Here is a 72,089-nt window from a genome sequence, read left to right on the forward strand (position 1 = left end):
CTTGAAACGACCTCCCACTCTACCACAGGTGAGGGATCAGCCTCAATGCGGGCAGTATCCCGGGCAACCACAGTCTTAGTCCAATCAGGGGATGCGTGGGACGAGCTGGCCGTCCCCGACAAACCCCCATCCGGACCCCCACAGTGATGCCCATTGGCAACAGCCTCAAGCTGTGTGACCGAAGCCAACACTGCCTGAAGCTGGGAGCGAAGGGATGCCAACTCAGCCTGCATCCGAACACAGCAGTTGCAGTCCCTATCCATGCTAAAAACTGTTTTGCAAAGAACGTCTGAACTAATCTACAGAGAGAGCAAACAAATCGACAAAATTTAAACGGTTATTAAAATACAAGATTGCCTAGTAAATGCAGTAATGCTGCTACTTGCGCACTGCTGACACTGCTCGGCGGCGGAAGGAGACTAAGCGAAATTTCACTATTCAGGTACTAAAACACGATGCTACACTCTCAAATACTATAAAACGCCCGAAATTTATGAATTAAACAATGCAAGTACCAAAAACACGCAAAGAAATTAAGAATTAAACTATGTAACAAATGAGTGAGCTAGGAGTATACGACTTGCTGCTGCAGCTGCTTATCCAACGGCGGCAGGGAGCACACTGACTGCGACCAACCGACACTGGCCGTTCAAAACAAAAACAGTAGACAAACGACTACGCGAATTTACACTATTCAGGTACTAAAACGCGATGCTACAACTCTCAAATACTATATTACGCCCGAAATTTATGAATTAAACAATGCAAGAACCAAAAACACGCAAAGAAATTAAGAATTAAACTATGTAACAAATGAGTGAGCTAGGAGTATACGACTTGCTGCTGCAGCTGCTTATCCAACGGCGGCAGGGAGCACACTGACTGCGACCAACCGACACTGGCCGTTCAAAACAAAAACAGTAGACAAACGACTACGCGAATTTACACTATTCAGCTACTAAAACACGATGCTACACTCTCAAATACTATAAAACGCCCGAAATTTATGAATTAAACAATGCAAGTACCAAAAGCACGCAAAGAAATTAAGAATTAAACTATGTAACAAATGAGTGAGCTAGGAGTATACGACTTGCTGCTCAGCTGCTTATCCAACGGCGGCAGGGAGCACACACAAGCATATCAGCACAGGAATCAAACAAAATTATAAAAAAGCTTCTAAAACATAGAAACATTCATGTCACAGGAACCTATGAAGTCATAGATCTCCTAAAACTAACTCTAAATCAAAAGTATTTTGAGTTCAACAAAAAAATTTACACACATGCCAATGGAATGGCGATGGGACCTTCTTTCTGGCACAGTTCCATATATATACACACTGGAAGAGAAAATTTTCAGCTCCAGATGGCCACTATGTAAAAAAATTATATGTGCATATTACCATAAATATGCAGAAAATGAGAAAGATGAAGACATCCAGACAAGTCAACAAGAACTCAACAATTTGCATGAAAAGAATTGCAATGGAAACAGAAACAAACAAAACCATAAGCTTGTTTGTCCTTAAAATCAGCAACAATAACAATCATTATGTATTTGAAATTTACAGAAAACCAACTACTACAGACAGCATAATCAGTGGAGGCTCCAGTCGCCCAATGTCACAAAAATATGGCTATTTCAACTCAGTGATCAACAGAATAATCAGTTTATCACTCAGACGCAAAGAAATACAAAATGAACTTACAATACTCCAGTACATAGGATAACAAAATAAATTCAACCCAAATACAGTTCACAAATTGTATGAAAAACACACAAAATATAAAAACCAAATCATACACAAAGAAATAAAATTAATAAGCTAAAACAGAAACAAACAAGAAGCAACACACATAGTGATGGAGTACTTGGGAAAAATATCGAATAAAAGAAACCAAATCTTAAACGAAACACTATAAAACCAGCTTTCGAAATAAACAACAGTCTAAAACCGAAAATTCTATATGTATAAACCAAAATCCCTATTTTAACCAACACAAGCATATCCAAAATTTCGTGTAAGAACTGCACAAAATTGAATATTGGTCAAACAGGGCGAGCCGGCCGCTGTGGCCGAGCGGTTCTAGGCCCTTCAGTCCGGAACCGCACTGCTGCTATGGTCGCTGGTTCGAGTCCTGCCTCGGGCATGGATGTGTGTGATGTCCTTAGCTTAGTTAGGTTTAAGTACTTCTAAGTCTAGGGAACTGATGACCTCAGGTGTTAAGTCCTATAGTGCTTAGAGCCATTAGAACCATCAAACAAGGTGAAATATTGGCATTAGACTCAAAGAACACACAAGAAATTGCGACAGTAATCAATCAATCAATCTACATGTGTCTCAAATACCAAAATCACAAAGCAGAACATATCGAAAATGCATTACAGCTTCTACACAGAATACCAGAAGGACATACCATGAAAGTCTTGGAAAAATGAGAAATATATACACATAAAAAATCGTCCAAACAATATGCTTATGGGAAAAAATAGATCTCAAACATAAAAATGACACTAGACTTGCATTTGGGAGAACGACGGATCAAACCCACATCCAGCCATCCCAATGTAGGTTTTCCGTGATTTCCCTAAATCACTTCAGGCAAATGCTGGGATGGTTTCTTTGAAAGGGCACAGCCAATTTCCTTCCCCATCCTTTCCTAATCTGATGGGACCAATGACCTCACTGTTTGTACCAACTAACATGAAATTATCCAGAAAATGTTACTGACATTTTGAAAACAAGAAGAGATAAAAAAGCTGAATAAACAGAAAACAAAAGATAACCATCGACTCAATTCATAACAAAATTATAATAGCAATGAAACGCAACTAATATCACTAACTAGCAAAGTTTATTGTAAACATAAAGCATCACTGAGGCTAAACAATGAATCCAGCTGTCAAAAGTATTTCGCAGAAATGTTTTATACACACAGAACTTGCATGATAATAATGATCTAGCATGAAATAGACAGTCCATTGTTTACTCACTGATGCAATATAGGTAACCATTATAACAAGGTGTAAGTATGTGCACAAATTGCCTTTATGTACAATTTTTACAAACTTAAGTAGACTCACAATATTAATGTCTACAGGTTTGCTTGGTAACAGTGCTTTTGCCGAAACAAGCTTGTAGTAAAGAAGAAGTTTACCTGGAGGTATTCATTACAAAACGTCATATTAAGACATAGTCTATGCAGTGGGCCTGGGCCGAACAGAAGAAATGCTGACATCTTATATTATCTACTTGTGTCCAGATTTTTCCATACTTTCTGTTTAAAGTAATATGTAAGCTATACCAGTTCATCTGAAGTGTATTCTACTTTTTCCAGTAAAAGTTTATATTCCTCCTTTTTTTCAAAATTTTTCGCTGTATACTCCAGATATTTTTGTTGCAACTTCTTCCATTTCCAGTATTCTTTCCCGTACACATAGCACATTATTGTACTTACAGGAGTAGTTTCTATAATGGGCAATGGTTTAAGTCTGTTAGATAAATTGCTTCATTTTCTTATGACTTGTGGAATAACATTATTTGGGGGAATCTGGCCCAGTTCAGAAATATCTATACATAACATTATTGTGGTGAATGATATCATGGATTGTGAGAAATATGTTTCACCTTTTTCAATGTAGCACTTCTGTATAATACTTATATCATCTTTGTTGGAGTCTTTGTTAAGATGCTCTGCATATTTAAAGACAGATAATTACAACTCTATACAGACAGAACATAGTTCTTGATCATGATTGTCTTGAAGGTTTAACTGCTCACCATCCAATTTTCAGGTACTTTTTGTTGCCCCAGGAGACAAACTACAAAACACTGCTAAACACCACACAGCAAATGGTCTGTATGTTATCGGTTAATCTACACCACATAGACGCGATTGGTATGAAGTACAGGGTAGCTCATTGAAAATACTGTTCCTTAGCATAAACAGTACTGCACAGGATCAATCACACAATTCATTCTGTAGTTGTATATTGTAGTCTCCAAATTGGTAATATCATGTTCTTTAGCCAAGGAGGATGTAAAATCTTTAGGGTGGTTATCAATAACTTTGTTCACTCCTTGACTTGTGGTTTGGCATATAACTTTGATATATATCTTTACAATTGGAGGTCATCCACATTAAGCAGTCTATTCCAAGGATCTTGTCGTTGTTTACAGTTACATTGATTTTTTTCCCTAGCAGTCTCCTTCCATACATAGGGTGAGGTTTGATATTAGGTAGTCGCACACCTCCTAAATATTCCAGCAAGATCTTGCGTTATATCCTGATCCAAAAGATAATAGCCACCTACACGAAGATGCTGGAATATGCCAAACAGCTCTTCCATTAGCACATTCATTTCAGCGTAAGCCAATTTCACTTTGTACAGTATAGACACGTGATTTTTGAATTTCATCGAAATGGTTTCCATTGCTACCTTACCATACGGATTTTTTCGAGTATTCCTCTTGCTGTAATCTGTCATTCCCACATAGGATAAATGGTAACCTCAATTTGAGACTGTATCTCACAGAGATGAATTTGGGAAATTTACTATGTTGATAATAGTTAAATGACCTACACAACTCCTTCTTTAACATTACAGACTGTACCTTCTCTATCTGCTCCTGGCAGTCCACTTGATCGTAGATTTTATGCACCATAATGTTGTCACAAAATGGTTCTGTAGAGAACATTGCGAGCTAACATCCACAGGTGTTCAGGCTCACATGCGGTTCCCCTTCATCGAAATGTTTTGGCTCAAACTCGTCTAGGGGTTGAACCGCACGCGTCGCATTACATGCCCTAAATTAGACACTTGTGACGCTATGGTTAAATTTTCTGGCTGATGGTAAGTTTGTGAAATACAAAGTTAAAATAACATATAAAAACAGTAATAATAATATCGGGAACTAAATTAATGACCCATAAATGATGTAGGCCACACAGTTGCGATTTGCTTAGAATAATGTTTATTCAGAGAGCAAACGAATAGTGAATGTGGTCATATTTAGATTTGCTGTTACTCTCGAGCGCATATCCATTTGGCACAGTTCGATCATTCACAAATTCATCACGCAATACAAGTTACCTACGCAAAAAGTTAGAGTTTACGCCAGGTGCGCGGCTGCTCACTGCTCATAGACTAAGTCGCTCAATACCACACAACGCGAAATTTTCTAAGTCGTTTCACTTCCTAGCTGCCTAAAGACCGACCGTCTGCTTTGGTGTCTGCAGCCGAACTGTCCGCTTTCGCATCTCCACCAGCACTGTCTCTCTGCCCGTAACCGGCCGCGTTTCCCGTGTGCCGAACATACTTGCTCAACTGACTAGTGTAGTTCCCTTTCCTGAAGCCGTCCATCTGATTGGCTACAGCTTATTCTACATTATTTTACATTTCAACACATTTAAATAATCAAAGCGTGACCACTTTCACATTCTAAATTAAGTAACAATAATATCCATTACATAATAAACGTTAAATTCCTCTAATTAAACCAATACAATTTCCTTCTTAGCTTTGGACGTCACGGTCTGTAGCCTTGTACCAGCGTGCTTTCTAACAAATAAAGAACAAAAATAACTACTATTCACTAAACTTTACAACAAATATTCTCTTACCTCATGCTGTCATCGTTCAATGTGTTTTGTGTGGAGGAAATGATGATCTGATGCTTAACTGAAAATACTGATAATTTAAATTTACTATATTTGTAAACAAATAAAGTTAGAGTTGATATTTACAACATTGGTCATTTTAATGATGTGCTTCTAAATGAAATGTCGATCGTTAAGATCGACCAAATCGTTCAGATTTAAGCATTAGGTCTTTGTTACAAAACTTGTTAACTTTACTTTAACAGTAAATCCTAAACTATTATAGATGTGATAAATATTCAAGTTTTATTGGGGTCACCATGAAATTTTATGAAGGATGGTAGATTAAAATTACTGTGGCTTCATTCCCTGCACTACTACGGAATTAAATAGTTTTCATAAGTGTTTCCCTTTATGGCCGATCTTAGGTCTGCCATATTTAACACTGCTACGCCTCCCTCGCCAACAAACGCCTTCTACTGGGTTTCCCTATGACGTAGGTTCTCGTCTGTCTCACTCGCACACTGCAGCACTTAGGCCTCAATAGACAATAGACGCCTGTGAGTTTCCCCATCGTGTGGTGAATCTGCACTCTTTGTGGCACCTGGTCCTGGAAGACAGGGTTCGTTTCACAATTCCTGAAGGCTGACTCTTCGGCCATACTTAAATGAGATCGAAATGCTGGTTAACTCACAATGTGAGCACTTTTAAATTCTTCTTGATAAGGAGCATAATCTATGTTACCAATATGAGTAGCAACATTGTCCAGGTTCTCATATAATAACTGCAAACGAAAGCGTTCGTCGGTTGGTCTTAGCTTCCTCCCTAATGGCTCAGGGATGTCAAGTGTTTTGAACGAATCCATGCTGACATTTTCCACTACCACAAAAGACTGATTGATATGTTTCGGTTATCAGACCTCATTTTACACTCTACAGTTCCATGATGGCAGCACTACTAGTCACCTGATCTTCTGTTCATGGCTTCTAAATCTGGTTGTACTACTGTCCATGGATTGCTGTTACGCTGATTTTTGTCTCAATTTCTTGTAGCGGTTGTCACTGTATGGAGCAGGTTCAGATTATGATTCAGAAGTTGTCCGAAAGTAGATCTACCAGTATCATGCCCAGAATATTGTTCTGGGTGTATCCATCCTTGTTAAGTCCGGGTTAACATCCAAAAGTGAATACACCCCAAACAATATTGCAAGCATTATAGTGATGGACCCACTATCGAACATCTTCTGAACCCTATCCGAAACTACTCCTGACAGTAGCCCCCCCCCCCCCAATGAGAAACTGTAACACAAAATGGCGTACTTGCAATCCATAACTACAATTACAATTAAATTTAGAAGACCTGTCCAGAATATCACATAACTGGAAGTTCAGTCTTGGATCTTTGGACTATAACAAGAGGCCTGATTGTCGCAAGTGATCGGTCTCCTGCAGTAGTGCAAGGTCTCAACATGGATTCCTCGAAAGTGACAAACGTCCTTCAGCTGTTAGGGGGGAAGGCGAGACCGCCAACGAATGCTTTGGTTTGTTATTACTATGGGAGACCCTGGACAATGTTGCTACAGAAATGGTAAGAGCACATGGTATATTTTCGCTGGGAGTCCTCTTTCAGGGCTTTTGGCTCCCTGGTGCGAGTCTTTTTATTTGCAGTCACCTTGGTGACTTGCTTGTCGATGACAATGAAATGATGATAACAACAACAACCATCTCTGTCTTTAACATTGAATGACATGGTGGCATGTGTGTATGATGGACTGTGGTGGCTTGCAGAGCTTGAAAGAATAAGTTTGGAAAACAATGATGTTTCTGTGCATTTTTACCACCCTGCTAGCCCGAGAACATCATTCAAGAAATCTACTACTGACAAAGTTTGGATACCAATGAAAAATGTTTTAAGGAAACTTTCAGTGCTTGTACTTACCACAGCAACTGGGAGGTCTTATTCTATATCACCGAAGCTGTCTGAAGAAATAAAGTGTTCTTAACATTCACCACCAGGTTTAAGAACAGTCACATATCAAAGGTTGTTAATTGAAAATGTTTATTTTAAGTATGTCAAAATAATATAAATGTTAATTTCAGTGATATTTCCACTTTTTGTATATAATTCGGTACCTTATTTCAATAATAACTGATTATATCTCGCCAATATCACACAAGAATAGGCAACAGCCATAAGATCAGTTGTAGTGTAATGTGAACTATCGCCTCATTTTCAAAAATTCATATCTTTGTTCACAGTTAGATATCGATGTGGAAATTTTTACGGTACGTTGCTATTATATAGATGTACAAACAGTGCAAAAATAATATTTTTATATTCAGTATACCTGGAATAACTAACCCCAAACCTTACAAAAAATGAAAATTTTCAAATTTCATATACATAAAAAATTAAGGAAACATTACTGAGTGTTCTTGCTCTATATGAGGCTAGTAGTATATGATATATAACTACAGGAAAAAAATATACTTTCATAAATCACTCCTTGTTTGTTATTTTTGGGCCTAAAAAGTGGATTTTTGAAAATTTAGATACCAAACTTTGGAGGTAATTTTGAATGATTATTTTTGAGTTTAGGGTATTTTGTGTAAAGACTCTACTAAAACCAATCATGTCAATTGCAATGTTGTAACTTAACCCAGTGCAGAGATATTCAAATTTTCACTAATGTCTCCAGACTGAAAAATCCTCCCCCACCTACAAATAAAAATGACCGCCATTCAGTAAAGGTGGAAGATAAATTATTTTAAAAAAGTGTTTTGAAACTCTCAAATATAGAGCAATCACAAATTATAATATTTAGAAATGGTCAAGCAACCATCACTGGACCACTTCGTATGGATTGACTGATCGTGCAGACCATGCCTCAAATTCTGCAGCCAGTGCTGGAACGACTGTTTGTCCTCTGGTCAACAGCTCAAAAGATTTTGGGCTGCATTTTACACTGGTATTCCTACAAGGTTCAGAATGTGCACCAAATGAAGCCCCTAAGATATGCCTTTGCCCTTCGTTTCTTGGCATGCATGGAAATGGATAACATGTGGCCAGGAAACATTATTTGGAGGGATGAGTCACATTTTCCTCTGCACAGTGCCATGAATACACAGAACTGTTGCATATGGGATTCTACTCCACCACTTGCTGCGCAGGAACATCCACTGTATTCAGCTTATAGGACTGTCTACTGTGGTTTCACAAGATCCTTTACTCTCAGTCCATTTTTCTTCGAGAAGATGGCACCTCACTGTCCTGTTAGATGGACATTATATGGACTGACTGGCTCAACAAATGATTCCAATTGAGCAAGAACACCACACCACTATTTTCATGCAAGATGGAGCGACGCCACATGTACATTAAAAGGTGAAGAATTTGCTTTAAGAAATTTTCAGTAACGACCACATCATCTCCAGAAAATTTCAAAATTTTTGCTGTCCAGATCCCCTGACCTAAATCCATGTGACTTCTTGCTGTGGGACATCTGAAAGTTCATGTCTATTAGGGATGTATGTGGATCTGAAGGATAGCATACAAAGATAAATCACTGGATATGATGTGAGCAACTGTGACCATTCCGTATTACGGATGCATCATGTTGCTGAATAGTGAGACCATATTGAACACATGTTTTAGCTTGTGATCATATCCTACAAAACGTGTTTTATCGTTCTTCTCCTTTTCCTGCACCCACACCACTTTCTGATTGTTTACAGTACCATATTTTCACCTTGTGTCAGAAAGTGGAGGTATTTTTTTTTTTTTCAGTATAGTCCATGAGCACACTGATTAATGAACATGCCCATGATATTTCACTATCCTGTGATGTATACAGCCCACACTGTAGCACTTGAAACACTATCAGTTTAATTATAATCATCCATTACATTTCTGGTATTTTGGTTCAGTCTTGTTGACATCCGCGATACAGTATTGGATGGGGTAAATTATTCAGTTTTTGTTTTTGTTTACAGGTGTTGATTTTGGTATTCTGTGGACTCTTGATACTGCTTACAAATCTGTGAGTGAACTGCTTGATTTAAAAGCATTGTGGGTATATTTTTTGTTTTGTACACTATTTTCTTTCACATCCGTTTTTCATACTTTCTGATATTTAATGGAGGCCTTCAAAAATTTCATTGAAATAAGAGGATGGTAATAAAGCACACTTGTGTACCTATTGTTGCATTTTTAGTATTTGCAAAGAAGAGTGCTCTAGTCGCTAAGCAGACTCATCTACATCTCCATTCGTGCTTTGAATATCACTGTGAAATGCAAGGCACTCAGTAGTGAGAAGCAATACCATTCACAGCCAAAATACTCATTCATGACAAGATGTAATATAGTTGAATATTAGTTCTGTCAAAAGCTGCTTATATGAAGCTCTCCATTAAACTCGAGGATTGTATTGAAAATGGATGCAAAAAAAGAAAAGAATAAAAGCAATACACTTAAGTAGTAACAAATATTAAGCCCACACAAACCTCTGCGACAAAGCCAACTTCTGTTTCATATTAAGCAAAAACAAATATACTCTCATTTACTACGCCCAGTATCAAAAACAAGATGATTATGGATCGATAAACTTGCAGCACCGCAAGTGGCCTGTCAGCGAAACAAGGTCATGTTGCTGGCAGTCCCTATAAAGGTGCGTCCATATAATGCCTATTTTGTCTTCAACTTCGCGCATGAGCATAACTTTCCAGTACCGCAACTATGCACGCACATTTACGCATGCGTAATTTCCTGGAAATGGAGACCATGCATTAGACGCATTGCTACCCCCTTCGTCGGAAATCTTTGCACTTTTTAGCAGGCAGTGGTGTAGTATATAGTGTGTTGAGGTTATGCTGTAAGGCGATTTATGTGCAATAATGTCTGTTGACACGGTAAGCACGCACAAGTTTATAGATGATTACAGACAAAGAAAAAGCCATGTCTCATGCAGCTTCTGAAGATTATTTGAATAAAAATTCGAGTTGTGTTGCCCTGAGTGTCACGTATTAGATTGTCTCCGATCATATTTCTGCAAACAATAAGATTCCGTAAGTTTCGAAGTAGGAAAACTGAGAAGAATAACCTAAAATTTATGAAAATAGCATATGAAAGCTGCAGACGAATATTCGCGATATGGCGACTTAAAGCACAACAACTGAAGAGCCTGGCATCTGAACAAAAGAAGTGATGAGGAATGTGTAGCTCCTCAACAAACTACTAAAAATACAAATGGAGCGCACTGATGATGCAAAAAAATACGAAATGTGAAACACAACCACCGTTCTAGTGAATTCTGGCATCTACAAAATTCCAAAATTTGCCGAATCCTTTTAAGCTAATCTATATATCATATTTCATGATTAAATATAAATGACACATTGAAACAAAATTAACCTTCACATAACGTTAAGAACCTTCCTATTTCTCAGTTTCAGGAATGATCACTTTTATTTATTGATGTTCCATTAATCCAGTATTCGAGAGAACTGTAACGATAAGTCCTAGTTGTATATGAGAGCAATACTTACAGATGCTAACAGGTACAAATTGTAACGTTGTATAGGAACAAAATATGTTAATAATTTCAAGCTTAGGCATTTCATACAGTGAAAAGAGCTGTGATACAATCAAATAATAAATTACAATTATTCCACATTGCGAGTTACAAATTTGGTAGAACTGAAATGTTTTGTCTTAAAATAAGGACTAAATAATTCAAACGAGTACGTAAACCGCCAGTTACCAGGTAACAAAATTTGATTGTCAGCCTTATCGCTGCATCTTCCCAAGCAGAAACTCCAAAATTACGTCGTGACCTCTTTCTGAAATTTGCAGACAAAACGTTGTCATCAATTTGTATTTCTCATTCATCTGTTGTTTATACGTTTATGTACTTACAGGCGCTTTTGCGTTTTCTTTTTTTTTTTTTTTTTTGTCGTGTTACACCACAATAAACACAGCACACGCTCCCAAGCAAAGAAGAAGATTCGTAGAAGACTGCTTACGCAATGAGGCAGCGTGTGGATACGAGAACGCCCGTGCATACACACTTTCCTTTCGCAAGGTTTTGTGCATGCCCTTTTATTCCCATGCTTCCGCGATTTTGTACGAAGAAAGGGGCATCGTGTAGATATACGTTAAGTAATTCATCCCCGTGGGTTAAGTTATCTTGAGTTTATACTCCGATAAAGAGTTATTCTGATTTGGTAAAGTGTATTTTCCGTGCTATTCCAAGAATATATGTTTGTATTTACACAAAATTATATCATTAACTGCTCTTATGGGCCAGAAGATGGGTATTAAATAAATAACAAATAAAAATGTGTGGTAAAATCTAAGATTGATGATGGTAAATTAGTGCCAGTGTCGTGCGTAAGCGGAGACTCTTCTGTCATGAAAACAGAATTCGTTCCTTAGTTTGTGCAAAGATGTAAAGAATACTGCCTCTTTGAGTTTACGCAGTACCTTCGACCAAAGCTACTAAGTGGTATGTCCTGTATCTAGTGTCTTTGAGTTGTTAGTAACTTGCCGATTGTGTTTGACAGAAGTGACGCGCGTTTGTTTTTCTTTAAATCGGCAGTTGCATTGTTAAGTTGCTCGTCGTAGTACGGTGCGTTCCTAGAGTATTTCGCCAATACGAATAACCCGTTGCGCATTACGTAAGTAGCGTAAACGAAGGAAACAGAGCGTCATGACAGAAGATATTGTAGATTCTGTGATTAGATATGGGCTATATTTCGGTGCAGTGTTTCAGTTAGTATGCATTGCTGCTGCTGTTATTATGCCTGACAGTACGGGGGATACAAATTCGGTATTGAAGGTAAGATCATAATGATAAGTTACGAAATTAATGATTTTTCGGGAGTAGGATCTCTTCATCGCCGAATAATCACAAGCTTCTGTTGTCTTCTTGTCCGAACTGTTTATCGTCCACATTTCACTTCGACAGAGCGCTCCACTCCATACATATACGTTCAGAAAAGTCTTTGTAACTCTTAAATACGTACTAAATGTTAACATGTTTATCATTTCAGTATATCTTCTTCTGCCCATTGTCAGTCTGCATTTTATATCATATCCCCTTCGGCTATCGGCAGTTATTTTGCTGCCCAAATAACAAAACTCTCGCGCTACGTTTAGTGCACTGTTACTGTTATCCTCCTTTCAGGACGCTGACCGTCGGGAATTGTGTAAAACACTCACTCCCTTCTCATCTATTGCTTCCCTTCAACTCTTGTAACTGCTGCAAGGTTTCTGTACACGTTTATAAATAGCCTTTCGCACCTTTTATTTTAATCCTGCCACCTTTGTAATTTCACAAAGTATTCCAGTCAACATTGGTAAAAGCTTACTCTGTCTACGAATGCTGTAAAATTAGGTTTGCCTGTCCTTAATATATCACCTCATGTGTTCCTGCATTTATGAGGAATCCAAACTGATCTTCCCCAAGGTCAGTCTCTACCAGTTTTTTTCCATTCTTCTGTAAAGAATTCATAGTTCTATAATATTCACACCTGTCAGCACCTTCATTGTTTGGAATTGTAATTATTATATTTTTCTTGAAGTTTCAAGGTATTTCACCTCCCTCATACATCCTGCGCGTCACCTAGAATAGTATTGTCATGGCTGCCTCTCCCAGAGATATCAGTAGTTCTGTGGGAATATCATCTACTCCAGGGACCCAGTTTCAACGTAGGTCTTTCAATGCTCTGTCCAATTTTTCTTGCAGTACCATATCTGTGGAAGGCTCTTCACTCCTACATAATAGTTGCAACCTACATCAGCCTTAACGCCTGCTTAGTGTAGTCAAGTATTAGTCACCATCTAAAATTTTACTCCCCCCCCCCCCCTCTCCAAGGAGAAGAAAGAAGGAAAAAAAAAATTCCTCCCGTCCTCAGGAAGTATCATATATCATACCAATCAGTTCTTTTAGTCAAGTTGTTTTCCCCCCTCTGTTTCTATTGTGTACTTACTATTTGTCCAATCCACCCATATGCTCTTCGGTAGTTTTGTGCAGCACCTCATTTCAGTTCTCCTTTTGTCTGAACTGTGTATTGTCCACATGTTAGATTTATATGAACCTACACACCAGATAAATACTTCCAGAAGAGCCTTCCTAACACATTTAACGTCAAGAAAATATTTTTTTTCATTGAAATGATTTTCATGCTATTGTCAGTCTGCACTTCATATTCCGTCTATTTTGGTCAAAGTCAGTTTTTTTTTTCCCCTGTTCAAACAACAAAACTTGTCTACTGCTTTTAGTGCATCATATCCTAACTGTATTCCATCACTCTTTTTGTTTGGTCTTCTTCTTAATCTATTTCCATGGCACTAACCATTCAACTGATCTTCAGTCCTTTACCGCCTGTGAAAGAGTTACATAGTGTCATTGGCAAACATCAGAGATTTAATAACAGTGATAATAAGCTACAACCCTATCGCCCAGTTTTCTACTCCCATTCATATCCTTCAATTCATATAACTGAATTATGGTGTATGAGCATGTGGATGCAGATCACCTTTCACTCCTTATACTTTCTCTCTGCTGCAGTCATAATGTCAAATGGTGTATTCCAGTTGCCATGTGTCCAGGACAAATCATCCAGTCAACAATGACAAAAGTATCTCAAAATCTATAAATATGAGTTTTCCTTTTTAATATAATCCATTATGGAGTCGATGTAGCAGTTGTCGTTATACTGGTTATCACTGTTAGCATTCAACCGCGATTCTTATACATATATTTTAACAACGCGTTTCAAGAGACAATGCTCTCATCAGGTTGTAAAGTCTATGTCATGAAATTAAACGGACTAAAAAGACAAAATACCATCACAAATAGTCAGTGGCCGTCCCATAGCTACCAGATATGCTGTCGCACTGCGCCAGCTTGGGAGCTGTTTTGGACTGACGTGCCTAGGTGTTGTGGCATGGTTACAGCCGTGTGCTTGACGGTAACGCTATGCTATTGGGCGCCTGATTTCCTTATTGCATTGGTCTGCCATCGTTAGCCTCTCGCAACTCCGTCAGTGACATGCTACAAGTTTAAAGTCGCATACCTGCCCTAAAATAATTCTAAAAACCCGCTAAAAAAAATCTCATTTTTTAAAAATTATCTTGTGCATTTAGAATATTGCTTTGTTTCTTTTCATGGATAGCTATCTCGAATTCCTCTAGTAAATCAAGTTTCCTCCCTTTCTTTTCTACATGCAATATTTCTACGTTGTCTTCTATGCTATTAAGGTATGGCCTGTTTCATATATATGGTTCGCAACAGCTGATTTGTCATAATTTCCTAACCTGAACGCATCTTTATGTTCTTTATACCGGATCGCGAATGATCTTCCTGTCTGCCCTATATATTTTGCGTCACAAGTTCTGCACTGAATCTTATAAATTCCCGATCTTTCAAACTTATTTTTCTTCTCGCCAATATCGTGCTTAAGGTTATACCTCACTAGGTTATTAGTCTGAAAAGCTATTTTGACATCGTATGGATTAAAAATATTTGCTATCTTTTGGGAGAGTTTTCCGTAGTATGGCATCGTGATAATTTTCACTTTCTCTCCATCAGGTTTATTCTTTTTGTGCTTATTACTTTTCCGTAACAGTTTTTTAACCATATTTATTCTGGAACCATTATCTCTTTCACTCATAGGTATATTGACTGCCCTATGCACGAGACTACGGAAAGCAGCTTCTTTATAAGCCTGCGGATGGCATGAATCATTCGGGATCACAGCATCAGTCGTAGTTTGTTTTCTATAAATGGAGAACGCATGTTTGTTGCCCTGCTTTTTTAAATTCAGGTCCAGGAACTGTAAACAATTGTCAGTTTCATACTCCACGGTAAATTCTATTTTATTATGTGTGTCGTTGAACTTTTTTACTATTCACTCAATGTCCTCATGGGACATAAAGTTCTAAATTCTGACGACAACATTATGGATAAAATTGTTTATTACAAACGTCATGTAGACGACACTCTGTTACTTGTCTATGGTTTTTAGAATTATTTTAGGGCAGGTATGCGACTTTAAACTTGTAGCATGTCACTGACGGAGTTGCGAGAGGCTAACGATGGCAGACCAATGCAATAAGGAAATCAGGTGCCCAATAGCATAGCGTTACCGTCAAGCACACGGCTGTAACCATGCCACAACACCTATGCACGTCAGTCCAAAACAGCTCCCAAGCCGGCGCAGTGCGACAGCATATCTGGTAGCTATGGGACGGCCATTGACTTGTGTCAACAACTTCAATGTAAGATGAGGACCCACAGTCCAATATACTTTTAATTCTGTTTTACTCTATGGACTTCCTAACTATTTGTGATGGTATTTTGTCTTTTTAGTCCATTTAATTTCATGACATAGACTTTACAACCTGATGATGAGAGCATTGTCTCTTGAAACGCGTTGTTAAAATATATGTATAAGAATCGCGGTTGAATGCTAACAGTGATAACCAATGAGTTTTCCTTTGACATCCTCACAACACTCACAGTTGCATATTTCAAGTATAATAAAACAAAACAATGTAATCTGCTCCATGAAAGTTATAGCCTGTGTGTTCTTGTTCAGTGTGTATGTGCAGTTCATTGAATTCCTTAAGTGAAGTAATACACATATTTATTCATATGTGTACCTCAAAAACAAGGAGGATTTTACGAATTCAAAGTGTTTCTGTGTCCTGAGTTTAGAGCAATCATTAATTTTTCGTTGTGTATTTATGTTGGAATTGTTGGAATATTTTTAGCAGAGCCAATTGGAACTGTCATGTCACCTAAACTTTTTCTTTTTCTTCCCCAGGGCTAAAGCTATATACCACCCACCAAAAAGAAAAAAAATCTTGATTGTGGTGACCCTGATCTGTAGTGCAGACCAAGGTCTAGATTAGGTTAGGTGACAGTTTGGTTGAGAGTTGGAAAAGCCAACGAATGTGAAAGCAGGAAATCTGATTGTGATAAATTTGACTGGTAGCAAAGCCTACTGTTCACATCCATACCATGTAGAAGAATGCAAACTTTTACCTTTTTCAGTCTGAAAAGTGGTTTGATAGTCCTTTACGCTCTCTATCCTGTGCAAACTCAACGTCTTCAAAAAAACTACTGCAACCTTGATCCACTTCAATCTTCTTATTGTACTCCTATCTTGGACTTAGTGTACAGTTTTTGTCCTCCACACTTCCCTCCAGTGCTAGATTGATGATTTCTGGATGTCTCAGAATGTGTCCTGTCAGCTGATGCCATCATTTAGTAAAGTTGTGCCGCAAATTTCTTTTCTCCCCAATTCTAGTCAGTATTTAATTAGTTCCCCAATCTACACAATCTAATCTTCAGCTTTCTTCTGTAGCATCCGATTTCAGGGGCTTCTTTTCTACTCTCTTCTCTTTTTGCCTGAACTGCTTCTTGCTGGTGTATCAGCTCCATACTGTTTCAGTTTCAGAAGAGTTGTTCTTTTGAGAATGCCGTTTAAATGTTCACTCACCAAATTTTACAAGAAGAATCACAATATTCTTGTAGATAAATTGGAGTTCGTTGGGCTTGATGGTACAGCCAACAAGTGGATACTGTCATATCTAACCAAATAAATGCAGAAGGTTATACTTATACAAACGATGTGGCCTAAGGACCTTATTCTGACTGGAGAGAATCACAGCAATACAGTAGCATCTAATTCCACCCATCTACGTTGACACATATCATCAGGAGGGTGTAAATGCCTAGTTCCTGCATATACAATATGGCGACAATGATGTCATTACATACACATGCTTACCAACATGAACGAAAATAAAAATGATGCAATTTCTTGCTCCAAAATTAAAATGAAACTAATGGACAAACTGCGGAAAATTGGGGGTTTAGGGTGGGGACATGCTAAGTATACAATAATAAAAAAAAAAAACCAGCGCATCGTCCTGAAGCAAGGGGGGGGGGGGGGGGGGGGCAAACAACACCACCTACAACTCTGAAAAGTGGAACCAAAACTCCGAAAATTCAAAAAATCCAAGTACCCCATATTCACAGCATGAATTAAGACACTGTCGACCTGCCATAAATATACAGCAGACAAAACATCGCTATTACTATAGGATAAAATTGAAACAAAAATTACTTACCAATAAAAGCCAGTGGTATACAGAGAACTGGAGCCCATCACTGATACTATATGAAAGAAAAGGATCTCTTTTTGTGGTCACATTCTGAGGACACCAGAAACCAGATTATCAAGGAAAATTATTGAGAAACTCTGGAATTTGAAACAACAAGGAGGAATTGACAAACGACATACAATGAAAAGGGTATTTACAGATAAGGAACGACGAAAAGCATCGGAACGAATGAAGAGATACTGGGCCACTCGGAAGGGGAAAATACCAAAGAAGAGGACCAGAAATGATTGACTGAAGTGGTCCAATGAGGCCGTAAAAGCAGAAGAAGAAAAGCCAGCTACCTTAATTCAAAACCATGTTAGCTTGAGGACAACCAAAACTCAAGTGAACCAATACCACACATCAGACTCAGCACATCCACATCCATCACCATAGGGCACTATCAAATATGACATGACATCTAAAAACACAACCAATCCAAAAACACCACACCATAGTGGCATCTCACACCACAAAACCATTATGTCATGGGTCAAAGCAGACAGGTGGAATGGAATGCGTCTGTTGACCCAGAGCCACGAACAGGGTTGCCCAAGGTTCAATCTTAGCTCTACTATTGTTCCTCGTATATTTAAATTATCTTCTGCCTAGCGTACAACAAGCAGAGTTACTTCTTTTTGCACATGGCAGTAGTACTGCAATTAATCGAAGCCCGCGCGTGCAACCCCCCCCCCCCCCCCCCCCAATCTCTCTCTCACACACACACACACACACACACACACACACACACACACACACACACACACACACACACATTTTGGAACCCCTAAAACAACTTAATTCAGTCACATTTGCACTTGGAATCTTGCAAATTGTGGAGAGACAAATCGGTATGTTGACTTATTTTGCACATTTTCATTCAGTAATATATGGAAAAATGTACGGGAGTAACTCATCTTTAAAAAAGTAATTCTTCATTGCTTAAAAATGTGCAGTATGGATAATAAGTGGTTCTCACCCATGATCATCTTGTAGACATCTGTTTAAGGAGCATTATGACTACTAATTCACAGTATATTTATTTCTTCATGAAGTTTGTTGCAAATAATCCACTATAGTTCAAAAGGAACAATGATGTATGTGGTTACAGTACCAGGTAGAGAAAGACTTTCATTATTCCATGTCAAGTTTGTCTTTAGCACAAATAGGGGTGCACAATGCTGCAACAAAAAATTTTGATAACGTACCTGGTGGCATAAAATGTCTGCAGATAGCAAAGTAAAATTTGAACACAAACTAAAAGAGTTTCTCCTTGACAACCCTTCCTATTCTGTAATTTCTATTACTGTAATGTGTGAAAGGTGGGTGGGCAGGAATTAGTAACTCACGTCTTTATATTAAAAAGTAGTTGGCAGGAATTTGTTGTTTGAACATAAAACGACTCCTTCCACATCGTCATTTGTTATGCAAATGATCCAGGGAACATGAAACTAACCAACTGCAAAGCTACACTCAAGACAAATACCTTCAGAAAAAAAAAACTACCTAACACTTAAATTATTTGATGTTAACAAACTTGTCTTCTTTAGGAAGGCTTCTCTTGCTGCTGCCAGTCTATATTTTATATACTCCCATCATTGGCCATCATCAGTTATTTTACTGCCCAAATAGCCAAACCCATGTATTTCTTTTGGTGTCTTGTTTCCTTATCTAATGCCCTCAGCATCATTCCATTACTCATTTTATTTTTGCTGATGTTGGTCTTATATCCTCTTTCCAGGACACTGTCCATTCCATTCAGCTGCTCTTCAAAGTCATTTGCTCTCTCTGACAGAAATACAATGTCACTGGCAAACCTCAAAGTTTTTGTTTCTTTTCCCTGATCTTTAATTCCTACTCCAGTTTTCTGTAGCTTCCTATACTGCTTACTCAGTATAGAGATTGAATATCATCAGGAATGGGCTAAAGCTGTCTCACTCCCTTCTTGACTACTGCTTGCCTTTAATCTCCTTTAACTTGACAAAAACCAAAAGCTGTGAGTCTACTCATTTGCTTTGGCCTGTGATTTCTTCAATATGGCAGACACCCTATTTTAGGCATACACAATATGGTGACCATTACGGCACTCATGACATCCTTGAACAGCGATAAATAACACATGAAATATTTAATTCCAGCAATAGAATGAAACTAATGGGACAACCATGGAAAGTAGGGGGTTTTGGATTGGGGCAAACTAAATGTATAATAATTAGACCACTCAAATCCAAAGGTATTGTAAATTTCACTGGGCACATATGGAGGTAAAACAAAGCCCGCAGTACCTAAAACCAACATTCAGATCATAAAATCAATGATTGATCGAAGCCTTTGCTTACCATGTCTGTCTAAAACAGTCCATGGTACAACAAACCAAAACCCACTCATATAGCTAATAAGACACATAACATAACCAATTATGGTGAACCAGTAGCTGTCATACCTACCAACACAGTTACCAAATGTTAACAAGAAAAATGCTGAAATTCATGAAAACTTGCATCATCGCCAATTTTGATGTACAAAAATAACTATAAACAAAACACACATACTGCATATATAACAATAAAAAAAAACTACAAAACATACTTATGCCCTATCCATGAGTACCAGAAAAATAGAATTTCAAATACAAATGGTGTCCATCAGTCACATTATGCAAAATCAAAATCACTCACTGACACAAACTCTTCCAGTAACAACCTGACACACTCAGCTCACAATGTCAAATGACTCACTAACATAACTAGGAAACAACTTAAAAACATAAATGTTGAACACAAGAGTCCAACAAATACAACAGCACACAATCTATGAACATGAGCTGACTCGAAAACACCCCACTACCATGTTGTCAGTTGTCACACAACACAGTTACGTCACAGGTCAGAGAGAATGGCTGGAATTGCAACTTATTGGATGAAAATTTATCTCTTACAACTGCAATCAGTTTTTTTTTTTTTAGATAACCTTCGGTTTCCTGTATTTTGTCTCTGGTACTTCATCACCCCTATTTGATTTTCTGTTTATAATCCTGTACGCTCCTTGCCAGAAGTCCTGTTCATACTGCCATGAGACTGCAGTAATTCCCACAATACCTAACTTCCACATATCCATTTCCTTTTTGAAATTTTCTTATTTACCTACCTGTTAAGTGGCCGCAAGTGTATTTATGGTGTCGGCAGCTCTTGTGTTGTGTGCGAATGTTGGCAATTCATTGATGTTGGCCGTAGCCAATTGAGTGATCTAATGATTTCTTTTGGCAGAAGATTCTGACATGTCTTCCGTCCAATACAATCAGATGACCTGTAAAATATGTTACAATAATAATAAATACAGTACATTATGTTATACTGATTACTTTTTTTGTATTGATAGGGGCAGAATACTTTTTACTAATCTGGTTACTATGAATTTTAAGGTTTCTTACTGATTTTTGTATTTCCTTTGTGCCAAGTAAGACTGACCTGTGACAAACCCTTAAGCCTAGGATCCACTGGAATGTGACAGTTTGGTTGTGACTTAGGGAAGCACAAAAATAAGATTGCCATAATAGATTGATGTTCAGTGTAGCGTGAGATGTGTGTTCATCATTGCAGTAGGGTAACCTACTTATATGTCTTTCTGATTTTACCAATAATTCCATCAACATGGTTAAATTCAAACCTTAGTTAACAAAGTAACAGCTATCTTTATTTAGGAAATAATAAACGAGAATCTCATTTGCTAGCTGCATCTCACTCAAGATTCTTCATGTTAATTTCTCATGATTCATTGTGTGAACTGTTACCAACAACAATGTGCAACAGAAAAGCCCTTGATGCCATTAGTGTTCTTATACAATTAAGGGATCTAACAATCAGTAGCATAATAATTTATTTGTCCAATGATCATTTTATTAGATTTCTCAGTTTAATACAAGGAAAAACATGTCATATATATACAGACACACAAATGTAAATGCATGTTTGTGATGAGGTAGGACAGGCAGTCTGCCATGGCCTTGGTGAATGAACCATCCCAACATTTATCTGAAGTGATTTAGGAAAACCTAAATCAGTGGCCAGATGGAGCATGAGGTCCCTGGAGGCCATTGCCTTGTATACTTCGAAATACTTACATCAGTGAAGAATAATTATATCTCCATACACACCGAACACACTTGCAGATGTTGGAAAAATGACCATGCCGTACCTCTATTAAATCTCCCTCAGGGTAGGTGAGATGTGCAACTGTTAGATGGTGAAGATCTGGGGTGATTGTTTTGTAAAAACAGCGTAGAATGTGACACGGGTGTTTTAATTATTACTTTATTTATGCATTATTTTTTATTTAGCCCTACTCTGAGTTCTCTAAGTGATCTTTGAATAGTATGTATTATTTGACTGCATTTTAACATAAATGTATGTTAGTCGCTCTTTCATCTCATTGAGAAAATTACTAAGTTTTAGACCATCATAGAAAATACTTTTTAAAGTTTTCATTTGTTTTTCCTTGTTAAGTATGATTACAAACTGGCCTTTATTCTCTGATCATGTATATAACAAATTGATGCACATATTATGTTTCTCTTCATGTATTAGTGAGGTTCAGTAAGGATACCCACACTATTTTTAGCTATTACTGTTATGGCCCAATTTTATAGTTACAAAATTATGTTTGTTACATACATCTGATCCTCAGAAAAAATTGCTATAGATAATAATTTAATATACATAGGAGTAGTATATCACCATAAGGCGCAATAGCTGTTACACACTGATTAGTGGACTTCTAAGGGCATGACATTTTCTTTGCTTGTGTCTTTGCTTGTTCCTTGTCAATAGACAATAAATATTCATCTGTAAGAACTGTGTTTTTTGTGTATTGTGACAACGGATTTTCATCTTGAAGCTGAAGTTCATGCTATATGTTGTTATGTTCATTGTCAATTTAATACATACTGCCCAATTGTAAACATTCCTTGTCTCCTCAGCTAGAAGTTCCCAAGTTCTACCAAGGATGTTAATGTTGTTAATTAAGTTTGTATGACAGCCACAAGTTGTGATGAATACTCTTTGCCTGGAAGTCACTCAGTTTAACAAGAACAGTGACAGAAACTGTGGAATTTACAGTTCAAAGTAGTTGACTGATTTCATTGCCAATGTCATATCAATCAGCCAACTACTTCGAGCTGTAAATTCCACTTTATGACAATACACTTGTTAAATTGAGTGAAATCAGTCAATAAAGAATATTAATTGTGACTTGTGGCTGTTCTACAAACAATTTCAAGAGCCACTGTTCTCCCTGCAAGAAATGCCTATTTTTGTATAATTTTTCTCTCACCAACAAATATCTCCATGCCACACATTGCCCAAAAAAAAAAAAAAAAGAAAGGTAGGGTGATAGTAGCATACCTTTTGCACCCTAATTTCTAGGCATGACTGAACCGTTCATTTCCTTACATACCTTGGACTTTGCCATGGTGGGATGGCTTGTGTACCTCAATGATAGCTATAAGATAGGAGCAACTGCGACAGAGTAGTAGCTGCTGAGAGGACAGACAAATGTGTGATCCCTGAAGAGGTAGTCGCCTTATCAGTAGCTTCAGAGCCAACAGTTTGGCTGATAGACTGATCTGGCTGTATAAATTCAACCAACATGGCCTAGCTGTGCTGATACTGTGAACAGCTGAAAGCAAGGGGAAAATATAGCTGTAATCTTTCCTGGAGACATGTAGCATTGCTGTATGGTTAAATCCTCTTCGGTAAAATATTCTGGATGTAAAATAGTCCCCTGTTCCTATCTCTGGCAAGGGACTACCCGGAAGGATGTCATCAGGACAAGCAAAACTGACATTCTATGGGATGGAGTGTGGAATGTTGTCTTAACCAGACAATCAGTGTGCAAAATATAAAAAAGGAAATGAATAGTTTGAAGTAGGGTAAAATAGGGATTAGTGAAGGTGGATGGCAGGATGAACAGGACTTGTGGTCAGGTGAGTACTGGCTGGCCAATTGTTTAACTCCTCATACAGAAATGGAACATTCGTGTGACAAAGAGGGACTTAAGTCATTGTTGTTGTTGGTATTATTGTGGTCTTCAGTCCTGAGACTGGTTTGATGCAGCTCTCCATGCTACTCTATCCTGTGCAAGCTTCTTCATCTCCCAGTACCTACTGCAACCTACATCCTTCTGAATCTGCTTAGTGTATTCATCTCTTGGTCTTCCTCTACGATTTTTACCCTCCACGCTGCCCTCCAATGCTAAATTTGTGATCCCTTGATGCCTCAAAACATGTCCTACCATCCGATCCCTTCTTCTAGTCAAGTTGTGCCACAAACTTCTCTTCTCCCCAATCCTATTCAATACCTCCTCATTAGTTACGTGATCTACCCACCTTATCTTCAGCATTCTTCTGTAGCTTCTATTCTCTTCTTGTCCAAACTAGTTATCGTCCATGTTTCACTTCCATACATGGCTACACTCCATACAAATACTTTCAGAAACGACTTCCTGACACTCAAATCTATACTCGATGTTAACAAATTTCTCTTCTTCAGAAATGCTTTCCTTGCCATTGCCAGTCTACATTTTATATCCTCTCTACTTCGACCATCATCAGTTATTTTACTCCCTAAATAGCAAAACTCCTTCACTACTTTAAGTGTCTCATTCCCTAATCTAATTCCCTCAGCATCACCCGATTTAATTTGACTACATTCCATTATTCTCGTTTTGCTTTTGTTGATGTTCATCTTATATCCTCCTTTCAAGACACTGTCCATTCCGTTCAACTGCTCTTCCAAGTCCTTTGCTGTCTGACAGAATTACAATGTCATCGGCGAACCTCAAAGTTTTTACTTCTTCTCCATGAATTTTAATACCTACTCCGAATTTTTCTTTTGTTTCCTTTACTGCTTGCTCGATATACAGATTGAATAACATCGGGGAGAGACTACAACCCTGTCTCACTCCTTTCCCAACCACTGCTTCCCTTTCATGCCCCTTGACTCTTATAACTGCCATCTGGTTTCTGTACAAATTGTAAATAGCCTTTCGCTTCCTGTATTTTACCCCTGCCACCTTCAGAATTTGAAAGAGAGTATTCCAGTTAACATTATCAAAAGCTTACTCTAAGTCTACAAATGCTAGAAACGTAGGTTTGCCTTTTTTTAATCTTTCTTCTAAGATAAGTCGTAAGGTTAGTATTGCCTCACGTGTTCCACCATTTCTACGGAATCCAAACTGATCTTCCCCGAGGTCCGCTTCTACCAGTTTTTCCATTCGTCTGTAAATAATTCGCGTTAGTATTTTGCAGCTGTGACTTATTAAACTGATAGTTCGGTAATTTTCACATCTGTCAACACCTGCTTTCTTTGGGATTGGAATTATTATATTCTTCTTGAAGTCTGAGGGTATTTCTCCTGTCTCGTACATCTTGCTCACCAGATGGTAGAGTTTTGTCATGACTGGCTCTCCCAAGGCCGCCAGTAGTTCTAATGGAATGTTGTCTACTCCCGGGGCCTTGTTTCGACTCAGGTCTTTCAGTGCTCTGTCAAACTCTTCACGCAGTATCTTATCTCCCATTTCGTCTTCATCTACATCCTCTTCCATTTCCATAATATTGTCCTCAAGCACATCGCCCTTGTATAAACCCTCTATATACTCCTTCCACCTTTCTGCCTTCCCTTCTTTGCTTAGAACTGGGTTGCCATCTGAGTTCTTGATATTCATACAAGTGGTTCTCTTCTCTCCAAAGGTCTCTTTAATTTTCCTGTAGGCAGTATCTATCTTACCCCTAGTGAGACAAGCCTCTACATCCTTACATTTGTCCTTGGTATAACAATATATTAAACAGAGTTCACTGAAAAATCCATTTGAAAGTGCTGTCTTGGTGAGGACTGGTATCAGGTCTTTACAAAATGAAATCTCTGTCTTCCTTTGAAGAAAGCTGAGCACCTTCAGAAGTTCACAAAGAATGGTACATCAATTTGTACTTTATACATTCATTCAGTGAACTGAATGATTTGCACTAAATATGCGAACTAAAAGATAATGGGAAAACATGCTTTGTCTAAAATTCTGATGAGCCTCGGTTTGGCAGTAACCTAACTACATTAAGAGGTCAAGCCAGTGAATGGCATCTCTGCTGGATCAGGTTGGGAATCGACAACTGTTTTGGTCTGCGTTGCTGCAGATGACACTTATTTGGCACCATTAATCATATACAAGAGAGGTTTGTGGACTTTGAGTAATAACTAACCAGGGACACTTCATACTGCTTCTACAAATTAGTAAAAGGAGGAGCCTAAGTTTTATCAGTAGTTCACTACATCTTTTATCTTTCACATTCAGAAATATCATATAAATCACCCATTACCCAGTAAGTATCGTTTATATATTTGATGGGAATGATAGCCATGTCAGTCTAATGTAAATGGCTGTATAAAGCAACATTCATTTAGTGTGCTTGCTGAGTCATTACCTGACAAACTACAACCTTCTGACAAATTTATGTTTGGCCCTGTTAAAACCGAAAAGAAAAAAAACTTATACACACATTTTTGTGTTTGTGTGCTGACAAGGAGTATGTTAAGTACCACCTCATTTTTAATGTTATTTGATAAATTCCTTTCAAAAATTGCTTATTTTGGAATTTTTATTACATGTTGGTTGGGGAATTGTAAAAACTGGTATCAGTCAGGAAAGGAACAGTGTTGGTTTACAGTTACCTCTACTGGCAAATTCATACCCAGTCCACACTTTGAGATTGCAGTTTTTATTTATGAGGTAAATTTGAACACATGGAGTAAATATAAACTTACTATGTCAGACTCAATGGATTAATGAATCCAAGAGCAGAGTTCATATTTCAAACCTCTTATACATTAAAATTGCAAAAATACTCATTTAAATTTAGAAAATTATTAATTACTTGAAATCATAGTCGAAACTTAGTAAATCGTTTCCAGTTACCCCTGAACCTTCACTTTGCAGAGGAATGTGCACTGGTTAGAGTGCCGGTCCAGCATACTGTTTTAATCAGCAAGTAAGTTTCAAATCGCCATATACTCTGCTGCAGAGTGGAAATTCATTCTGGAACCGAGTGAGGTGGTGCAGTGGTTAGACACTGGACTCGCATTCGGGAGGACGACGGTTCAATCCCGCGTCCGGCCATCCTGATTTAGGTTTTCCATGATTTCCCTAAATCGCTCCAGGCAAATGCCAGGATGGTTCCTTTCAAGGGGCACGGCCGAGTTCCTTCCCCGTCCTTCCCTAATCCGATGAGACCGATGACCTCGCTGTCTGGTCTCCTTCCCCGAAACAACCAACCACCCATTCTGGAAATAATTCCTTCTGTGGCTGTGCCAGGTCTCTGCAATATCCTTCCTTCCAGGAGTACTAGTCCTCCAAGTTTCGCTAAAGTCCTGTGAAGTCTGTAAGGTAGGAGATGAGGTACTGGTGAAAGTAAAACTGTGAGGATAGGTAGTGAGTTGTGCGTGGGTTGCTCAATCAATGGAGTGCTTGCTTGCGAAAGGTAATAGTCTCGAATTAGTCCTGGTCTGGCACACAGTTCCAATCTTACGGAAGTTTCATGTCAGTGCACACTTGGCTGGAGAATGAAAATTCATTCTATGTGCAAGTTTCCTTAGATTTCAAATGTTTCCACAGTGGCCTATGCTGTTAGGGCACACCCATCAACGATGACAGTCCATTCCTGAGAAAAGAGTATTTAGTTAGCATTTCAGCTACCTTCGGTACTGTTTGAGATTAATGATTTGCATGCTGACATCCTGTTTCACTCTGGTTAATTCCTCCTTCAGAATCAGCACACATCTTGTGCCAGCTATACTCAGTACATACTCAACAGACATGTAAACAGAACACTTACTCTTTGAACAGAACAGTAGTATTATATAGGACAGCTGCCAACAGCAAAAGTGAAAAATAGCTTTACAATTCGCTCTCGAAGTCTCTGTCAGCAGTGTCATATGGTTTTTATTTTTCAGTGAAGTTTTTTAATTTTTCATTATTATTGCTGAGGAATTTTCACTAAATTACTTGTGTTCTTGGACATAAATTATGAAATATAAATGTGAGGTCCAACAACTGAAGTTAACATTTATAGCATATCAGTACTACAGAAAATAATTGTACGTCATATGGTGTTAATGGCTAACTTATATAGCCTATCATTAATACAGAAAATAATTGTACAGATGTCCTGGAACAGCACCTAACTTTATTATTTTTCTTTTTATCTTCTTGAGTACATAGGTACAAAGAGATATTCAATGGGACTTCAGAAAATAAGCTTCACATTATTATTTCAGGCTTTCAAGAGAGACACAAGACACTGTTTTTAAACGTAACAACTGGGTGGCTGCTTAAAAGTTTAACGGGATAGTAATTTGTGATACTCTTTCAGGTCTCCAGCTGTAACATATTGTCATCTGGACACAATATTTCGGCAGTCCATCTGGCCGCCGTCTTCAGGTGAGAAGGCTGTCGCACTAACTAGCGGGAACTGAAATCAAACATGCCGCAGCAACTCCTTTATACACCAACCATAGTTCCACTGCATGTGTGCAGACGTAACTGCCCCCTAGAGCAAAACACAACAGTGCTACGGTGGCGAAAGCGATACATCAATATCGAACACTATTGACAGCTTTTGATGACTGAAACAAAGACAGTTGTTTCTTAATGTCAAACAAAACAGGGTCCTAACTCTTACTTAAAGGATACCCCTTATCTCTGTTTATAATATTGACAGATCTGACAGTGTTCTTAAAAAACTTCAACCTGGTGCTGCAGTCCTGCAGAGATTGTACGGTGTGCCTAAGGTACACAAGCAAGAAGTTCCTCTTTGGCCTATTGTTAGCAATTTGGGCACTCCCACTTATAACTTAGCCAAGTATTAAGCGTCCATTCGCAGTCCCCATGTTGGAAAATGCGAACGCCATATTTCCAATTCTGTGGGTTTTATTCAGCATTTGAAGTCTTTTTGTCTCACTCTTATAGATTTGCTCGTTAGTTTTGATGTTGTGTCTCTGTTTACCAGAGTTCCTCTTGAAGATTCTTTGCAGTTAATTGGTGAAAAATTGGATGAAGAAACAACTAAGCTTTGTCACCATGTGTTGATGTCGACATACTTTTTATTTAATGACAAATACTTTGAACAAACTGACGAAGTGGCTATGGCGAGTCCGTTACCCCCCATAGTTGCCAATTTGTTTATGGAAGATTTTGAGGACGTGGCGCTGAAAACGGTGTTCTTAAAACAACCTGTTTCTGGAGATACATTGACGGTACGTTTATGGTATGACCACATGGGAGGGATGGCTTTGATCATTTTAATTGTCTGCATCCCAGTATTAAGTTCATGATGGAAGTTGAAAAGCATGGAAAACTTCCATTTTGACATGTCTTGGTGTACAGGAGGGATTATGGGACATTAGCACATAGTGTTTATTGTAAGCCCAGGTAGATGGACCGATACCTTCATGCATCAAGTTGTCATCCATCATACCAACGCAATGGGGCCCTACATACATTGGTAAACAGAGCTTACACCATCTCAGATGCAGATAGTCTGACACAAGAACTGGATCATCTAAAAGCTGTCTTCAAGCACAATGGCTATACTGACAATCAGATCCGTCATGCTCTACAGATTGGACCTTCGTGGGAACCAACAGAAGACACAAGCAAATTTGTGGCATTCCTACCTTTTGCAGCAAGCATATCTTCAAAAATAGGAAGATATTTAAAGCAATTTGATATTACATGTATTCTGTCAGCCAGCTAACACCAGAACTCTGGTGGGCTCAGTGAAGGATGATTTGGGTTTGAGAAAGCCCAGGGTCTACAAGATTTCCTGCCATTGCGGGAAAGCCTATATTGGACAAATGATTCGTACAGTCCAGGATCTCTGCATGGAGCATCATCACCACACGTGTTTATTTCAGCCAGAGAAATCTGTAGTGATGGAACATTGTCTTACTGAAGGACGTGAGATGATGTACAATGAGACACATGTGGTTGCCCCTGCGTCGCAGCATTGGAACTGTGTAGTGAAAGAAGCCATTGAAATCCAGCTATCTGACAGTATTGTAAACAGAGATAAGGGGTATCCTTCACGTAAGAGTTGGGACCCTGGTTTGTTTGACATTAGGAAACAACGGTCTTTGTTTCAGTCATCAAAAGCTGTCAATAGTGTTTGATATCGATTTATTGTTTCCGCTCGCTTTCACCATTAGTGCGCTGTTGTGCCTTGCGCTAGAGGGCAGTTATGTTTGTGCAAGTGCGTTGGACTCATAGTCAGTGTATGAAGAAGCTGCTGCGGCATGTTTGATTTCAGTTCCGGCGAGTTAGTGCAATGGCCTTCTCACCTGAAGATGGTGGCCAGGTGGACTGCCGAAATAGTGTGTCTGGATGACAATATGTTCCCGCTGGAGTCCTGACAAATCACATAATCACTGGTTCTTTGTAAACAATGATTGGAAATGCTCTACTCATTGTTCAATTCCTCTAGAATAGAAATCCATTTCTTGGTCATGGAGCCAATCAAGAACTGCTGTATGAATTCATTGTTGGAAAATTGTCCTAAATGGTAGATGACACTCCTTCCTGATGAGCGTCAGCCACATCTGTGTAGCCTTGGTTAAATAGAGGTAGTTGGTACTATTTCACTATGGCTGGACGTGACATTGCATTTGATCCATATATTGCCAGAATTTCACATCCAGTCTGTGTACAGTTTAGGTTTCTGCCCATAAGAATTTTACAGTCCCAAGTACTTCACCTCTGGAGGATATTTCCAGTTGCTATGCCATTCAGCTCCATGTTGTGATGCAGCAGTTATCCATGCCACAGCAGAACTGTCCCTGCAATAAACCTAGAACATGTACTCACTTCTGACAATGTGCTACGCGTCCGGGAAGTTTCATGTCAGTGCACACTTGGCTGGAGAATGAAAATTCATTCTATGTGCAAGTTTCCTTAGATTTCAAATGTTTCCACAGTGGCCTATGCTGTTGGGGCACACCCATCAACGATGAGAGTCCATTCCTGAGAAAAGAGTATTTAGTTAGCATTTCAGCTACCTTCGGTACTGTTTGAGATTAATGATTTGCATGCTGACATCCTGTTTCACTCTGGTTAATTCCTCCTTCAGTGGGATGATGTTGATGTGTAAGTTACTTTCGTAAGTCCTTATGTGTACCAAGTCAAATTATGCATGAAATTATGTTACAGGGATAAAAGGTTATCTACAACTTGTAAAAAGACCAAACTGCAATTATTAGAGTTGAATGACCTGAAAGGGAAGCAGTAATTACGAAGGGAGTGATGCAGACTTTTATCCTTTCCATAGTGTTATTCAATCTGTATATTGAACGAGCTGTAAAGGAAACCAAAAAGAAATTTTGAAAAAGGAATTAAACTTTGAGGTTTGTTGAAGATGGCCTACTTCAATCAGAGTTGCCAAAATATTTATAAGATCAATGAAATGGACTTGGAGACTCTTGAAAAGAGATTATGAGATGAACATTTATGAGACGGAAAGCATGAGGACCCTTGTCAAAAATGTTGCGTTCTGAGTTACTGAGATTACTATGTTCAGCATTAAACCAATTAAGTTAGCCCAAAACTGAGAGAAATTAGTGAAACCTGTGCTGTTTCCATTTAGGAAAATATTGGTATTGTTATTCTATGTTGTGGCCAGCTGCAAACTAGCAACATCTGTAGGCATTTATAACTGTAATACAAAAAGTGAGCCTCTGTCTTGTTTGGAATTAGTGTATTCACATAATGTTCTTTTATACAAAACTACTCTGAGCTGCTTAAAATACCTCTAAAAACTAGAAAATGCTATTTTGTGAAGCATTGCATACACATCTGTGAGATTTTGAAAAAGGGTCCCCTTGTTGAGCCAATGTTACTTTCCAATTATGACAAGAGATCCGTTTTCAGGAGACTGACAAATGTAAATGGAATGAGGCTAACAATTCAAAGCCCCTCCCAGCCGCACCTCATGGTTTCACGTACAGAAGATGGTCAGTCCTTTGCTACGGTTAATCAGTTTAGTATTCAGAAGGGTGTTGCTGCAGTTGCCGGCCTTGTGAAATCTTGCTATCGTTTATGCAATGGTACTTTGCCTTTGGAAGCTGATCGTGATTCTCAAGCACAACAACTGCTTGCAGCTTCAGTCCTCTGCGGCTATCCTGTTCATGTCGTGGCCCATTGAATGCTGAAATCTTTCATGATGTTATTTACACTAGGCTGCTCGATGGTCTAACCAAGGGAGAAATACAAACCTGCCTCTCTGATCAGGGTGTCACTGCAGTCCATTGGCTGATGAAAAAGGTTGATGCATCCTGTGAGTACCCACATGCACTCTTTTTTTTCTCATGTTCGATAGAGTAGTGCTTCCATCGAAGATCAAAGCAAGCTATGAAGTCATCACAGTCTGGCTGTAAATGGTGAACCCAATGTGCTGCTACCAATGTCACTGCTACAACCACACTCGAATCTCTTGTCGAAACCCAGCCAAATGTGTTACTTGTGGTAGAAATGCTCAAGGGCTTCCTCCATCTTCCTGTTATATAAATTGAAATGGCAACCGTGCATCCTCCTCTAGAGAATGTCCTGTGCATCTTGATGAGTGGTCCATCCAGATCTGGGGGAAAGAAAAAGTGTGCCCTACCCTGTCACTCACAAGTTGTTGGTTGTCACAAGCACTGCATTTTACCATCTGGCACTTACAGAACCAGTTTTGCTACATCTCGCTTCACAAAGGACATGGCCATGCACACTCGCGACCTCAAATTCAGCACCGCGGCTGTAAAATCGCCCAGTGTCATGGTAGCATCCCCTTCTCCTTCTCCACCAGCTGTGCAACACGCCACCAAATTATCGCCTCTCACTGCGAAATTATCTGCTACACAACCAGCATGTCAGACAGGATGGAAAGAATACTCTTGCAAAGACTTTTACTTTCCTCCAGGCAACAAACATCTGAATCTTCATCTACCAACCACAAAGGCTCCAAGAAATCAAACAAAGGCAAACGGTCTTCTCCTTCACTGACTCGGAGATCCTCTTGAACAGTGTCGCTGTGTTATACCGTTACCCAGCCAACAGCTGTGTCAACGGGCCAATCATTTTTCTGCTCTCATATCTACAGATTGATGGAGAGAGAATGCCAACGTCTCTGTAGATCTCATGGAGCTGGATCCTTCGGCCTCTGTGCCTTGTAGCACAGTCTTCGAAGGCTGACATTTGGCAGCTGCTGAGGTGACACCCCTTCATTTTTTCCCTCCTCCCCTTTCCTTGTCATGACTGTACTCCAGTGGAAGGTTCGCGGCATTACATCCAATGGCTGCTCTTGGAATTGAAGGACCCACTTGTTCTCTGCCTCTAGGAAACAAAATTGCGTCCTTACAACTGCTTTGACTTCTCACATGTCTTTCTGGTCCATTTTGACCTTCCCTCTGAGGACGGCATTCCATCTCATGGGGGAGTCATGCTACTCATCCTGGAGGCTTTACTCCCCTCTGGCGACCTTCAATGAACAACATTTCACCAGTTGTGATGACCACGTAGAATACCTTGCAAACATTATCCTTAATGCTGCACAATGTTCCATCACTTGCATTTCCGAGGCCCTTGGTGGACTGAGGTGTGCAGCAACGCAGTTCATGCACAAAGACGTGCTTTCCGTGTTTTTAACTGTCATCTTGTGATGGTGGACTGCGTTTGTTATAAACAGTTGCATGGACAATGTCATCGCATTCTTTGGGATAGCAAAAAAGCTAGCTGGATTTCATTTAATAGTTCTTTGAACAGTTGCACTTCCTCTTCTGTTGTGTAGGCCAGCCTCAAACGGCTCTCTGGGACCAACGTCCATTCTCCATTTTCCAGCCTGACCATAGCAGATGATGTCATATTGGACCGTATTGCTGTCTTCAACACCTTGAACCACTATTTTGCGGAGATTTCGAGCTTCACCCTCTATTACCCTGCCTTCCTCCATCGGAAACAAGTGGAGGCGGCTCAGGTGATACCCTTCTCCTCTCAGAATCGTGAATGTTACAATGCCACCTTTACTATGCGGAAACTAGATCATGCTCTCACTTCCTTCCAATCTTCCGCCCAAGGCTCGGACGATATTCACATTCAGATATTGCAACACCTTTCTCTTGCGGGCAAGCACTTTCTCCTTCATATGTACAGTTGCATCTGGGCAGACGGCACATTTCCCAGACACTGGTGTGAAGCCACTGTCATATCCATACCTAAGCCCAGTAAGGGAAAACTGCTTCCTTCTAGCTACCACCCCATTTCTCTCACCAGTTGTGTTTGCAATGTGATGGAACATATGATTAATGCCAGGCTGCTATGGTGGCTCAAGTCTCGCAATCTACTAACCACTGCACAGTGTAGATTTCTAGCACGCCATTCTGCAGTTGACTATCTCATCACTTTGTCCTCCCATGTAATGAATGGTTTTATGTGGAAATACCAGAGTGTGGCTGTGGTTTTTGATTCTGAGAAAGCCTACACCACCTGCTGGAGGACTAGTATCCTCTGTACTCTCCACGAGTGGCGCTTCTGAGGCCACCTCCTCCTTTCCTTTAGGAATTTTAAACTGTCTTGTTGGACACCTTTATCCAGAAAAAGGTTTACCTGACATATCCAACTCCCTTTTCATTGACGATTTTGCGATCTATTGCTATTGGACTTGTCTCCTTGAGCGGCGTCTTCAATGATATCTCGATCGTTACTCGTGGAGCGTCAACAATGGCTTTCAATTTTCCACTGACAAAACCGTTTGTACAGATTTCTGGTGGTGCAGTGGGTTTCTTCCACTGTCTTCACATCTTGGGCCTGTTGCTCTTCCGTTCATTGAAATTGTGAAATTCTTGGGGCTCACGCTCAATAGGAAACTTTCTTGGTCCTCCCAAGTGTCTTACCTGGCCGCCCGCTGTACTCAGTCCATCAGTGTCCTGTGTTTCCTCAGTGGTACTTCCTGGGGAATGGATCGAACTACCCTCCTCCATTTGTACTGGTCCCTTGTTTGTTTGAAACTAGACTATGGGTGTTTTGTTGTGCATCTACGCATCTTACACTGTCTAAATACAGTCCACCATCGTGGTATCCGTTCGGCCAGTGGTGCCTTTTACACTAGCCCGGTTGAGAGTATGTATGCAGAAGCTGCCAAACTATCGCTGTCGTACCGATGTAATGTTCTACTCAGTATGCCAAGCAACCCACCCTATGCCGCCTCCTTTGATGACTCCCATGACCTCCAGTATGGGACGCATCCCTCTCCTGTTACCTCCTGGAGTTTGCTTTCGGCTATTGCTCCAGCAGCTTAAATTCATGCTACTTGCTACTTTCCCATTGGTTGTGGATCTTTCACCACCTTGGCTTCATGCAGCGATCCCTGATCGCCTGAGACTTGATTCGCTTCCTAAGGACACTCCAGACTCACTCTATTGCTGTAAGTTTCTCAACCTTTGCACAGAACTTCACAACAGTACCTTTGTATATACTGATGGCTCTTAGACTGGCCGTGATGTTGGACGTGCATTCATCATTGGCACTGACCATTTTCGGTATCAGCTTCCAGAACACTGCTTAGTATTTACAGCGGAGCTCTTAATCACGTATCAGGCCACACAGTACATCTGGCGATACAGGCTTTTCAATTGTCATTTGCTCTGACTCTGTCAGTGCCCTTCAGAGCCTCTGTATGAGGTATACAGTCCATCCCTTAGTGCAACAGGTTAAAGAAAGCTTTCACTTACTCACTCCTGATGGTGCCACTGTGATGTTTGTGTGGGTCCCTGGTGACATTGGTCTGATGGGAAATGAAGCTGCTGACACTGTTGCCAAGGCTGCAATCCTCCTACCTTGGCCTGCTAGTTCTTCCATTCCTTCCGATTATCTCTGTGTTTGGTGTCCCTTTGGCATCACCACTGGTCTTCCCCCTCATGGGAACAAGCTCTGGGGAATTAAGCCTCTCTCAGTGCCTTGGCCACCCTCCTCACAGCCCCCTTACCATGAGATCATTTTAGCTGGGCTGCATATTGGGCACTGTTATTTCATCCATTGCTATCTGTTTAGTGGTTATCTCCAACCACTTTGTGCTGATTGTCATCAGCCTTTGACAGTTCGCCATTTGCTGACTGAATGCCCTTTTTTAATCACTTACTTTGTAATTCATGTTCGCCATCCGAGTTATCAGCCTTTCAGTGTGGGCTGTCGACCGCATTTTACTTTTTATTCTTCCTAGCAATATGGCGAAGGACATTTAATCTTAAGTACAGGTCCTCTGTTGTCACTCTGGCATATTTTATGAACCTTCCTCGAAGAGGAAGTCTCAGTTTTTAGCTATCTTGCCTTCCATGGATTGGGCATAATATGTAGTTGCTTTTAACTCCTTTTTTTGTCTTAGTGTTCTATAGTTCTGACCTTAGTTGTTTTTGCATCCTAAAACAAAACAAAACAAAACAAAACAAACAGAAGACCAACATCAATACCTTCAACAATATTATTAACTCAGATTAGAGTGAAACAACTTTCAAATTTATACAAGCGTGTACAGAATGAGGTAAATTATTATAGTACACACAAAAAAATGAAAATCGATATTTTAGACATTATCAAATGGTTTTGCTTGTACTGAAAATTGTACTTCTCCAATAAGAGGTCCCTTTCTGCTTTGCCTCACATTTACTAAAGTAGAAAAAAAGGGTAATGGACTATAGTAGAGAGTAAATCTGTTGATGCTGGAGGAATTAAATTAGGAACTGAGACACTAAAAGTAGCAGATCAGTTTTGTTATTTGAGCAGCAAAATAAGTGATGATGGCTGAAGTAGAGAAGATATAAAGTGGTGCAGACTGGCAGTAGCAAGAAAAGTTTTTCTGAAGAAGAAACATTTGTTGGTGTCAAATATAAATTAAAATGTTGAGATGTATTTTCTGAAAGTATTTGTCTGAAGGTTGTTGGTTTATATGATAGAATACAACTGCTGAGCACTGCATCAGCTTCATGAATTTTAGTGAAAATATTAGTAAACACTCTTGAATGTGGTCCTCTTAGGTCAGGAAAAGATCCACCATATTCTATACAAGCAGCACCATCTCCATTACAATACCCATATACAAAGAACATATCACCATAGTCAGTGTTTGTAAATGTGTGCAGTATGTTAAACAGTGCAGTAAAATTGGCCGAAACTGACAGTAAATAAATAAATCTATACAGATGGATTACCAACACACAAAATGAAAGTGTCTTGCACATTTCGTGCTCTGCAGCTTGTAGAAATTGTAAATATGTCAGACCATTAATAATGAACAGGACATATTTATAAAATAAAAACCTCTCTCTGTAACCAATAAAAATTTCTTTAATGTATACTACCATATCCTGAAATATTTACCGTTCCTTCTGAAATGACCTGTATGTGAACTTTTTAAATTTTTTTAGAATGCTGATCAAAGTGATTTAGTAGAAGTAAGATGTTATTAAGCTCAGAACAACAATTTTTTTAATAAAATTATTCACGTGTTATTGTAACTAATAACAGTGTTTTGATTTTAAAGGTATCTGATAGTCATTGCATCAGAGAATGTAGTGTAAAATTTGTTACCTGTACAAAACCAGGTCTGCTTTGGGTATTTCAGAACAGCATTTACTGACCCTGACAGTCCCATTTTATCAGCTACCCATATAAAGTGTATGTTGAAGAAACTTAGACAAGACTGATGTCTGTTTCTAAAGTATCATCTTGTCTTAAAGCTAACTACTTTGTCATCTCTAGCTCTACCAGTTTCCTCCTTCAGTATATTCCATATTATCTGTATTTTGTTGATTGATGGGGCTGTCCTTGTCTTAAGACGCATCTACTTGGGTGTCTGGAATACTTTCTTTAGCATTCTGCAGTATATCTTGTAATGAACTAATGTTGTAACATCAGAGCTTTTTCTGACTTTGATACTCTTATTGTGGTTTTATCTGAACTACTTTTAGGGGGGAACTGTCTTTGAATAAGAAGGGATGTTATTAATAAATGGTTCTCTCCCCCCCCCCCCCCCTCCACCTCTGTATATATATCTGCAGTTTGCATCGTTTTGCAGTTTCCTAAAGGTCTCCATCTGTGGCTTATTAACTACCTTCCTGATCTCAGATTTAGTAAATTTTTAAAGTAATGATTGGTGTCAATGCTTGTAAAATAAACTGCATGTTAAGATTTTAGAGACTAGTGCATACCAAGTTTTGAGTACAGTTTGGTTCATTAGATTTTTTTACATTATCAGTAGCTGTTTTTAAGCAGGTGTTTATCCTAGTTGGAAACTGTATAGTGACAATTAAATTGAATGATACTCTTACTGACTGCAGTACATTTTTATTAGAGGGATTTTTAAGAAAATCTGTATTAAAATCACCAGCAGCCACTAATTGTTTGTATCTTAATGTTAAGTAAGCCAGTACTTAGTCCTGCCACTGACATACCACCAAGTCTCCTTCACCCCAGTTTCCCCATTATATTGTGTAATATGAAAATGTGTATACTAAACAGCTTGTGTTCTGTTGCCATGTTGATGATTTTGATGAAACTGGTCAGTTAGGGCACACATACCCCAGAAGAAACATTATATACTGGTTCAGATAGTCTCATGTCTTTTACATTGAGATAGTAAATCTTCAGCTAAACAAAACATGTTTGAGTGTTTCAGACATGCAAATGAGGAGGCCAGTTCTGATAGGTATTGTGGGTGAAGAAGGCACTTACGCACAGGCTGTCCTCCATCCCATTGTCACATTACATGGGATATTCCGCTTAACCAAATGAGTGCTCGAAAAATCCAAGAGCAGGTTTTCCAACATGATTTTGATGTATTCTCTGCTGTGCACTGTACTATGGTTAACAGATGATGGACGTAAAGTTATATGCTTCTTTGACAGTAGACAGGAAATGATTTTGTTGCTGAATTTGATGTATTAGGATACCAATATTTAAAAGTGCATAATGCTTAAAAATTGTACCTTCCGTGCTCCCAGAGAGTATTGTAAACCCCCAGGCAAATGTGATCAAAACTTTTGGATTTGGTAAAAAGGATAATGCCATTTCCTGATCACCTTTCTTTCTAACCAGCACTTGTGCACCAAGGTTTAATGATTCTTCAGAAAAGTCATTGGCTTCTCATTAAAATTGTCACTATTGAGTTCCTGCCAAATGTCCACACATTATTCCCTCATTTCAGAAGGGAAGTGGTGTTGCTCTAGTCTTGCCGAAGCCATGCTAAATTGGAGCATATTAAGAATAACACAGTGATCTAATACTTGTACAATGTTGGAATCCACTGTTATTTGTCACTTTTGTCATTCTGCCATTAGCTGCTCAAATGTTTTCTGTCATTGCTTGCCATTCTTGGTGCAGATGATCATCTGCAACAGCAGATGGATGCAGCTGGAGTAAGGTGTTCACTAGCTGCTCTGACAGGGATGTTTTATAATATCAGATTTCTCATTCTATTTGAATTTTCACTCATTTCACACATGTTCTTCTAAAATGCTGAGTTGGCTAATAATGTTTTGTGTCATTCAAAAATGGTGCAGCCATCTGAACACTAATACTGTTATAATCCTTACAGCATGAGTTACTACAATCCTTCTAATTCTAAAACAATCGTGTTCATCAAAATAACTAATGATATTTGCACATGCGCATTCCATTGCCACCTAAAGGATCTTTGTTATGATTTCTAACAACTTGTAGGGCAATGACATCAATTAAAAATTGCCTTGCACTGGTATATGGTGGCAACAGTATTTTAAAAAAAAGATATTGTAATGAATCCAAATGGGGATTCACTTGAAGGTGCAGAAATATCTGTTAATTTTTTACACATGTGAATGAATCTCACAGATGCTAAAATACAGTTTTTCCTTATTGAACTCTGTGAATTTGCACCATAATAAGACATTCATGAACATCACAATGATTTGAGGTATGGTCATAGCCTCGTGGTATGTCCTTCCTTCTTCCAACTTGTGAACTGAATAATCCAGTCAGTTATAGGGATCCCATCTTGGCTTATTTAAATTTTGTCTCCCTTTCCCAGGCAGAGTAATGAAAAAACATATTAAATGCTATGAAGAATCTTCCCAATCATTCCAGCCTCTCATTCCCAAAGAAATGAGACTGTGCCTCTATTTATATCAATTTTGACTATGACAGAGCTAATTTTCACATCATTTCACCTGCTAATTTTTTTGGCCCTATTATGTGGTTTTCACTTCCTGTTCTCATAATTTTAGATTTTACCCACTACTTGCAGCATGATTTTCAGCCTTAATCATCATTCTTATATAAAAATTGGAAATCCATAATGGAATAATGATAAACTCATGAAAAGTATAAATTGCTACTCACCATGTAGTGGAAATGTTGAGTCACAGACAAGCACAACAAAATGACTGCTAAATAAATAAGCTTGGCCAAAAAGCATTCTTCTGGCACGCGCACACGCGCTCGCATGCACACGCGCTCACATGCACACACACAGTAACAAGCATTGTGTCTACATGGTGCTGGCTGGACCAACAGTGCTAGTGTTGCATTTCTGCAGGTAGACTAGGTTCTAGTGGTGGTGTGCCAGGTGGGGTGGGTAGAGGGGTTGGGAAGTGGGAATGGGGTTGAGTAGCTGGGGCTCGGAGGGAGCAGAAGCTTTGCCAGCAAGGAATGTGGAAGGAAGGGGAGGCAGGTACACAGCCTAGGCATGTGATGCACAGTTGTCAAAGCCGGTGGGAGCAGCATGTACGGAAGGCAACAAGTGGATGTGGAATGGGATGGGGTGACAAGACGGGGGAAGGGGAAACAGTTGAATAGAGGATACGGGGACAGTTGGTTATCACAGATTGAGGCCAGATGTGTTGCAAGGATAACTCCCATCTGCGTAGTTCAGAAAAACTGAGCATGGAATAAAGGATCCAGATGGCCGGGTTATGAAGCAGCCATTGAAATTGAACGTTTTTTGTTCAGCTGCATGTTGTGCCACCGGGTGATCGACTTTGTTCCTGGTGACTGTTTACTGGTGACCATTCATCCTGATGGACTGCTAGTTGGTTGTCATACCAACATAAAAAGCTGTGCAGTGTTCGCATATGAGGTGGAGGTCAGTATCCAGAAAGGTGGTGCATTTGCGTCACCTACTCACGGTGACTCTCTCATCAACCCATCATAGCGCCTAAAACCTACCTAACTGACCTTTCCAGTTTCCCACACCCTACAAAACTCATTCCCAACACTCCATAAACACAGAACTCAAGCAAATTCAATACACTTTTGTCAACCTTTCCACCAGAAACATTGATCCCACAGAAGCTTCAGTCCTATCCAAAGGCCCAACCTTCGGCCCCACACCCTAGTCGAACCATGTTGCATGTGTCAAAGACCTACTCTCCTCCCAATCCCTACAAGTGAAACACTTTTTGCCACCAACCCCTCCAACTACAGCAAACCCAAACCCAATCCCAATCCCAACATTGAACCTTGCTTCTCCTAGTTCATAACACCAGCCAAATATGACCCTCCCTCCCCCCTTCCACCTAACCAACCTCCCATCACCTTCCAGAAAATCCTTATCTCCAGCTGGGCCTGACCATCCTTCCCCATGTTGCTTCCTAAGAACACTAACCGTTCAGTAGAACAAAAGACAGCCATGCACAACCTGACCTGATCATCTTCCTTGCATACAAAGGCTCCACCAAGTGACAAACTGACAGAATGCATCTGACAGCTATCTAACTCCTCCTCCTACAATCTCTACCATGGTGATCCCACCCCAGAAGTTCAACATAACCTCCAATCCCTAATGAAAAACATAAGTCCTTTGCCATAACCTCTCCCCGAGTCCATCTCCATCCTCACCCCGACATCACCCTGCACATCCTTCTCCTGCATGCTCCCCAGAATCCACAAACGCAAAAATCCTGGGTGCCCCATTGTAGCTCGCTGTTGTGCTCCCACTAAGACAAGTTTTGTTCTTCTCGACCAACACCTCCAACCAACTGCCCGAAACCTTGCCTCCCACTTCAGATGCTAACCATTCACTTCAGTGACTCTCCACCATCCTCACCTCCGTACTTTCTGGATCTCTACCCATCATTGTTCATGCCACCTCCCTATTCACCAACATCCCTCATGCCCATGGCCCTGCTGCTGTCAAACACTACCCCTTTCAATATCCTTCAGACTACAAACCCACCACCTCATTCCATATACACCTTACCAACTATATCCTGAAGAAAAACTACTTTTCTTTTTACAGGAATTTGTACAAACAAATCTGTGGCACAGCCATGGGCACCTGCATGGCAATCTACAGGAAACCTTCTTAGCCTCTCCAAACCCCTAATCTTGTTCAGGTTCATTGACAATATCTTCATGATCTGGACTCATGGCCAAGATACCTTATTCTCATTTCTCCATAACCTCAACACCTCGTCTGCTTCTACATCTACATAGATACTCAGCAAGCCACCACACAGTGTGTGGCAGAATGTACCCTGAACCGCTACCAGTCGTCTCCTTTCCTGTTCCCTTGCAGATAGAGCAAAAGGGGGGGGGGGGGGGGGAAATACTGCCTATATGCCTCCATATGAGCCCCAATTTCTCAAATCTTATCTTCATGATCCTTATGCGCAATGTATGTTGGCAGCAGTAGAATAATTCGGCAGTCAGCTTCAAATGCTGGTTCTCTAAATTTTCTCAATAATGTTTCTCAAAAATAACATTGCCTTCTCCCCAGGGATTTCCATTTGAGTTCCTGAAGCATCTCCGTAACACCTCAATGTTGTCCGAACCTACCAGTAACAAATCTAGCAGCCCTCCTCTGAATTGCTTTGATATCTTCCATCAATCCAACCCAGTACAGATCCCAAACACTCAAGCAGTACTCAAGAAAAGGTCACACCAGTGTCCTACATGCGGTCTCCTTTACAGGTGAACCAGTGTTTCCTAAAATTCAATCAATAAACTCAGTCAATTTACCATACACCATGGCATCATCAGGAAATAACTGCAGATTGATGCCCACTCTCTCCACCAAATCATTTATGTATATAGAGAATTGCAGCAGCCCTCACACACTTCCCTGGGGCACTCTTGATAATACCCTTGTCTCTGATAAACACTCGGTGTCGAGGACAACATACTGGGTTCTATTATTTAACAAGCCTTCAAGCCACTCTCAAATCTGTGGACTTACTCCATATGCTCGTACCTCCGTTAACAGCCTGCAGTGGGGTGCTGGCAAATGCTTTCTGGAAATCTAGAAATATGGACTCTGCCTGTTGCGCTTCATCCATAGTTCACAGTGTATCATATGAGAAAAGGACAAGCTGAGTTTCACAGGAGCAATGCTTTCCAAAACCATGCTGATTCGGTGCACCTAAACTTCCCAGTCTAAAGAAAGTTTATTATAATCAAACTGAAGTTATTGGTCTATAATTTGGTGGGTCCATTCTTTTACCCTTCTCATATACTGGAGTCCTGTGTGCTTTTTCCAGTTGCTTGGGACTTTGTGCTGGGTGAGAGATTCACAATAAATGCAAGCTCGGTAATGGGCCAATACTGTAGAGTGCTCTTTGTAAAATCGAACTGGGATTCCATCCAGATCTGGTGCCAGGGAGGGTTATTACTATGTCATCCATAAGGGAGTCTGTCTGATGATCAAATGACTGTATGTTTGTACAATTCTCCTGTCTGAATGAATTCTTGAACAAGAAATTTAAAACTATGTCTTTCATTTTGCTATCTTCAGCTTCCACACCAGACTGGTCAACAAGGGACTGAATGGAAGCCTTAGACCCACTTGGAGATTTTACATAATACCAGAATTTCCTTGGGCTCTCAGCCAGCTCTTTTGTTCAGGTATGATGGCGGTAGCTGCGTGCTTCACGCATAGATCTTTTCACAGACCCCTGAATCTCTGCTAACCTTCGCTTATTGTCATTTGTGCGTTCCCTTTTGAACCGAGAGTGTGACAGTCTCCCATCCAGTTCAACTGGTCCTCAGTCCTCCTTGGCAACCTCCTGGACATAGATCTCCACTTCTCTAGTGGCTCCATCCACACCTCTGTCCACGTTAAACCCACTGATCACCAACAGAACCTACATTTTCACAGACACTATCCTTTCTACACCAAAAAATCCATCCCATGCAGTCTAGCCACCTGTGGACCATGTATCTGCAGTGACAAGAACTACCTTCCCCATTATGCTGAAGGTCTCACGAAGGCCTTCAGACAGGCACTGCCTCGCAAACTTGTCTGCAAACAGATTTCACAAGCCATATCCTCCCACAACCTGAATCCTCCCCCACCCCCAAGAACTGGCTACAGAGGAATGCTACACCCCCTCCCTTTGTCACCCAATATGACCTTAGACTGGAACAACTGGACCATGCCAATCATCAGTACTTTCTCTCATCATGCCCTGAAATGAGGAGCATCATACCAAAGATCTTTCCCATCCCTCTTAAAGTGGTGCTCAGTCACCCACCCAACCTACACAACATCCTGGTCCATCTCTGTGCCACTTCCACTCCCAACGCTTTGCCACAGGGATGGTATCCCTGTGGTTGACAAAGATGCATGACCTGCCTAATCAATACTTCCTGTCGCAGGCTTGTCCTTTCCCATCAGAGGCCGGATCACCAGTGAAATCAGTCATGTACCAACTGTGCTACGAACACTGTTCAGCTTTTTTTTTTTACTACCAAGCAGCTATCCACCTGGATGAATGCCTGCTTCTGCCTGTCTCTCGCCACCCCACCTCACACAACCCCAACCACAACTTAGTCCACTTTCCAACAAAATGCCGCACTTTAACTGTTCGTTCAGCTGACATCATGTGGAGGTCTCAGGTGTGTGTACTTCTGCCTTTTGGTGAGTGGTCTCCTTCATTCCAAAAGTATTTACAGTCTACCAGAACTTCCCTACAGCAAATGAATAAATTTTTGAGACATGATTTCGATTGTAAAAGAAATGTTATCTTTCTTCAGAAAACTGTGCCTCCACACAAAGGCAGTGACAGGCAATAGCAGTGGTGAAACTGAGGGATTTGAAGTATGAATTGTTGGATTATTGACCTCTGATAAACTGTTCTCATATATGAAAAAAGTTTGTGGATAAAGTATATTCTGAGTGCAATGAACTGTTCATGGCAGATGTTGATATGTATTTTTGAAGGTCCTCCACAATTTTCCTTTAAAGATGGAATCTACTTATATTTTAGAAATGCTGAACACGATCATTGATAGAAAGGGGATATTGTGAAAAAATAAATTTATTTCTAACTGGCCAAGGACTAGTTGCTATTATACTACGACAGTGAGTTTTGGAAGCATTGGTTTTATCTTGCATCACTATTACAGTGGAGGTCCGTGAGAAGGTGATTTACTATTGCTGTTTTCCCACCTGTTGTAAAGGGGGCTGAGAGAGAGAGAGAGAGAGAGAGAGAGAGAGAGAGAGAGAGAGGGGGGGGGGGTGCACACATTCTGGCTGGAATGAAGGTTCATATATGCGCTGTGCATTGTATTGTTAATTATCAGTACGGAAAGGAGCAGATAAAATCCAGTGCTGCCACATAGCTTCCTACTTGGAAGTAGTGCTAAATGGTAGTGTTACTTCATGTCCTTGTGTGATTGATGGATCATGGTATCACATGCTACCCTGTAAATGAATTTGAGCTTTAAGTTGGACTATAGATAAGAGTTCTGTCCACTTGGAACTTTACACCACAGCCTCTCTTCTCATTTCTGCCCAAGTCTTGGTGATGAATATTTATTCTGCCTATAAGATTTGGCACCTGTTACCTCCAGCTTGAGCACCACTGTACTGGTTTCCTTTGGCAACCATGTCTACAGAGACAGGTTTGAAGAGACAGGATCAGATATTTTGTATTTATAAGAATTAATTTAGTTTGATGAAGTTCCTAAGTAATCATGCAAATAGTTGGCAAATTTTGTACCTTTTTATTTGCCACCAGAATTCTTTTCATTTACTGATTCTACAAGAAAGCTTTAGCTTTTTTCTTTGTTTTCCAGCAAACTTATTTGTACTTTTGAAAGTCTGTTCTTACATTAGGCATTTCCATGCATGTGTTGTGTGGTATATACTATATGTATATTTTCTTTTTGCAAATATGTTGCAGGATTTAGAAATGAGTGATGATGAAGGCTCTGAGCACAGCACTCCACAGGCAACTCCACGGAGGCCACATATTCACCATCGACCACGAAAACAGGAGAAGAAGAAACGCCGATGAGCAAAATTTATGGGAGTTCCTTCTTAACAATTAATGAACAGTATTAAATAAAACTGAATCTCTTATGAATGATCTAGTAAAGAGTTCAGGGATAGGAGTGAATTACTTTCTAATTTTGTGCAAAGGGGAATGAGATCACCACGAAACCAAAAATCAGAGGTATACACCATTTACTCTCATTTCATTTCTTCCTTTCTGTACAGGTTGTAAGGCCACTTCTGCTTTGTTCATCTGTCATAAAATAAGTATGCAGCTTTTTATTAAATGTGTGTTCAGTACATATCATGTTATTCTAAGCGATAGTTGAAATCAACAAAAATGTAGAACTTCTCTTATCCATCTGTGTTTTTTCTTGTTAATTTAAATATCTGTTAATTTATATATCCGTGGCAAGACAGAAGCATGAATTTGTACTTTTTCTGACAATGTACATGACTTGAGATCATGATATTATTTTAAAATAAAATCAGGATGTTTTCTGAATCACAAAAAAATCCAGAGGAAATAAAAAAAACGCGGAACATGACTGGAATTTCAGTTGCAGATATTCTATTAATTTATTTGGACAAAAAAGGAGATTGATTGCATTATTCCACATAAACTTAAATTTCAGTACAAATGTTACATGTTTTGAGCTATCTTAGTTTGATGAAGTAGTCATTGGCACATGGCCATTACTCTTGAGTTGTATTTATTTTCTCTAGAAATTTATTGTCATTCCTTGACAGATAATGTTAATATACATAAATAAGGTTAACAACATTAGTTACTAGATTTGTGAGAGATTTCATGGTTTATAACTTAAGGCTTTTTCCCCTAGTCTGCCCATCATGTGGTATTGTGACTATTTAAAAAAAACTATTTACACGTTTGTTGTAACCTGGTCTTGTTAGAGGAAACTCAGCTTAGCTTCTGATATGCCCTACATATCAGCTTAGTTTCTGTTATGCCCTAGATAATATGTTCATTGCAGTAACATTCATTGGTTTTTCTTCCTCCGCTGTGAAATTTAATGCAGTATACTTTCCAAAAATGGAGAATTAGTGTACATTTGACCAGCTAATGGTTTAAGTTAGAATGATCAACTCCATTGACATAAGAGGTTCCAAAAATCATTTATGCCAATCACAGACCTGCACAATGATGATACAGAAATACATAGCAATACCGTTGAACTGAACCTATGTCATGGCCCCCTCACTTTCCACATCATGTAACTAATGGTTTATACAGATGTTAAAAACATTTCAGTTGTAACTTCTGTTAGTTACTCACTTATCAATGCGCAGAATGCTGTTGAAGGTACCTAGCTGTCTGGAAAGTAACTGGATGTTTATGTGGATGCAAATTTTTGAAGAATATTGTTGGGCAAGAGGGTACTTATCAAGAGACAGGAAGTAAGATGTTCAAACGTGCAAAACATTGTTTTTATTGTGTAGTGAGAGAGGGAACTCTGTGGTTTTGCTATGACCTGGAGTCTCTTGTATTTTGTTTCATGGAATTCACGAAATGATTTTAGTTTCTTGACACATGGCTTATAAGTATGGAAATGGTACATCTTCCCAATCACCAGCTATGTCAGTGAGTAAGCAGTCTGCAGCTGTTTGGACATCATTGTGTGCAGTAAGAGTTTAACATTCTATACCTGTTAATTTATTTGCAATCTTTTCTTGCTGTCAATAATAAACATTATTTGTGCCTTCTTGTCTTCGCTGTACATTTAATTGTTCTGGAATTGCTTCCCTCTTTTTCTCAACAAGGAATTTTGCCTGCACATCTAAGCAGTAAGAAGTCAAATGCACTTGAGAACTAAAATTTCACAAGCAAAAAACCTGTCTTAAAATCTATGTGGCTGGAAGGTTCAATCATTATTGAAATAATCTGCACTACTTCGAGTTCATTGATTAGTTCTTCAGAATAAATGGTGTAAGTTTATTAGTGATCAATGGGTTTTTTAGTTTGAGCATGAAAACTCAAATTTGAATAGTGTTTTAATGGTATCAGTGGCATAGTTCAGTGACTGAAAACTCTTAATTGTGTATGTTAATGTGATTGGCAAATGTAGCTTCTTTCACAGCAGATTGTTTTTCCATGTCTGTAACTGTTTTTGTAGATAGGTAATTATCAGTTTTAAGATCCAGATATTTCTTTTGAAGAGCAACTTAATTTCCAGAATGAACAGGAGGAAGGAGAGCAGTACTAGCTGGAGGTAAGTGTGTGTGTGTGTGTGTGTGTGTGTGTGTGTCATAAGTAATGCTTGGGAAATTGTCGGTGGGGCACTTCCCCACAAAAGGCAAAGGTCCCACATTTGAGTCCTGGCCCAGTGCACAGTTTTAATCTGCCAAGAAGTTTTCACTTAATATTTCTTTGATTTTACGCAAGTTATAATGTCTGTTACCCACATCCAGTTCTAAATTTTGCACCGTAAACTGTACAGTCAACATTTTCAACCTGTCCTTAAATGCCCTGGAAGTATTCCAGTAATTTACTGTTTGCTTTGCACATATGTTTCCACATGACTAACACAGGCAAGTCAAGAATGAGGACAGTCAGAAGAATTTGAGTGAATGGGAACCTGAACGTAACTGTTACTGCTGCACAATCATAATTTTCACAGCATGTATATTTCTTTTATGAACAATTAACTGTGATTTCTTTGTGGTACATGTAGTGCAATAATTATATTGTTTGGGATGAAATTTGGGTTAAGTGGAAAAAAGGTGAGGTGTGTGGCAGGGGAGATAAACATGATGTTTGCATATAATACACTCCTGTTTAAAAAGCTAAGGACCTTTTTGGGTATTATCACCTGAAGGTTGGATAAGCAGCATCAGTTCATATTCTTGGTTTAATACTCAGCTTTTGTTAACATGTAGTGATAGAAAAGTGTGTAGCTCTATCTTTGTTGGAGGATGGTAATTATAAAACTTGTTCATACATTCAGTAATTAAAACTTCCGGGCTAAGAGGCCGTGGTCCAATAGTAGAAATACTTCTCCCTGACGTTTCGTTGCCAGCTGCGGGCAACATCATCTGAGGTGAGTCGTATTTCTACTATTGGACCACGGCCTCTTAGCCCGGAAGTTTTAATTACTGAAGACGCCGGCCGTGAAAGCCTACACGCTATGATTGTTCATACATTGTTTCAAGATGATATTTTACTCAGCTGATTGCCTGATGAGAAGATAAAATCAGCAACACTTGCTTAGAAACACTTAGGTGTGGCCAGAGACCATCATACAAGTACAAAAGAGGTCTCAAGTAACAGTCAAGACAGTTCTTGACCAACATCTGAATTGACTTGATTGTACAGCAGAGCCTCACCAGCAGCCTTCAGTAAGACTTACATACCTCTCTTGTTAAAGCCTATTGTAACACTCGTGAAACTTGTAGCACTTGTATCGGATGATTCTTGTAATTTGGTAACATGTCATAACACAGACCAGTCACATTAATGCGACCACCACCAATGTTTGACATCAAAGTTCAGTAACCACTCAGAGGGCAGGTGGCAGCACTAACAGTGGAGGGTATACAGAGTGTAACAAAAATGTATGGCACAAATTGCAGGACACATTCCTCACATATAGACTAAGAAATTGTTATGTGAACATGGGTCTGGAAACACTCATTGGAAATGAGCACGAACAGAATGCAGGAGCATACCTCCTGCAACTCTTTTTCACAGGTGATATTAAATATGCCCTCTGTGGGCATTGATACATGCATCAACCTGCTGTCATAGTGTATCTTGGATGTGCCGATGTATCGGGAATATTGTGTATCATTTCGCAGCCTTCCAAAATATGGGCACGGAGACTCTGATCATCTCGTACTGGGGTTACATACACAAGAGCTTTCAAATGCCTGCACAAATAAAAGCCTAGTGGGTTTACGTCCATAGAACATGGAGGCCAGGCAATTGGTCCATCTCTACCTATCCATCTGTCAACGAATCTTATTTAGAAGCCGACAGACATTAATACTAAAATGAGGAGGTGCTCTATCATGAATGAATTACATGATTTGTCGCACAGCTAAATGCACATCTGCTAACAGATCAGGTAGAACATTCTCTACAAAATGATAACTTTCTCCATTAAGCCTGGATGGAAGAAAGTGAGGCCCTACCAAACAGTCAATGCTGGCCCAAACACTGACTGAAAATCTTTGATGATGACATGCTTAAACAGTTGTGAGAGAATTGACGTCTGTCCATACATGCCAATTGTAAAAATATACAATCTGTTCTCCTTGAAACGACGCCTCATCTGTGAACAGCACTGTTGCACTAAAATTAGGGTTGACACTATTGAATAGCCCATTGGCAGAAGAGTACCCATGCAAGAAAATCAGCTGCTAATAGTGCCTGTACACACAGTAAATGTTATGGATACAGCTGGTCCTCGTGTAACACTTACCAGACAGTCACCTCATCCACATTTAGTGTTGCAGCTACATGTCTACATGTCTTGTACTGACACTGTGGTCGTTGCCAATTGCATGAAGAATTGCCGCCCTCCATTGCCATGTTCTCATTCTTCTAGTCCTCCCTCGGTTGTGAGTATCAGGCTTAAGTGACCCATACTCCTTCAGATGACACTCAATAGCTTCAAATGTTTTCCTGTCAAGGCACCTACATCCTGGAAATCTCTCCCAGTACAAATATTGAGTTCGAGTGCAATTGCCGTCAGCTAAGCCATACATCAAATGAACATCTGCCATCTCTGCATTTGTGTACACTGCCATTGTACGAGCCAAGTCTGTGATTAACTGTACACAGTAAACTGTGTGCTTGTAATGCTCATACTGATTGCTGGAACAGCTGATGTTCCCTATAAACAAGCAATGATGTACATCGCATGGCAACAGGGACATGTAAAACTAAACACTGGCGGTGCACATCATAACCAGACATCACCAAGAGTGCATGTTTCTGATGTTCTGTTCTTGTGCGTTTCCCAGGATTAATGAGTTGAAGAAAATGGCTAGTAACATGGAAGTAAAGCATTTACAGAACCGTGTTCATATAACATAATTTCTTTGTGTACATGCGAAGGATGTGTCCTGTAATTCATGCTGTATATATTTGTTACACCCTGTGTAAAGTGCATGTGGAGTTGTTGAAAACGGTGCACTCATTGTCATGCAAAACGGAGCAATTTATCAGGTGTCCAAAATGGCATGATCATTGGATTTCGAGGTAAAATAGCACTACCCAAAACTGTGATGCACCACAGGCCATAGATGATGGGTGAGCAACAGCTATGGAGACATCTATGGACAACTGAGTGTGCAACTCTTGAGCAACTGACTACCCAGATGAACCAGGGGGCTACCAACAGCGTTTCCTCAATGACAGTTCAGCGAACATTGTTATGGATGGGTCTTGGCAGGGTGACTTCTGTTCATCGGGTGAAGGCTGGAATCTGCACACCAGTGCCACAATGGGAGGTCCACTGAGTGGTGACAATGTTTTCAGATTACTCACATTTAGTGCTCCATTGGACATTCCTTGGGTGAGCTTGTCATTCTGAAAGGCACAATGGGTCAACACAAGTATGCATCTGTCCTTTAGAGACTGTGTCCATGCCCCTACATGCAGTTTTTCTTTTCATGAGGGCATCTACCATCAGGACGATACAGTGCCACATAGTTTGGTGTGTGTGTGTGTGTGTGTGTGTGTGTGTGTGTGTGTGTGTGTGTGTGTGTGTGTGTGTGTGTGTAACCTCAGTGACTCTTCCTGGACACCTGCGCTGCAAATGGTAGTTATTCAGGCTTTTGACAGGTTGTAACATAGCACCGGTTAGTGGGTAGTTAAAAATGGTTTAAATACCTATAAATATCTTGCCCTCTGTGTCCCTCGAGGACTGCATACATGAGCTAAAATAGGCTTGTTCAGTAAATACTGGGTACCATAATGGATTTCACTACAATAATGTTGGCCACAACAGAAGTAAAGTAAGTACGTAGATTTATTCATTTCAAAACCTGTATCTTATGAGCTCATGATCAATCTTCAGTGTAACAAGCCTTGTTGTTACTACTACAGCTAACCAATGGTACCACATACTATACTGGCGATATTAAATAGTCCAGATTCAGTAATTTGATAAAAATGTGTGTGCGAGGTCCATTACATTGTTCAACACTAATACTCAACTAAGTAACAATAAGAAGTCACACACAATTCTGCCTTTGTGATACTAAATCAAACTGTTTAACACTCTCAAATAATCCATCACTGCACTGTTCTAATATGCTGTTTCAGACAATGTACAACACACGAGTTGCTCTATTGTAAATCCAAACGTGAATCATGCACCAAGAACTTATCTCAACGGTATGCACAGATCTGTCCCCTAGTAGATGTAACACTCATTTGCCCTAACAATACTTGAGGCAGAGTATTTATACACTTACTACAATGTACTACTGGTTACAATAATGCAAAACATAATTTATAATATGAAATAGCTTAACAACATTATCAAACACACTATAATATTCCTTACTTTGCTAGAACAAGTTTAACCCAGATAGGCCTGAATTATTTGTTTTTCAAAATTGATTTATATCTTATCTACATTCATTCACAAGGTTATAAGGAAGAAAGTAAAAACAATTTTGAGTATTTCTTTTTATTTAGTATTTCCAAAAATGGGCGTCCTTCCAGCAGGACATCAGGACAATAAAGGAACATGTTTTTAAAGTATATGACATTGCACAATTAACTTATTTTGTTTTTATACTTTCAAATAAACATAAATAAATTTGAATTATGGGCTAAAACAGGTAATAAATACAAAAAAAAACTGATACACATATTTTATGCACTAATATGATAAGACAAAAAGCAACAAACATGAAGTGGTTCGTCACATTTTACGCACATAGTAGTAGTTTTTTTGTGGCAACTTCGACATTTCAGCTGCTTCTTCTTTCTTGTTATCTCGTCCGTTGGTAATTCAGCAACGTAATGTTCTCTTCGTACAAACCTAGAATCTAGTTTTGCACTCTTACTAGGATGTCTTCTGCTGGTAGTGATTCTTTTGTTACTTTCAAGAATTGCAGTGATAATTCGACAACGAAATGTGAGATGATCTATGGGTTCTTCATTGTTCTTGTAAAGTTCCCAGGCATTTTGCTCTGCAATGTCTATAAAATGTGCAATGATCGGGAAATACCACTTTTTTCCTCTTATAGAGCATCTATATAGGGATACATCTTGGTCAGCTTGATCTATACCTCCCATATGAGTATTGTAGGAGTGTAATAAGTTAGGTTGAGGCACGCTAATCCTTTTCTTTTATTCCCTGGAAAATCTTGCTACAGAGCATAGTGGTTGCATTCTGTCAAAGTTGGTGGCTACAGTAACAACATTGTTGTCATTCCAACGTACAATGGAAATCCCGGATACTGATTCAGAACAAACTTCATATGATCCTCTGTTTTCTTTAATCATTTTATCTACAGATGATAGAGTACAATTCTTAACTTGTTTCCTCTTATTGTTCCAGTTGCTTCCACGCCCCTCTCTTTTAGGTCATGTAGTAGTTCAATGCTGATGAAGAGGTTATCAAAGTATATTCGATATGGAACATGTGGAAGTAACTGGTCAACATAAGTTGTTACCACACCGTACCCCATATCTTTCGTTTCATAATCCTTACGACACGTGCCAGATCCTTGGTAGGGTTCGAGCGAAATAATATATCCACCACTTGTGCCTCCACACCAAAATTTGAATCCGCGTCAGATTGGTTTTCCTTTTATGAACTGTTTGTACCGGTGACTTCTGAAGTATAGGACCATCGATTCATCGACAGAATGATGATTTGTGTAAGTGACCATCATCTGAAGCACTTCGTTATCAAAAAACTGTTGGAAATATTCAAGTGGTGTTCGCCCTTTCTTCATTGCAGCTGTGAACATTAGAGGCCATACAGGTGTTGGATTAACTATTTCACCACTTTTCCAGTTACATTCCTTGAGATTTAGAACTATATTCTTCGATAGCCTTGCTGGTTTGTTTGTGGTTGTTGTTATTGTTGCTGTTTTTGCACTGCTGGAGGGTCCTGGAACAACATCAGAGGTAAAGGATTGTTTCCTTGTTGCATTCACAGCATTACCATTGGTAGGAATGGTCAAATCACAAAGCACAGTAGCATTGAGCTGACTTGCTGGTAATTTATCTACACTGGGATTTTCTTCAGCACCCGAATCTTCATCTGTTAAGTCATCAGTTGAATTTAGAGGAGGGTGTAATGTTACATTCACACCAGTATTAGGTATTTCCTCATCTTTTGATTCTAACATGTCCAAAAGTTACATCAGTGTACATCGTTTTCTGTAAATACAAAATGACAACATATTACCTTGAAGTCCTTCTGGAAGGACGGTTGAAAACATTATTGAATTACAACTGACGAAAACTTTCAATCATAATATGAACCCATAAATAATATAGGTTAATTCTTTAAGACATTATATGACAAGTTTCAGAATTATTGACGCAATATGAAAGAAAATGTACATACCCATCGATGACAAGATCAGTCAGTTCGTCCATGGTAAAATCGGCCCTATTTTCGAGACACAGTTCCTCACTCACTATGAATGACAGCGTCAAACTGACTGTCGCAGTGCGCAAGTGACTCTGCCTACTTCATATAACAATGCATCACAGTCCATTGCAACAATGCGTTATTCGCAAAAATAAATAATTTCAACAGTGAGTGATGTCGTCCTTCCAGAAGGACATCAGAGTTATCTGGGTTAAGACATTTTCTAAACACAAAAAAATCACATGAATATTGAAATTTCAGAAATAAGCATTCTAACAATGCTAAACGATCAGTTATATATATATTTTGTTAACTAGCCTCGAGATTTAATTCCTACCATTTACAGATGATAACGAAATATATTATTCTTTTATCTAAACATTTTCCATATATTAATTTCCTGAATCTGGTTTTGATTGTTTATCGTACAAAGGGTATTGTAACTACTATTGTTTGGTATTGCTGTTATTCTTCTAAAAGCCTTTCTCCTATTATCAAAAAGTAATTGAATTTAATTATAGCTGGAGATATAAGTATTGATGTAGTAATACATAATGCAGGGGTGGTAACCATAAGCCTGGAATGTTACAACTGGTCGCATAATGTGACTGGACAGCGTATGTTGACACAAGGTGGCCTCTGTTAAGAGTTGGATGTTCTCAGATTCACTTTGAGTAATACTCGGTCTTGATCTGACTAAATAGAACATAGACTCCTGTGTAACTTGTTTCAGTTGTTATATTTAACTGTAACTTAAACCTTTGATTTTTATCGCATGATCTGTACCCCTGGAATCTTTCTATCCCACTAGAGCTCCAATTCAGGAAAAGACGTTTCAGCTTTTGGCTACTAAGTATCTTTTTAGCTGTTTGCTGGACAAACCTGATTCTGCCAAAAAAATTCTGAAGCTGTTCACAGAATTTGAGGTAAGTCCGTAGTTGTGTTTAACCTGACAACAGTAATGTGACATAAGCACTGGTGTCATGTGAGGTAGATTCTCCATACCACTGATTGGAATGTGTAGTTTTTACTAGATCAGTCTAACACTGAGCTCAGTGGCATTCTGGCTTTGAAGAAAAAAAATATTCCTAGTAATAGGAATTGTTACATTGTGCTACAAGATGTTACATAGATGTGAGGCATAAGCTAGCACAGCAGCCATATAGGTAGTTTCTATAGATGTGACACAAACTGGAAGATAGGGCAGGTGATAGCTGTTGTGAGCCTGCCAGAGGATTGTTGCTGCCACAATCGGAGAGCCTCTGCCCAATGCCAAGCTCGCTGCATGGACCTCCAGGCGATAAACAGCCCACATTTCGAGAGCAGCTTCAGTTTTGTCGCACCAGAGCAAGATCACTGCACTGCCTTTGTCATCACTGCTGCATCACATCATAAAAGTAAACACTAAGAAGTAACATACCACTGTGACCGTACAACAGAAAGGCTGCAAGTAGAGCAACAAGTCAGTGTCCCTGAAATTCTGAAATTAATTCCACAATCGTTCTATGGAACCAAATTCTAACTGCACAAATTTACCAACAATTATATTACTTTTGAACTCATCAGAAATGATTGAGAAGTACTCTTAAAATCCGTTGAACCAAAATTATTAGGACAGGTAGAGGTAAACTACTTATGAGACTTGACTTCCACTTGGGAAGATGTATGTACAATGTTGTTTGAAAACTATGACTGTATAAGTGCATCATACATTTCTATGCAATAAAGATGTTTGCCATCAGGCAAAGAGAAAAAAATGGATTGCAGTGTGTGTGTGTGTGTGTGTGTGTGTGTGTGTGTGTGTGTGTGTGTGTGTGTGTGCGTGGGTGGGTGTTCCCTGCCAACTTGCTGCACTTACATGGTTCTGCAGTTGCACTGCATAAGACTTAGTTTTATGTTTCATGTCGCCCAACAACACAGATCACAAACAATACAAATCTTTAGTATTTTATTATTTTGGTGCTCTATACCTAGTATAATTTTTACCTGGTACACACACTCAGCATATGGACAGACGCAGACAATATCACATATGTTTGCACTCAGGTTGCCACATACTCATGACATATTTAGTTTCATAATTGAAAAAGCTATTGTGCACACTAGTCGTTTGAAATGTTGTAGCACTTTTGTAACCTCGTTATTGAGACATGGGAACAGTACCTGTGGAAAGCAATTCATACATACTTGTCAATTTAACGTAAAAGAATTTGTCTTTGAAATGGGAATTACATTTCAGATCAATAAGTTACATCCACCCAAGCACAGAGGTGCTTTCAACTGAAATGGCAAATGGTCCCTAAAACAGGAGTAGCATTAGAAGTGTCCACAACCCTTAGAAAACTATCCCTGTAATTTTTTAAGGCCACAATGAATTCTTCAGACCTCATGTTTGCTTTAATGCTAGTGAGCTGAAGGAAATGATTTTTTTTTTTTTTTTTTTTTTTTTTTTTGGTCCCCCTTACACAGTGCGTTTTTCTTTTTCCCCATCAAATCAGCAATTAGTTGTTTCTCACCTTGGAGTATCTTACTGTGGCCAGTGTGCAGTCAAGTCCACTTAAAATGTGAGGTCTGCAATCCATTCCAGGTGTTACAATTTTTGTTTGTGGACCCTGAAAAATTGTTGCAGGCAAGCCTTTTGGCTTAATCAACATACTTCACAGCAATATATAGTTGCCATACTCTTTATTTAGTTCCATTGAAAACTGTTGCAACTGGTAGTGGCATAACGTCTGTGACTTAAGAAATTTTAGTTTTTGTACCACCGATTTCTTTGTGTTTTAATGTTTTGCTTGCTCACTGTTAACTAAATCTTTCAATTCTTTCTGCATGGTACTGTAATGTTTCATAGCAAATAAGCAGTACCTGTCACTGGGATGCACAGAGACAGTCGACATGCAAGAAGAATTTTAGCAGTTGTTCTGGTTCCAAAAGAAATACATCAGGGTATGGAAAAATGAGAAAATGTCCCCATACTAAATACAAACTATTTCCATAGAAACAGAAAAAAGTTGAATCCATTTCAGTAGATAAGTATAAATTGTGCTAGTTACTGGTACATTTGGTTCCATGCAAGTCAGAGCCATGGCAAATTTTTAACTGTCATCAGCATGGTCACTACATGAAGCAGTGTCCAGAAAATGCATGGTTAGCAACCCATAATCAAACTCTGAAACAGGGAAACTAAAGAGGGGTATAATACAGCAGTCATATTATGCCCTATCAAGAAGAATTTTTCAAGAAGACTGTGTAAATTAGAATGAATGCGTTCGTGTAAAATGCACAGGAAGTAAGGTAAATCCACTGATAGTGTTCATTGATTATGGTGCACAGATTTGTTTAATAATAACATTTTGAAAGATGGAACATGATACAAACCGAGAGTATCGACCCAGTTAAAATGAATTTCAGATGAAATCATAAGTACGGAAGGCACAGTACATGTAGAATTGTGTATATATTGGAAGTTAGGAGAGGAGGCGGACCTCCTCATCGTAATAGGACGAGGCTGCTTCAAAGAAAATAATGCAGTAGTTAATCATGCCACCAGAAGATAGGAATTTAAGAAAGTTTGTCATGCACACTAACCTGAGGAAGTACACCAAAGTTTAACAAGTTATATGTTATAGGGCAAAAATAATACCACTTACAACAAATTGCAAGCCATAGAATTGTTGCCTGCTAGAGGAGACAGGAAGGGAAAATGTAAGTTGGTAATGAAGATTAAAAAAAAGTGTAATTGTCAAGAGAGAGGATTACCTGCATGGTAGCTCAGCAAGAGGAAACTAATTAAAAGATCATATAATAGGCAGCACCCAATAAAACATAAGACTATGACAGGGTCTTAAACATCATGAACGAGGCACTGTACAGTGAATGTCAAAATCGAAAATGTATATCAGATCTTGCCAGAAGAGGATTTTTAGGTTGAAAATTGAAGCAAAGGGATCATCAAAAGCACTGATTCACAGGCAAGAAATTCACAATCTGGAAGCATTAGTATCTATCAAGCAAGATACATGTTTAATCAGTGTTTTAAATACCACAGAAACACACAGAATTCGTATGTTGAATAATGAGCACCAAACGAGTAACAAGTGATGTACCATGAGCTATTAAAATTCAGGAAACTGAAGCTGCAACTGGGGGGAAGAAAGTCGCACATGGATATGGTAAAAGAAAATTTATCAACCTACCATTTAGACTGCAAAGAAAGAAATGCGGTTACAGAGTTGTATACTGTCTACAATGACATGTTCCATTTAACAGGGGATAAATTGACATACACAAATAGTATGACATGAAATAAAACTAATCCCAATAGCAGAAGAAAATGTGATAAATTTCCCCACATACAGAATCCCACAAGCACAGAAGAAATTTTGTTAGAAGAAGATATTAAACTAAAAATGGAAAGAACTTCCCACTTGTTAGGCTTAGAAAGGAGAAGGAGCTTAATGGGAAACAAAAATTGAGAGTGGTAGCAAACTACCAAAAACTGAGAGATTGAGTAGGAAGAGCTAAGTACTTTTTGATTTGAGACCTTGTGAGGGGTTTCCATCAAATATTATTACACCATCCAGGCATATTAATGTGACCACTGGTCAGAAACCTGGATAACCACTTTTTGTGCTGTAAACTGGTGAGACATGCAGGAAGAGACCCAGTGAGATTCTGGTAGGTACTGACAGGGATGTGGAGGCATGCTGACTCCAGGTTTCTCAATTGAGGATCCATGGCACAAGCAGCCTGATCAAGGTGGTCCACCAGATTATGGATTGGTTTTAAACTCCAGACATTTAATGGCCAGTGAAGTACAGTAAACCCATCCCAGTGCTCTTCAAAACATGCATGTACACTGCAAGTTGCAACATTGCATTGTCATGCTGGTAAATGCCATCATGGAGGAAAAGCAAACTGCAGGTAAGGGTGGATATGGTACCCCAAGGATGGATGCATACTTGTGTTGATCCATTGTGCCTTCCAGAATGACAAGATCACACAGGGAATGGCACAAAACCATTCCCCAGACGACAACACTCAAGTCTGGACTTTAAAGATGATTTTTGCATGGTGATTGCTTTCAGATATATCATGTCGATTGAGTAGAAAACGTGATTCATCTGAAGAGGCCACCTGTTGCTACTCAGTGGATGTCTAGCTGCAGTGTTGGCATGCAAAATCCAGTCTTTTATACCAGTGGAAAGCAGTTGGCATAGGTGCATGAACCAGGAGCCTGCTGCAGAGAGCAATACACACACTTTCACTGAATGCTCATTGAGGATACAGTATAGGTAGCCCCTTGGTTCATCTGGATAGTCAGCTGCTCAACAACTACATGTCTGTTTGCCCATACTCATCTCCGCATCTGTTGTTCACCCATCATCTATCGACCGTGGTGCACCACAGTTACCTCGGCACCAGTTTTGGATAGCACCATTTTGCCATGCGCAGTATACTTAGCCATTTTGGAAATGCTTCCATCCTTAGCCCGAAAGGCAATGATCGTGCCCATTTGGATGTCAGATAAATCACTCCATTTCTGCATTATGACGATGGCTGCACTGTTTTCCACATCCCACACACACTTCATATAACCTCCAATGTTAGTGCTGCCATTTGTGAGTGGTTATTGCAAGTTGATGCTAAACATAGGCGGTGGCCACACTGTGACTGGACCGTGTAGATGAATAGGAGAGAGAGAGAGCGAACTGCATTCAGTACACCGTACAGACACTATGAATACAAATGAATGGCTGTGGGTTTGAAAACCACACCAAGTACATTTTAAAAGTTAAGTCAGTGTTAACAGGTTTGCAAGGAGAAAAGCTAATCATCTAAGTGGATGATGTAATATTCAGAGCATTGCCGACAGCATACAGCCAATGACTAGTTGAAACATTCAATAGATTGTTCAATTTAAAATTACAAGTAGACAATAGGAACTAACCTATTTAGGACATGTGTTGTCAGAAGGCGGCATGAAGTCCGACGCAGGCAAAGCAGTGACATTGAAAGACGACCTGGTGCCAAAAACGTCCAAACAGAATCATTCTTGGGTCTGGTATTATCGAAGATTCATGGATAAATTTAGCAAACTAGTACAACTACTGCATGAATTACTAAAGAAAGTGATAGCATATAAATTGAATGCAGAATGCAAAGAAGTGTTAGAAAAATAGGAAAGGCTGATATCTCCACCCTTACTAAAATATTGAGATCTCGAGACAGAATTTTCCATTAGTACAGATGCTTGTCGGGGTGCTGATTGACCCGCTTTGAGCTCAGGAGAGTCTGGAAATGATCTTCTGATAATGTTTGCTATTTGAATAAGGCAGAAAAGAATTATAGCGCGATTAAAGAGAGTTACCATACTATGGGCCGTTAAATGCTATAGGCTCTACATGTTTGGTGAAGATTCAAAATTTATCAAGATCGTAAGCCACTAACTTGGTTTGGAAGCATATCTGGCGCTTCATCATGACTAATGAAATTTAGACTGACATTTGAGGTATTTGTTTACGATATGATATATAAGAATGGAAAAAGCAATCAGGACACACTCTCAAGAATATGAGAAGTCCAGACAATACATTGAAAGCAGAGGTTAACGAATCAGCAAAAGTGGCGGAAGCACTTAAGAAAAAAATACGGAATATTTTAAAGAAGATTCATGCCTTGCCAGTTGGAGGACAGCAGGGCATTGGCAGAACTTTAGAAAGGGTAAAACAGTACAATATCTTGGAGGGTATGAGACAGAACATAGAATAAATTCGAACATGCAAAATTTCTGAGAAGAATGTGAGGTAGCAAAAGGTCAAACAACTGTCGGAGTTCACAAAAACTCCAAATAGTGTATTTGAACACTGCAGTGCAGGTATCACTGGACCATGAGTTGAGACAGAGCATGATCACAAATGCGTATTAACATTTTAAGGTACACATACAAAGTGTGTATTAACAGGAGCTATCGGAAAACCTGGTGGGCGATAATGTCGTAAGAGCATTCGTAAGTGCGAAAATATGGGATATCCTCTACACTTTCAAGTGACATGGGAAGCAACAATTTTATAGGTGAAGTATTTAGAAGAGTATGTATACTCCTAAAAACCTAAAGCACGAGTCGTTATCCACTGAACAACGGAACATGAGAAAGATCGCACAAGACATAACAGAATTCCTAAGACATTCTGTAAGAGCCAAATCGATTGAAATACCTCGTAACCGTATTCAGGACATTTTTCGGCTCCACATCCGGTAGTTCCCCGGCTATATACTGCACCAGTTATTTTTTAAGAGAAAGTGTAACATGCCTGGTATATTGCAGAAAGATGCCACTGCAGTACATTTAACGACGACAACTACTACTCGCTAGAATTAAAGGAGAGAGTGCAATAAATGCAACGGTGTGCTAGAGAATATGTTATGAGCGGCAAGGTACGTAACGTTACAGTATAATCAGGCTTAAAATCTCAAGAAGTTGGAGATGAATGGAAGGAGATAGTCCCAGCATACAACGAATGTGTGCATAGAGGACGTTCACATAAGCTAGACAGTCAGTTTTAAGGGCCATTTACTGCTATCAACACTCAAGGGCCAAATGTTGTCATTAGATTCAGAAAGAATAGTCGGGAAGGTACAGTCAAGAAGGCTGAGTTCTTTTAACTTACAGATGAGGGAGACGACCCTTCTGGGAGAGCTGATGCTCATGGGAGTAGCCACAATAATTTCTCAGAGAGACCCACCCAGAAACACAAGAACTTCAATCATAGACGATTAAGAACGCAACAGGGATATCACTTGGGGAATGATAATATATACACTACTGGCCATTAAAATTGGTACACCACGAAGATGACGTGCTACAGACACGAAATTTAACAGACAGGAAGAAGATGCTGTGATATGCAAATGGTTAGCTTTTCAGAGCATTCACACAAGGTTGGCGCTGGTAGTGACACCTACAATTTGCTGACATGAGGAAAGTTTCCAACCGATTTTTCGTACACAAATAGTAGTTGACCGGCGTTGCCTGGTGAAACGTTGTTGTGATGCCTCGTGTGAGAGGAGAAATGCGTACCATCACATTCCCGACATTGATAAAGATCGGATTGTAGCCTATCGCGATTGCGGTTTATGGTATCGCGACATTGCTGCTCGCGTTGGTCGAGATCTAATGACTGTTAGCAGAATATGGAGCCGGTGGGTTCAGGAGGGTAATACGGAACGCCGTACTGGATCCCAACGGCCTCGTATCAAAAGCAGTCGAGATGACAGGCATCTTATCTGTATGGCTGTAACGGATCGCGCAGCCACATCTCGATCCCCGAGTCAACAGATGGGGACGTCTGCAAGACAACAACCATCTGCACCAACAGTTCGACAACGTTTGCAGCAGCATGGACTACCAGCTCGTAGACCATGGCTGCGGCTACCCTTGACACCGCATCTCAGACAGGAGCACCTGCAATGGTGTATTCAACAACGAACCTGGGTGCACGAATGACAAAAAGTCATTTTTTCGGATGAATCTCGATTCTGTTTACAGCATCATGATGGTTGCATCCGTGTTTGGTGACATTGCGGTGAACGCACATTGGAAGCATGTATTCGTCATCGCCATACTGGCGTATCACCCGGCGTGATGGTATGGGGTGCCATTGGTTACATGTCTTGGTCACCTCTTGTTCGGATTGACGGCACCTTGAACAGTGCACGTTACATTTCAGATGTGTTACTATCCGTGGCTCTACCCTTCATTTGATCCCTGCAAAACCCTACATTTCAGCAGGATAATGCACGACCGCATGTTGCAGGTCCTGTACGGGCCTTTCTGGATACAGAAAATGTTCGACTGCTGCCCTGGCCAGCACATTCTCCAGATCTCTCGCCAATTGAAAATGTCTGGTCAATGGTGGCCGAGCAACTGACTCATCAAAATTCACCAGTCACTACTTTTGATGAACTGTGGTATCGTGTTGAAGCTGCATGGGCAGCTGTACCTGTACACGCAATCCAAGCTCTGTTTGATTCAGTGCCAAAGGCGTATCAAGGCCGTTATTACGGCCAGAGGTGGTCGTTCTGGGTACTGATTTCTCAGTATCAATGCACCCAAATTGCGTGAAATTGTAATCACATGTCAGTTCTAGTATAATATATTTGTCCAATGAATACCTATTTTTCATCTGCATTTCTTCTTAGTGTAGCAATTTTAATGGCCAGTAGTGTATATACAACATAAATATAAATGAGTTACAGAGTAAATTTAAAATGATGTGCCTATTAGCGAGTCCGCAGGCTGTGGTCGTGCGGTAGCATTCTCGCTTCCCGCGCCCGGGTTCCCGGGTTCAATTCCCAGCGGGGTCAGGGATTTTCTCTGCCTCGTGATGACTGGGTGTTGTGTGCTGTCCTTAGGTTAGTTAGGTTTAAGTAGTTCTAAGTTCTAGGGGACTGATGACCATAGATGTTAAGTCCCATAGTGCTCAGAGCCATTTCATTTCAACCAGTTAGCGAAAAATTCAATAGAAATGTGCAAACAAAGACTTATGGCATTAAACAGTAGCACTCTTGAATGTAATGTCGCAAACAAAGCTTTAAATGGGCATATACATATCAGTGGACCACAGTATTATTGCACTTTGGAGTGTGGGCGCTTTGGACAGTTTATCATAAGTTTTTATCATGGTGGAGGAGGAGGAGGAGGAGGAGGAGATTAGTGTTTAACGTCCCGTAATTTTTTATCGTGGTATTTCATAAAGACATGCTGAACCACTTGACAGTATATTTGCAACTGTCTTGAAATTATTCACAGTGCAATGTGCTTTTCTTAATCACCACTGAACTCATCTACTGTGACATCATCACGTTTCTGATAACGATCACGGGAGCCCTAGTGCAATAACATCGTGGTCAGGTAGTAAAACTGAAAAAAACACAGAGTTTGATAGGCAAAAAAGGCAAGAATCGAATAAAAGATGAGGAGTATTAAACTTTGTGGGGGAAATCAGCAAAATGCTTTTTGGGGAATTGGGCACAGATGATGCATCATATTTTAACCCAAATTTCATTGTCATAGATGAAGAACAGAAGCAGTTATTAAGGCTGAGCAAAGAACATGTAACAGTCGAAAGAACAATGTTGATCGGTTTCAACCAAACAATGAGTACCATTGAACATAGTGAACATGTAATTACCCCTAGTATAAGGAAACTGAATTTTGTTAATGAATAAACCAACAGCACAGAGAAGAGATTATGCCTATATCATCTCTCAATGTTAACGATGATGGATGAACAGTTAATCCAGTTTATAACATTACATATTTAACGACCTAGAAAGAGAAGATGATACGTTAGTAACCGCAATAGTTAACATACAAAGGGATATTGCAACCACATATAATTAACCCTAGGCCACTGGTTAAATACTTAGAACTAGTACGAGACGACGTAGGAAATAAAAACTTTCCCACTGCACTTGCGGAGGAGAGTGAAATGAAATGCCGTGTGACGAGTGCCTCCCGTCGGGTAGACCGCTCGCCTGGTGCAAGTCTTTCGATTTGACGCCACTTCGGCGACTTGCGCGTCGATGGGGATGAAATGATGATGATTAGGACAACACAACACCCAGTCCCTGAGCGGAGAAAATCTCCGACTCAGCCGAGAATCGAACCCGGGCCCTTAGGATTGACAGTCCGTCGCGCTGACCACTCAGCTACTGGGGGCGGACGTGGAGGACAGTGGATATTATTTACTACAAGTGATTGAGCTAAATGTGTTAATATTTACAAATTGTTACCCTTACTGGAACAAATAGAGCCAACAAACACTTATTCATGTTATGCACCAGAAAAAAAGGGATTCTCATTACTCATTGTGCGAAATCACTGTAGATCAGTTGCAGTGTAAAATAATAATGTGTGGGTATGTAAACCGAATTAAAATGTTCGTCATCATGATCATCTAACTGGAAAATACATTGCCCCATTGTGCAATAATTGTAATTTACAACTAAAGCATTCAAGTTTTGTACCAATTTATTTACGTAATCTCTTAGGATATGACTCTCATTTGTTTGTGAAAGAACTTGGTTATGATAATAAAGACACAGATTTAATGAAGACAGATATATCAGTTTTAGTAAGAAGATGAATAGTCTGAAGATGAGATTTATTGAAACATTTAGGTTCATGGCCACATCATAAAATTCGAAGAGAGATCAAATGAAAAATGTTAAGAAGACTTTCAAAGCAGATTTATTCGATTTAGTGATCAAGAAAGGTGTATATCCATATGATTACATGGATTCTTGGAAGAAATTTAGAGACACAGTTACCAGCAATAGAAGAATTGTACAATAAACTGAATGACTGTGAAATAAGTGATGAAGATTACAAACATGTAAAAATAGTTTGGGAAAAATGTAATATGAAAAATCTTGGTGAATATCATGATCTGTATCTTAAAACTGATGTATTGGTATTGGCTGATGTGTTTGAAAATTTTAGAAGAACTTGTGTAAAAGTATGGTTTGGATCCAGGTTGGTATTTTACAGCACCAGGCTTATCTTGGGATGCAATGTTGAATATGACTAAACAACCACTAGAATTATTACATGATTATGATATGATTCTTATGGTGGAAAAAGGAATAAGACAAGGAATATCACAGTGTTGCAAAAGATATGTCAAAGCAAATAATAAATATATAAAAGTTTATGATGTGAAAACATATTAAATTATCTAGCATTTTTAGATGCAAACAAGTTGTGTGGTTATTCAATGAGTCAATATTTACCATATGGTGGATTTGGATGGGATGAGCCAAATAATTTTGAAGACCTGAGCACAAAGTGTGATTGTACAAAAATAAGTGAGATATTGGATACTGGCGAAATTGGATATATATTTAAAGTAGATCTAGAATATCCCAAAGAACTGCATGACTTACAAAAGATTTACCACTCGCTCCTGAAAATAAAATTTTACCTAACACCAAACTGAGCAAGTTGTTGACTACACTGAATGACAACCATAATTATGTAGTTCATTATAGAAATCTTAAACAGTATCTGTCTCCAGGAATGAAGATAAGAAAAATACACAGAGTTTTAAAATTGAAAAAATCTGATTGGTTGAAGAAATATATAGATCTGAATACTCAGATAAGGGTGCAATCGAAGACTGATTTTGAAAAAAAAATTTACAAGTTGATGAACAATTCTGTGTTTGGTAAGACAATGGAAAACATCAGAAATCGTGTGGATATAATATTAGTGTCAGATGGAGACAAATGTGCTAAAGTTACTGCAAAACCAATATTTAAAGCAAGCACTATTTTCAACGAAAATCTTGTTGCTATCCACATGAGTAAAACAAAAATCACATTTAATAAACCTATCTACGTTGGCATGAGTATATTTGATTTATCTAAAGAACTGATGTGTGATTTTCAGTACAGAATAATGAAACGAAAGTATTGAGAAAATATTATGTTGTGTTATCAAGATACAGACAGTTACATTTAAAATTTAAAACTGAAGATTTCTATGAAGACATGAAATCAATGATTGATAAATTTGATACGAATGACTATCCAACAAATAATATTTATGGTATTCCACAAGTAAACAAGAAAGGTGTTGGAAAAATGAAAGATGAATGTAATGGAAAAATAATGGAAGAATTTTGTGGTTTGAGAGCAAAAATGTATGCTTGTAAAGTTCAAGACAAAATAGAGAAAAAAATCTAAAGGAGTTAAGAAATGTGTTGTTAAGAAGAAAATAATCTTGGGGGGCTATAAAGATTGTTTATTTAACAACAGAGAACAGTACAGAACAATTAATTTGATTCGAAGTGAAAATCATGAAATCTTCACAGTTGAGGTAAACAAGAAAGCATTGAGTCCTCATGATGATAAGAGATGGTTTTTAGAAAATAGAATAGATATGCATTATTCATTATTGTAGTTATCTTCATAACCATATTTTAAAATATATCTACTGTTAAAGTTATAGTTAATTACTTATTTTACTGAGTGTTTCCAGTTTCTTATTCTATTATTCAAGAAGAAGAGAGAAGAAAAATAATTTTTCTGAATAAAAATTTTTATATATAAATGGAGGCTCTACTGAAGAAACTCAACAATGCCAACAAGTCTACTTCATTTAAAAAAATTGTTGACCTGGAACTGGACACTCTATACAAGGTTTCTGAATGTGAATATTTGAAAACTAGATATGGGGAAAAATTTTTATGACGCTTAATAATGAGTTTAAAATTATTTTACCAGGTAGATACCTGAAAATAAAGAGTGGATGGGATTTGGATAATTTTGAGAAAAAATTTTAAACTAAGATACAAAGGAATGAAGAAACTTAAAAATAATAAGGAACTTCATGATTTAGAATTCACTCCCTAAAAATTTTAGGTAAGGAATAGATTTCTTATGTTCACCATGATTCATTTACTTATTTTCTTACGTGTTCCTTTTATAAAAAATGATATTAAATTTACTCTTTGACTCTTTTTCCCTATTTAATTTTGTGTTATTTAAATGTACAACGTCAAACCACAATTAAGGCAGTGTATTGAATGTTTAGAGAAAAAGAATATCAGTGAATTTTATAAAGATAAATATCGAACAGGTGGGCATGTAAAGACTGTAAGAGATACAAGGATAAAAATTCTAAAAAATTTAGATGTGAATGTGGAAGAACTACAATAAGTTTTATCTCCACAAAACATAAAAATTCGGCAGTTCACAAAAATCTTATTGCTGCTGAAGAAGAAAGAATTAGGAAAATTTTAGGTAAGGAATAGATTTCTTTTGTTCACCAGAGTTCATTTATTTATTTTCTTACATGCACCTTTTATAAAAAGTAATAAACATCTATTTTCTTATGTGCACCTTTTATAAAAAAAGTAGTAAACATCTATTTTCTTACATGTACCAATCATTTTTTATTTGCACCTTTGTAAAAAATATATCCTTTTGAATGAAAATGGAGTGAGTTAGACTTGAATATGTGGGTAAGAGTAAGTACAGAATGGGGGTTTTGGATAACTGGCTCAGTTTTTGGCGAACCCAAGGGGTGAGCCAGAAAGTGAGCCAGTGAGCTAGAACCCCCATTCTGTATCTACTCAGCCCACCTGTGCCTGACATAAGCTAACCAGAACGTGTCTTGGAGGCAGCAAAGTAGGGTTTAACTGACCATATACCACATGGTGGATGGCGTCCTGTAATTCCGTTATCTCAAAGTGCCCTCAAAGTGGGGGCGCGACCCCCCCCCCCCCCCCACTTCAGAGAAATATTTGAAGTTTTTATTATGTAAGAAAAAGACTTCCATTAAACAAATAATGCTAGGAGTTAGGAAGCTCCTCCATCGTTAATTTACTCTTTTATTTCATAAGAACTGACCAGTAGATCCTGTCAGCAGGATCACCCTCGAGATTAGCTACTTCCAAGCATTTAATAACCACAAATGTCAATAAAAATGTGACCGCCCCTTCCTTGCAATGCTGACTACAGTAACAGACCGTTAATCACAGCCATTGTGACTGTTCATTCGATTTCATACTATGTAAATAAACCCATCGACTTTTTTAGCGTCATTAGCAATAGCCAAAAGAAAAGTCAGATTCATTAAAAATACAGGTAACATTCCCTAAGAAAGCCCTACAAGTATTCAAGACGTATTCTACTTAATTGCAAAATCCAAAACATCGCGCATTATTGGCGAGAAATGACTTCTTCCCACAGCTGTCAAAATGCATGGGGAAAGAGTTGGTGAGAGTCCGAAGTCTATTCCACTCTCAGATGGTACTGTGATGGTCTTATTGGTGCAACAGACTCTGACATGAAAGATTAATTACTACAAAGTCTTCATGATAGCCCAATATTCACCCTGGAACTTGATGACAGTATTGTTTTTGTACGTTACTGTTATGAAAAGGAAATGTATGAGGACTTCCTGTTTTGTAAGGCTCTGTAAGGGTGGGGGGTTACAGGCGAAGATATTTTTTTCTTTCTTGTGAATTCCTTTGTGTTGACAATAATCTGTCACAGATAAATTGTGTTGGTACATGTACTGATGCAGTGGCAGCATTTACTGGAACCAAAAAGGGATTCAATGGAATGTGTGTTGTTTCTCCTTCTGTAAGATTCACGCATTGCTGGATAGGTAAGTACACATTGGCTTATAAAGTAGTACAATCAGAATTGAATGAAGTGCTGAGCCATGCTGTCAGTGTTGTAAACTATGTAAAAGCATGAGCTTTCCAGGAAACAGTAGGCTGTGTTCTGTTCTTTGCAGGAAGGTGGGTTCTACTCATGAGTTGCTTCTATTGCATATGGAGGTATGCCGGATGTCTCATGCTGAAGTTCTTTGTCGCTTTGTGGATCTGAAGGATGAACTTTGTCTTTTCTTATTGACCATCCTACACTTGCAGCTCTGTTTTTAGATGAAAAATGGCTTCTAATATTGTGCTTGGCCATTGTTTGTCAAGAACTGAATAATGATAATAAAATTTTATTTTCATTCAGCTCCTACAGCAATAGACAATTCCAAAAGCATATATTTCTATATTAACTACTATATCAATGTAACTTAGTTTACATAATATAGGTGAAACTAGAAACTACATACTAGAAAGCAGTATTTTCATCTTCAAAAAATTCGTCAACTGCATGAAATGGATTGTTTACTAGTAGCTTATACAATTCAGCTTCAAAAATATTAACAGGTAATTCATTAAAATCTGCTCTTAGTCTATTAAACATCGTGAATCCAAGGACTGATTTAGATAGTCTGTGATATGGCATGTCTACATATTTCTATTTCTACTGTTACAACTATGTACTTCACTTCTTAATACAATATTAAAAACTTGTTTCTGACACGCAACAAAACATTACAGATGAATAAGTTCACTGTTGTCAGACATGCCAGTTTAATGAACAGAGGTTTACAATGCTCTTTTTTTATCAGACTCAGTTATTATTCATTACTTTCTTCTGCAAGGGTAAAATATCATATACATGAGAACTACTACCCAACAGTAAAACTGCATATGGTATGATACTTTGGAAGAAAGCAAAATATGCTGATATTACGAAGTTATTTGGAACATATCTTTTTAAACTTCTAATTGACTAAATAACTCTTGAAAGTCTAGCAGATATATTTTTAATATTTGGTTCTCGTGTCAATTTATTGTCAATAAGAACACCTAAAAATTTAATACTTTCTAATTCATGATGGTTAGGAATCGCTTTGAGGCTAAAATTAAATACCTGCATTTTACTTTCGTTTAGTAGGAAACCATTTGCTCTGAACTGTAATGAAGAATGAGCAAGGGTATTTTTGGTTAATTTTTTCAATAAGCTTCGAACTGAACTTTTATTTAGAAAACTTGTGTCATCGACATACAATACTGCATGAGAATTTATGAATAAAGACTGATCATTAATAAAAACAATAAAGGGCTGTGCACCAACCCTTGTGGCACTCCTGAGCTAACATAAACCAAATTTGACTTCTTGATGCCAATGCACACAACTTGTTGGCGGTTCTCTAGGAAAGATTTAAACATATTTATACTGTTGCCATCAAAACCAAAATAGAGTAGCTTATTCTACAAAGTACCATGTTCTTTACAGTCAAAAACTCTGCTCAGATCGCAGGATGTAGCCTGGGCATAGGCCCTAGCCTCGAACACATCTAGGACAAATTTTCTTTGGGAGTCCATTGCATCAGTTGTGGATTTACCTTTTCTAAATTCAAATTGTTTATCATTAATTATATTTGATTTATCCAAGTAACACTAACTTGATCATAAATAATTGTTTCAAAATTTTAGACAGTACAGGGGTCATAAATATAGGCCTATAACTAGCAGAACTTTTATTTTCACCTATTCTATATATAGGCACAAATCAAGTAATTTTTAGTATATCAGGCAACTTACTGTCAACTAGACATTTATTTACACAATAAGTTAAAGAATAAATTACGCAATACATACATGCACACATTGTTCCATAGATCATGAATACGACATTTTGTAATGATGTGGAACGTGTCACTTTAACATAAGTTTTCTTTACACAAAATAATTAATTAAATAATTAATTTTTCTTCACAGTTAGTACTTCATATTTAGGAATTCATCTATTGAGTAGAAGGAGTTGTCGTTCAGAAATTCTTTTAATTTGCTTTTAAATGTTGGTTGGCTCTCTGTCAGACTTTTAATACTATTTGGCAAATGACAAAAGATCTTTGGGGAAGCATAATTCACCACTTTCTGTGCCAAAGTGAGATTTAATCCAGAATAGTGAATATCATCCTATCTTCTAGTGCTGTAGCTATGCACTTCGCTGTTATTTTTGAATTGGGATGGGTTATTAATG

The 72,089-nt window shown here is 38.8% G+C and overlaps 1 protein-coding gene across 1 annotated transcript; it reads left to right on the forward strand.

Annotated features, from left to right (window-relative positions):
- The first annotated feature begins 12,126 nt into the window (after nucleotides 1-12,126).
- On the forward strand, nucleotides 12,127-47,822 carry LOC126469588 (protein anon-73B1). Its single transcript, XM_050096706.1, has 2 exons — nucleotides 12,127-12,438; nucleotides 46,001-47,822. The coding sequence occupies exons 1-2, from the start codon at nucleotides 12,310-12,312 to the stop codon at nucleotides 46,112-46,114; spliced, it is 243 nt and encodes an 80-aa protein (XP_049952663.1). The 5' UTR covers nucleotides 12,127-12,309; the 3' UTR covers nucleotides 46,115-47,822.
- The last annotated feature ends 24,267 nt before the right edge of the window (nucleotides 47,823-72,089 follow it).

The sequence above is a fragment of the Schistocerca serialis genome, chromosome 3, assembly GCF_023864345.2.
Source record: "Schistocerca serialis cubense isolate TAMUIC-IGC-003099 chromosome 3, iqSchSeri2.2, whole genome shotgun sequence".
NCBI classification, from domain to species: Eukaryota; Metazoa; Arthropoda; class Insecta; order Orthoptera; family Acrididae; genus Schistocerca; species Schistocerca serialis.

Coding starts and splice junctions, on each gene's coding strand:
- LOC126469588 (XM_050096706.1), top strand. CDS start 12,310: ATGACAGAAGATATTGTAGATTCTGTGATTAGATATGGGCTATATTTC. Junction 12,439..46,000: donor ATACAAATTCGGTATTGAAG/GTAAGATCATAA, acceptor AATATGTTGCAG/GATTTAGAAATGAGTGATGA.